Source organism: Berghia stephanieae, chromosome 2 (genome assembly GCF_034508935.2).
Source record: "Berghia stephanieae isolate SIO BIC M18660-M18661 chromosome 2, UCSD_Bste_1.3, whole genome shotgun sequence".
Lineage (NCBI taxonomy): Eukaryota > Metazoa > Mollusca > Gastropoda > Nudibranchia > Aeolidiidae > Berghia > Berghia stephanieae.
This window is the reverse complement of record NC_088361.1, coordinates 28,869,232-28,921,731: the sequence shown is the minus strand read 5'-3', so window position 1 is coordinate 28,921,731 and position 52,500 is coordinate 28,869,232. Positions and strand designations below refer to the sequence as shown.

Genomic DNA, 52,500 nt, shown 5'->3' with positions numbered 1-52,500 from the left:
ATAATAATAATAATAATAATAATAATAATAATAATAATAATAATAATAATAATAATGCGCACAACCACTCATAGAAAAACATACACATCCATTCATGTTTACGATTCACAAGAAAAATGTTTCTACATGATTAAAACCATTATTTGTCTTGTTAATTAAATTCGAGCGTGAATATAAATAAGTAGAAAACCATATCGAGTCATTATAACATTTCGACTCGCTTACAATGGGAAGTGTTGATGTTGTTTCGCAATTTAAAACATGTGGTCGACTTAGGTCTTAGTTTTAATGTTATTAACGTCAGTTTCTGTTTTGTGCATAGATATGACGCATGGATTGAGTCCTGTTGACACCGCACCGATGTTTACAGTTATAGATTATCGACTGATAGTAAGTTCTCATAACGTCTTCAAGTAGATATGAAAAATTAATGTATACATATAAAATTTCAAACGCGTGAATTGAAATTTAAGTATTTCGTCGGCAGATAAATAAAAAATACATCTAGATTAGAAAACTCATTTCCTTAGACTGTCAATCAGATTATAAATATTTTGAATGAGAAATATGTTTTTTGTAAACGAATCCATTATGAATGGGCATGATCTATATTACATTTCCATGTGCTCGAGGTCATTGGTCACATTGCAAAGTGTGCTCAAAATGACCTATATAGTGAAAAGTGTTCACAGCTTTTGAAATATCAAGAATCAAGATTGGTCATTTTGTTCAGAATGACACATGAGTATGTGTACAATTTTCATAAACGAAACAGCGTGTTTACATTTGTTAAAAAGCATCCAATCGTTGGACAGCAGCAAATCATGTGATTGATGACTTGGTTGGACGAAAACATGAATAAAGATTGCTCCCATTGGTGAAAAGTGTGAATGATACAGAACCAGACAAAGCAGAAAGAAAGACTAAAGGCACAGCATCAATAACAGGTTAAGGTTGCACATCGTTCTGTAAGATGGCACCAATACGGAAATGCGAATCACATACAAATGGATAGGTTTTCAGTGAACAATTTAAGTCTCAAACATTCGTCTGTTATGTTCTCGTCAATCAAAATAATTATTGTGTACCTATTCCCTTTTCCAAATAATATTTAGACGTCTATGTGTTATACTCGATTTGCGTCATCAATTTAGGGTGTTCTATGCCGGAACAGAGTGTTGCTTTCGGAAGGAAGCAGAAGTCTACAAAGTACATAAACACAAACAATCCTAATATTCGTATCATTGGCATCGCAAATCAGGGAGAAATCAATAAACAAATTCAATCAGAATTTTACCAAATTTGATAACATGAAAATGAGGTAAGTGACATTGCTTGGCTTTATAAATAATAACATTGATTTGTTTATTGAAAGGGGGGTTGGTTTCTGATATCGAGAGAAAGATTAATTGTTGAGATGTGTACTTTTACTTACTTACCGATACTGACGGGTATTTGTTTGACAATCTGATAATCCAAATTGTGGAAATCCGAAACGTCCACATTATCTGTTTTCGTTTATTAATTATTTGTTTTTAAATTGAGCTTTTATATAGTGCAATATCCACTAAACGTGTTCAAAGCGCTTTACAAAGGGTCCAAGATCAACAGCAACATGTAACACGTAGAATGAGACATGACGCCTGTAAGGCGATATTACATTTTTTTCGACGGCCAGGTACTCATTTTACACCTGAGTACGTTGAGAGAATGTGAGTAAAGAGCCTTTTCCAAAGACTCGACAGTGCGCCGAGCGAGGCTCGAACCCATGGCCTTCAGGTCCAAAAGGGAGTGTCATACCACTAGACCACATAGCCGCATAAATTCAAGCGTCCATATTCAATTTCTTATTGTTATTTATTAATGTGTTGTTTTGATGTGCCAGATGTCATTCTAGGTTTTCCATAACAAACCTCAAAGCAATAGTTGGTTTTACACGTCAAAATGTCTGAAACGAACTGTTTATATTGCTAGCAAGTGGTCTCATTGCTGTAATAAAAACTACTCTCAAATGAACACAAAATGTTTTCCGATACAACAATGTTAAATCAACTGCATAATTGAAGTATCAACAGGCAAATGCAGAAGTCAGGAGAAATATGCGCAAAGCAAAGGAAATCTGGGTAATGGGGGACAATGCAGAGCCATTGATCATGGAATGCAGCACGAGAATGGAAGGAAAGCCTTCATATAGTTGGTTTTACACGTCAAAATGTCTGAAACGAACTGTTTATATTGCTAGCAAGTGGTCTCATTGCTGTAATAAAAACTACTCTACTACTACAGAAAAATAGGAAAAAGAGCAAGACAAATAACAAAAATTAACAATCAGGCGGTTGAAACTGTTGAAACGTTTAAATACCTTGGTGTAATTATAGATAACAGTCTAAGATTTGAATCGCACACCAACAATGTCATCAAAAAATGTAACCAGCGCTTGTATATACTCAGAAAATTAAGGTCTTTCAATGTGAACAGAAAGACCATGATACAAATCTACAAGTCATTAATATTGAGTATCGTTTCGTTTGGCATCACAACGTGGAATGGAAGCTGTGGAACAAAAGAAAAATCCAAACTACATAGAACCCTCAGAGAGGCTTCAAAAATAATTAACACAGACCTTAGAAGCCTTGACACAACTTATATTAATGCAGTTGAGAAGAAATCTTTTAACATTATCAACAAAAAGAGGCATCCGCTGAACGAGAAATTCCAACTTCTGCGCTCCGGAAGACGGTATCTAGAAGCAAAATGTCGGACAAATCGACATAAGACAACCTTCATTCCAACCGCCATAAAATTAATTAACAAATCTTCTGTGGAAAAATGAGACAACCAATGAAAATAACGAGAAGCAGTGTCGTGAATCATCATCATCGACATTGCCGCCGTCGTTATCATCATCATCATCATCATCATCATCATCATCATCATCATCATCATCATCATCATCATCATCATCATCATCATCATCATCACAATCATTGCCATCTTCTTCTTAATATAAGACACTATATTTATAATATGGTTATCTGCTGTCCCAGCAAATATATCGTATCGTTCTATCTGTCTGTGTGTGTGTCTGTGTGTATGTATATATGTATGTATGTATGTATGTATGTATGTATGTATGTATGTATGTATGTATGTATGTATGTATGAATGTAGGCATGCATATACGATGATATGCTGGTTTGTATTTATGTCTGCATGTATGTATGTATGTATGTATATGTGTTTGTATGTACGCTCATTTCTTTTGTATACATGTGTAGAAACAATGTGCAAGCGTGTATGTTCGTGTATGGCTGTGTCTGTATTTGTAAATGTGTTGATGTTCATACCATGAACCAAACTGAGCATTGTTTACCTCACATGAATTGCCTTTAATTTGGACAATAAAGATTATTATTATTATTATTATTATTATATCTTGAAAAAAAAACAAGTGGACCAACAGCTGTTGTAATTGAAGACAGCAAGATTGCTCTACTTACCCAGAAAGAAGATGTCATGAACAGATGGACCGAAAAGTGCAAAGGGTTGTATAACATCGATTTGAGCCCAGACCCATCAGTCTTGACAGAGAACAGAAACATAAAACCCAGACACACCAAGAATAATGAAACACGAGGTTGAGGCAGCAATTCAGGGTTTAAACTTCAACAAAACCCCTGGAATGGGTAACATTCCAGAAGAACTTTTAAAAAGTGGTGGAGAGGAGACAATGGAGGCAATAACAATTCTATGCCAAAAGATAATGAACGAGACAAGATGGCCAAAAGACTGGGCACAATCCCTGATTATCCCTCTTCCATAAAAAGGAGATCTGAAAAACTATAGGACCATACGTCTCATTAGGCGCCCAAGGAAAATATTTCTGCGGATTATACTAAATAAAATTTTTAAAAACGAAGATATCTTCCTGGCAGAAGAGCAAGTTGGTTTTCGAGCGGGAAGGAGCACAGTACAAGTCATCAATAACAGAATTCTGACAGAAAAAGTCCTTCAACACAAACAAAAAACTATTTCACAATTTTATATACTTCCGGAAAGCATTTGACAGGGCATGGCATGGTTGTTTGTGGGATACACTACGCTTTTATTGTTTCGAAGAGGGTCTAATCCAAATAATCGAAGCACTCTATAGTACTGCGCCAAGTGCAGTTCTCAACAATAATGAGCTTGGTAAGCTCTTCCGGACAAACGTGGGCGTCAGACAAGGCTGCATACTCTCCCCAATGCTCTTCAACGTGTCCCTTGAGAAAATTATAAGCGAAGCTCTCGAAAATCATCAACCTCTGTATCAATTGGCGGACAGAAACAATATCAAGGAATGGACAGGAATGAAGATGAAGGAACTCTTGGAGAATGCCAACAATAGAGAAGAATGGCGAAAGTGGCGAGAACTGCATCCCGTGTATCCCGAAATATTTGTTTAAAACACAGATCCATTTAGAAAATTAGACTTCTATATTTTATTTCTATATTTTATTTTTACTTCCTTAAATTAAAGTTTTCTCCTTTTCATCTTATTCTTCCACCTCCTCCTCTTCATATTTTTCTTCATATTACCCCCCCCCCCCCCCCCCTCCTCCTTCTCTTCTTCTTCTTCTTGTTCTTCTTCTTTTTATCCTCCTCTTCCTCCTTATTCATAGAACCGACCGACTCATTCAGACCGAGTATATTTCTGTATACGCATATTCGAAGATAACAATTCCCCACTATTTTCTTCAAGTGCATATTAAAGGTCAAAGTTAATATCATTGTGGTCAAAATAAGAGAAAAATAGATAATCATACATATTCATTTCGCTCGTTTATACCTGTTAATTATGTACAATGTGCTCCATTTTCCATATTGACCATATGATACCACATTCCAGTTCCATACAACACGGGCTTTTATATAAGCTTTCTTTCATTATCCTTTATTGTAACGCCAGGTACCTAACCACACCTGAGTCAAGCAAGGCAATGTATCAAATACCCCCCCCCCTTCTCCCTCCTTAACCCTGGACATATCTTTGAGATCAAAATCTTATTATAATTGTCACCTATCCACAAAACTGAACACCCTAAACATTACCATCGATTTATGCTTCAGACCAGCCGAGGTCTTTTCTTTAGTTACTAGTAATTATCGAAATCGACGGAAAGAATCTAGTGTATAGAGTTAACCCAAGTTTCATATATTTTTGACTACATATATTCAATGTTCATCAATCCGTTTATCTCGATCGATATGATTCCAGTTTGAGATGGTTGGTCACGTGTTAAATTCTTAATAGGACAATAAGGGCGATTCGATTCCAACGCAACACTGATAGTATTGATTTTCATTAATTAAAAACGAACTAAGATTATACCGATCGCATAGCCCTATTGTTTTTTCTCGTCACTAACCCGATTCGATTTTCAATACTTTTGAGGACGCGTTTATTTTCTTTCACAAAGTAGGTAACGAAAGGCGAATTATAGATTATACAATGCGGTTGGTAAAACAAAAGATTGAAAATTAAAGGTTAATCAGGTGGTGTACCCAGTCCAAACAATTTTTCAAGCCGGAGACAAAAGAAATTAATGAAATGCTTTCCATACTTATATGTATGTGTTTATTCATTTACACGGAATACTTTTTTAGAGCTCAATGGGGGCGATCTATAGATAGTATGTAGATGACGTCACTCAGGCCTTTGTTATTGTTTTTGCCATCCGCGTTTGTGAGTTGTTCTCACTAAACTGTATTAACCAGACTATAAAAGTTCATGGTTACACAGAGTTTGTGTGTTGGTCCGTTATACTTCCGGATGGCAATGTTGTGAACCCTTGGCCAAGCGCATTCTATCTATAGTAGGAACGAAATTGACGCCCAGCTCTTTTTTTTTTTTAGACAGCCATTTTTTATGAGTAGTTCTCACTAAATTGTATTAATCGGACTATAAACGTTTAGGGGTATACATAGTTTTGTGTGTCGGTACGTTATGGCGGATGTTTTGAGTTTTTAAAAATAAACGCAAAGCACCAATATTATTTCTCTTTGTGCTCGAATCGTCGTTTACATTGTAAAATGTGCGCAAAGAGACCTACATAGTCAAAGTGTTGACAGTTTTGGAAGGAGTTTAAGGCTGTGAACTGAGTGCATTCAATTCCCTCTCCTGTTAGTGAATAATTAGTGTGTCATAAAAGCTATACATTTCTGTAATTCACTCACAACAAACACAGGAATCATACCAGCAAACAAAACTACTTGTAACCTAAAACGTTTATATTACTATTCGAACATTTCATTTAGTGAGAACCGATCATCCAAAGGTGTTCTAAAACAATAACAAAGAAACTCTGTTTATTGTTTCACTTTGTTGGGAAGAAATTTGTCACGCCGCCCGGCAACGGCGGCCATCTTGGTTCTAAACAAAGAAAATCATTACTTTTTATTCTTCAAGCTGGCTAGAACTTTTCATATGTCTTGTGATCAGAATGTGTAAAAGTCAAAACATGATCAAATTTATGTTTTTTTCCCTCTGGATACGCTTTTATGCTCGCCGGAGCAATATTTCATACGGGGGTCCGCCATTGTTCCGATAGTTTAGAGCCAGTGTTACTAAGTTACCATGCGTCATTAGGAAGGAGTGACGTTACGACTATTGAATCCTATTCCGAGGTAAAACGTCCGCATTCGATTCCTGTATGGTTCAGCAACTAAAACGAGTGAGTTGCACTCACTTTGTTATGTTAAAACAAGAGACCGACCGAGAGGAAAGGTCAAATAGCCGGCAAGACGGGCCGGAGTGGAAATAGGATTCAATGGTCTGATGTCACGTAAGTCCGCCCAGCAACTATAAGCTTGGTTCTAAAAAAAGAAAATCAATACTTTTTATTCTTCATGCTGGCTAGAACTTTTTCACGTGTCATGTGATCAGAATGTATAAAAGTCAAAACGTGATCAGATTTATAATGATTTTCTCCTCTGGATACACTTTTATGTTCGTCGGAGAACTATTTCTTAAGGCGTCCGCCATTGTTCCGAAAGTTTAGAACCAGTTACTAAGTTACTATGCGTCTTTACGAGGGAAGTGACATCACGACTGTTGAAGCCTATTGAATACACTCAATTTACAACCTTATCGTGAAATCAATTATCCCATCCACGTGTACTACTCTGGAAGACGTTTTGTGACTTTACATTTCTTTTCTGTGTTAATTTTCGTTAATTAAAATTGACGAACCACAAATTGCTTCAAATGGCCATTTTCTTAATTACCTACTTTTATAAATATTTTTATAAGGTTATTGCTTTATACTTTTCTTTATAGATAGAACGAAGTTGTCACGCAGGTCTTTGTTTTGTTTTGTTTTTTGTTTTGTTTTGTTTTGTTTTTTTTTTTGTTTTTGTTGTTTGTTTGTTTTTGTTTTATTTTGCTTTCCATGTCTATGAGTAATTCTCACTAAACTTTATTAACCAGACTATAAACCTCCAAATAGTGGTTGGTCAGTTATGCTTCCGGATGGCAACGTTGTGGATTTCTTAGCCAAGCGCACAGCATCTATAAACGTTTTAAAAAGTTACATAAAGTTGTTTTGTGTTTGTGTGTGTGTGTGTGTGTTTGTGTGTGTGTGTGTGTTTCGGTACGTTATTCCCGGATGGCGAAATGTTGTGAGCTTTTTAACTCACCGCCATGCATCAATTTGTGCGGCTTTGTGGTATTGGGGTATGGCACTTGCCTTTAGATGAGAGGTTCCAGGGTTTGAGTCTTACCATTTATTCACATAAAATGAATACCTGGCCGTTAACAGCGTTGTTTCTGGAGACAAAAAATGTACTATCGCCTAGGTGTCCTACATGTTTAATTCTTGCTGTTAGCCAGGGACCCCTTGTGCCGCGCTTTGAGTACGTTAAAAAAACCTGAGCTTTTATATAGTGCAATATCCAGTAAACGTGCTCAAAGCGCTTTACAAGGGATCCCTGGCCAACAGCAACACTTAATATGCAGGACGTGACATGACGCCTGTTAGGCGATATTTCATTTTTTTTTCAGACAGGGACAATGCTGTTAACGGCCAGGTACTCGCTTTACACCTGAGTACGGTGAGAGAGATTGAGAGTAAAGATCCCATTCCATTGACTCAACTCTACGTCTAGCGAGTCTCGAACACAGGATCTTCCTATCCGAAACGGAGTGTCATACCACAAGACCACATAGCGGCATTAAGTGGTTATTACCCTATATTAATGCTCCTTTAGTATCTAAATGGTCAACTTTTTTTAGATCTTGCTCACCCCTGCAGAATACCGATTGAGGCGGACATGGGTCATACTTATTTTTCCCCCTTCATCTCCAGGGGGACAGGGTATGCTTCATCGTACACCACTGAGTTTAATGGAGCGAATCAAGCCTGAGACCACCAACATGTTTGAGACAATCGATCCCTGCAGCTGTTGCGACCGCCGCTAGATGTTGACTTTGTTTGAGGCTTGATAGGTTGAGCCCCGGATAAATGGCCAAAGCGGGTGTGGTCGTAGAGCAGCTCTTTGAAGATTTTCCTCAAAATAGAAATGTCTATGATAGGTATAGCATGGAATCCCCTACTCTGTCGTCAGTCAGCGAAAAACATGGCAAACAGACAAAGGTACACCATTTTATTCTTGTTTTTTTCTTCCCCTCAATATATTACTAGCCTAGTGATTAGATAGCTGGGTCTGTTAGTACTTTGCGATAGACTAACGTCATATACAAATGGTAGCAAGCAGTTGCTATTGTCCGTTTCACGCTATAGAAACCGGGATAAATTTTGACTCTATGGGCCTAATGAATGGGACAGCGTGGCTCAGCGATACGGTCTTTGCTTTGTACCCGAAAGTACCGAGTTGGAATACCCGCCGCGCTGTGTGGCCTTGAGCAAGTCACCTCGCCCTAGCTCAATTTGCGGCGCTGCACTGCGGCTGACGCCTGGGTTATTCCAGTCATCCCCTGGAATAAATCTCAGAGACAAATTTCCCGTATGGGATGAATAAAGGGAATTTTATTTATTTTTATTTATTTATTAAAAGCTCTGAAGGACTATACGTTTCATTTGATGCACACTAGAGTTGCCATATGTAAAGTGTTTCCTTCATTTTGTTTTTAAATTCCTTTTATTTCAATTTTACTATCCCATGTTGGTGAAAGAACAATTTGCTCACCCTGTTTGAAACAGTATTTTTACTGCAACATCACGTTATATACAATGTTATCGTTACTATGTCTTAAGGGCATATACAAAGAACATCTGATTTATTTTTAATGTTCTAAATTGATATGCTTGATATACGTTGTTATAGTATCTAATTCAGCATGTTTTCCATGTGTGACCCACAGTGCCAATCAGGTAAAATGTAGGAATGAACTAGATAAAGAAATTGAGTCTTTAAAAAAAACAGAGCATTTATAAAGAGAAATCCTTAATTTTCTCAAAAGGCTAAACACGGAGTCACCAGCCCACAGCACTTAACATGTAAGCCGAGACATAATAAAAGTGATCAAAATAAGGACATCAAAGTTTGTTTTCGTATCTTTCTTTGTTCTTTCTTTTTTTAAGTTAAAGAATAATACTCGTTTTCCTCAATGATGACATCATGTATTTTAACTCAACCCTTACAAGTTGAGCTAAAATCTAAATAGTATATGTGTCAGTGCATGACATAATCAGTCGGAAGGTCAACATTTTGGATTTGCATTTTTTGCATTTTCTGAAAGCAAGTTATGGTCAGATGTTTGGGAAAGGTATCCAACAACGTTTCTCAAATTTCATACTTTTTTCAACTTGACTAGCTGTAAAAAAATATTTAGCAGTCAAATTAAGCTTTGATATTTCCCCAAGATGTACAAAAAGTGTCGATTTAATCATTTATAACAAGAACTCATTTTTGATAAGAATTGACCTTCTAACTAAACTTGGCAATATCTCAGTTCAAACCCGATCACCATCCGACTGATTATGTCATTCACTGTAACATATTATAGTAGTGTCAAGTTTAATCCCGACATATTACCGTTTTGACTTTATTGGTCACATTTAATTTCTCTATCTCTCCACAGGGCAATAGATCTCGTCGTAAGAGCACTGTCGACTCCATTAACAGTCCTGTTACCTCTCACGCCTCCCATGCTGCCAATACCACCACGCCCCAGAGGCATAGCAGAACGTCCGTGGTGCCGTCCATAACGATCTCATCCATGTCCTCCAAGAGCAAGTCCAAGGATCCCAGCGCTGCCTCGTTGGGAGGAAGTCCTATCAAGTTCCCGATTACTTACGATGTGGCCCTTGCGTTATTTAAGTAAGAAAGAGATTTTTTTTGATAGAAGGAAAATGTGACCTACCACTTCAACCTGGTAACATATCGGAATGAAACCGATAACTTAAAAACTTAAGTTAAATATAATAAGAATTTGATTTTTTATAAAATTTTTTTAAAGAATGACATTCTGTCTCCTTTATAAGCCAAATGGGGGTCCCGATATGCTGAGTTGGAATAACATTCACTTCGCAGGCAAATGGATCGTAATGGATCCCGAGTGAAGTCGAGATATTTTTTCTGGTCCACCCACTGTTAGATCTGGCGGAAAGTATGTTACAATAAACCAGCGTCCTATTCAAAGGGTAACAAGGAATTGCTATTGTCCGTTTCAATTATCGATCATTAAAAAGACCCCTAATGTTACCAACAACTCTCAATCTTTAACTTTAAGGCCGTGACAAAATGTTTCCGTCAAAAAGAAAGGGGAAAAAAGTGATAACGCCCTACCGGCAACATAACTTGTCCTACTTGTTGATTAAGTGTTACTATTGGCTTGGGATGCCCTTTAAAACGTTGTGCGCACAGTAAATGGATAATGCGCTATATAAAATATCCTTTATGTATTAAAAACAAATTGTGACCAATCTTCTCAAAACGGTATTATGTCTTGATGAATTTGAAAACGTTTAAGTGTTCACAGTTCATAATCCATTGATAGTTTTGAATCATTGTTAAAGCACCGCCCTTTTACCACTACATTTTCATGATATTGATACGATATTACATACACTGTTGCTATTGATATCATTGTGGTATATGTTTTATATTATATGAAAATTGTAACGTGCATTGAGAATCACATAGTGATGAATATGCGCGATATAAAGGCCATGTATTATTATTATCATTATTATTATCATTAATAGTAGTAATGTTAATCTCACCCACTCTATCAATATATAGGTAGACATACCTACAAGTGAAATTTCAATTTTCTGTGCCTTTTGTATACCGACATGATACTTCATTATAACAACCCTTCTCTTTTTTCTTTCCTATAAAAATACGGTTCAGATAAATAATGATATCTGGCCGATTGATAAAAGTAATGATGTTATATTTTATTCAATGTTACCATTTTGTATTATTACATTCTCTAAGAAATGAGAGAAATGTGTTATAATACGATTTTTAACCGAAATCGGTAAAATATTGACCTTGAGGAAAAGCCTCGTGGACTCGAGTCAATAGATAGTATGCACTTGGCTAAGAAGCTCACAACATGGCCATCCGGAAGTATAACGAACCAACATACAAAACTATGTGTAACCTTGAACTTTTATAGTCTGGTTAATACAGTCTAGTGAGAATACTCATAAACGCGTATGGCAAAAAGCAATAACAAAGAATTGGGATACGTCAACTTCATACTGTCTATAGATAGTATGCGCTTAGCTAAGAAGCTCAAAACATTGCCATCCGGAAGTATAACGGACCAACACACAAAAGTCTGTGTAACCTTAAACTTTTATAGTCTGGTTAAAAAACAATAACAAAGACATGGGTGCCGTCAACTTCATACTATATATATATATATATATATATATATATATATATATATATATATATATATATATATATATATATATAAAATATATATATAATATATATATATATATGTAATATATATAAATATATATATATATATATATATATATATATATATATATATATATATATATATATATATATCTATATATTTATATATTCCCGATATCGGTCCCAAAAAAATCGTATATTCCTTACCTCATCCTGCCAGCAACAAACTCAGCCCGATGGAACGGATTGAGATCCAGAATTTCGAGAGGATCTACTTCATGGGGATAGATTCCAACAAGATCCAAGTTGCGAAGAATGGATCACTGGATCTGTACGATGACGAGGAGGGATTTTACAAGGCCATCCCACATGACCACATTGCCTACCGATATGAAACTGTGGACAAACCCACCCTTGGGAAAGGCACGTTTGCGCAGGTTTGATTATTTGTTACACCAAGTGTTTTGTAAATTTCAATAACTTTATTATCCGAAACAGAGCCATCATTAATACAATTCCCATCTTCGTATGGGTTATTAGCGTGGTCCTCATTTACAAAAACCATACTATAATTGATTCTATGTTTTTTGTAATTATTATTATTATTATTATTATTATTATTATTATTATTATTATTATTATTATTATTATTATTATTATTATTATTATTATTATTATTATTATTATTATTATTATTATTATTATTATTATTGTTATTATTATTATTATCACCATCATCATCATCATCATCATCATCATCATCATCATCATCATCATCATCATCATCATCATCATCATTATTAAGCCTAAGAGGAAACAAGGGTGTATAAACTGTCATGAAATAATTACCTGTTCCAGACAATACCTTACGATGTTTTAACTTTAGGATATTTATTTTAACAGTCTCAGATTACTCTGGCCACTATGTTCTTCCCCGTTTTACTTCTTATTGTCTTGTATTTACTTTCTTCGTATACGGGCCTGGCATTCCTAGTGTAATGTGCCTTGTAGTTTTTGAATGATAATTTCTAGTTGAACTACACAACAGTGATACTTTTGAATTGTCGGAATCCAGTCGACAATACGCTTTATAAAAACCATGCAGAAATGATAGATAATCATACTTTCGTTAAGTCTACATTCTGATTTTGCCTCGGCAAGAATTAAGAAACTGGTGAGGTCCATAGAACTAGGAGGTCCCGATAGCTCAGTTGATAGAACACCGTTCACGTGCAAGGGGACCGAGATCGGTCCCGGGTGCAATCGATATTTGTTCTGACCCCCCTGTCTACGCAGCGTCCCATCTAAAAGGTAGCAAGCAATTGACAATCTCCGTTTCACGTTATAGAAACCGGGATAAATTCCACTCCTTGAGCTTCGAAGGACTACCATGGATGTGGCCTTCCTTGACTCTTATATTTTCTTTTGAGGTTGACGCTTTTGTGACGAAACTGTGCTCTCTGTCGTTTGACTTCAATAAGATTCTTCTTTTAATTATTATATTTTTATTTTATGCTTTTATCCTTTTTTGAAACATTGAATGTGAAAGTATATTATGGAGATAACCATTCAGCAAAGGTATAGCCCGTTTTAGCAACCTTTTCAAATACACAACGGGAATTGACTAGTGTTAAGCTGCACTGTGGCATAACGTGAAAAGAACTATACTTTGCTGCGATTTTGCCCAACGTCTTTTTTACCACATCCTTCAGGTAATAGCTATGTATATATAAAACTGTATGCATTTCTTTTCATATTAAAGGTGGTTTGTGACTTTTACATTTGGATTAAAGAGATATTAATTATATTACAAAAAAGAAATATAATAGTTTGAATTGTTTTCATTTTATCAGGTTTTAGGTTCCGTTTCCGGGCTAAGCGGTTTTCATTGAAAGTGAAAATTTAACAGTAAATATTTTCATTTTTTTAAAAAGCATCAAATCTAGTAAAAGGCAAATACTAATGTATGGTGTTTTGGATAGTTCATATAAAAATATAAATTATTATCTATTAAATTTTTTATTTTCATTGCGGCTGCAGGTTGTCAAGGCGTATGACCACAAGGAAAAGCGTAAAGTCGCCATAAAGATTGTGAGAAATGAGCGCATATATCTGAAGCAGTCACGAGAGGAGCTGAGAATTCTGCAGGTCTTGAGAAAACAGGACGCAGCGGGAACACACAACATGGTCCAGTTTTATGAGTTTTTCATGTACGTGTCATACTCCATCCTGAAATCTAGAAAAATTCAAAAGAAATTCCTTGGGGTTTTTTTTTGTTTATGTAACAGTTGCCACTATCGCTCGATCCATTCCCATAAATGGTAACGCGTAATGATATCAAATTTACAAAAGCAATTTGTGATGTAAGATTGTCAAGCGATTAGACGACAGGCACATTTGAATATTTTATAAAAGTGTCCCTATCAGAAATAACGAAATAAAAACATTTTTAGATGTAGAATAAAAGATTTCTTACACACTTGCGTTTTTTATTAACCCAAACACTGTTCCCAGTGCGCAATTGCAAGTTCGTACCGCGACTAGGAATACGTCAGAAATTTCAACCCCACAAAACAAGAGTGCGAAAATCTTAATTTATTATTTTACTGTCCTATAATGGCATGATCTTAAGTACATATTGTACGCCAAGGCAGCATTTAATAGATTTTTTAAAAGATAACTTATGACTCTTGCTCTTGGTTTAGTCTGACTTCATCTATTTCTTATCCTGATAGGTTTCGAAATCATATGTGCATCACATTCGAGCTACTGGGGATGAACCTGTACCAGGTGTTAAAGAGGAACCAATACAAGGGTTTGGGTTCTGGTAAAATCATGCTGATAGCCCGTGGGACTCTCAAATGCCTGGAACTGTTGTACCGAAGCAGGATCATCCATTGCGATATCAAGCCCGAAAATATCATGTTGAAAAGGAATGGAGACTTCACATCCGTTAAGGTAAGAGTCAAATCCTATAGGGAAAATGCCAATATATTACATGGGTAAACACGAGCAATTATACAGCGTGTTTCGACGGTTTAACAATGCTAAGTACTCAATGTTTCATATGCTTGCACAGCAGGCCACATTTAAAAAAAACAAACAAACAAACAAACAAACAAAGAAAAGAACAAAACGAGCATCCATATAGAGCAATATTCACTAAACGTGTTCAAAGCGCTTTACAAGGCGTCCCTAACCAGCAGCAACACTAGACATATAGGAAGAGACATGACGCCTATGAAGTGATGTTACATTTTTCTTCTAAGACAGAGACAACTCTGTTAACCGCCAGGTACTCATTTTACACCTGAGTATGTTAAGGAACTCTCTCTCTCTGTGACAAAACACCCCCGATCATCCACATACAGAACACTTCAAATAAAATGTATTCATTAATATTTGAGAGTAAAACTATAAGCCTCATTTTTAGGGGCGGAGTTTCTCCCCGATTTTTGTAGCGTAAAACGGACAGTAAAAGAATCTTGTAACCCTTTAGATAGAACATGGATAATGCTCACTTGATTAAGTGCACATCTATAATATACCGCATTTTAATGGTTTCACCACGATCAAAGCACTGTAGTAAAGCACGCTTATAACAGTATGTGTTTTTAAAAAGCGAATGGATAGAAATAGCGAAGCCTATCCGTGTTCCCTTTTTCCACATATCATTATTTCGATGAAAGAAAAAGCTTTTGATTAAAAATAAATATTTTTTATTCCCGGGATATTCTTTCGACGCGTCCTGTACTGAATACGGATTCATGTAAATGCCCACATGTGTCATTCATGGCAAACCTACCCCAAAGATGGCCAATAAGTGGACGACTTATTGCATTTCCTTCCACGCTCGTGGTCCGGATTCGTGCTTTGCAGCATGCTGTCGGCTCCTCGTTTTATCTTGAAGCAAGAAAATTAGCTGCCATTGTTCACTGTCGCCTGTTATTCCATCTCCTTTCGAGATAGCAGCTAAAGAAAATTTCCCATACTATAAAAATAGGCAAAGTTATTAATTGATTAATTTGCTTACAATGTGGCAGTTTTTCTCCATTGGAAAGCGGTTGGGACTTTCTGAAGCCTGGGGTCATGGAAATATTAACAAAAAGTTGAAAATGGAAGGGTTACGGATGTGAACAGTACAGACGTTTCTGGCACAAACCCTTCGTCAGCACAACAATAAACAAATAAAGTAAAATGTATTAGAAATTGTGGCGTCTGTATTCTGTGGTGGTTGGAGTATGAATGAAGAGTTCGCCACGTTGAGCGAACTCTGTGAGCTTTGTCTTCACGGCTCAAGGAGAGATTTCCAAATGGTTGGTACTTTTATTGCCCTTGAGAAAGGCAATGTATAAAATTGACCAATTCAACTGTTGGTGTTTAGGATTAATTGGTTACCTTGACAACAGTTGTGAAGATATTTTATATGGGTTTTTGGGTCAATTTTTTTGTTTTGTTTTGTTTGTTTTTTTTGTTTTTTTTTTTGGGGGGGTGGGGGTTGGCTTTAGCGACACTTTTCGGTCATTTCAGAGCCAGTTAAAAGGAATATGATAGGGAGAAAGTTGTAGATTTAGAGTTAATGTTTTAAAGGTCATTTCAGTGCCAGTAAAAATGAAGAAAATAAGATAGTACTAGATTTATAATTAAAAGCATACAAAATAAAAAAGACAAAGGGCAATGTTACAAATAGGGAATAGATTTAGATTACAAGAGCATACTATCATTGTGCATAGTTTGAGATCACCTAAAAGTCTCATCCAGTCACAAGCACAGGGCCACACTCAAATGCTTACATTATACATTCAAAACAATAAATGTAACAATACATAACAGAGAGGTGATTTGAAAGGAAAAAATATCATCTTCTAAAACCTTAAGTATAAATTTGACTATTTCCCTCTCAGCCAAGGACTCCGACAAGGGAAAGGACTAAACTAAGTAATCGCAATCCAAGACAATGACAAAAGGCAAGTTGGAAAACAGATAGAGGGGTATAGAAGACACAGTAAGTGACTTCCCTGCCCACTATGGGAGATCAGGAACCCCACCCAGAGATCTGGAGTTACAAATTTATACCAATGAAAAAGTAAGACAAAGTAGACTAGTTCAACTAGGGAATCCACGAGCAATCCATCAATGAGGCCTATTTTGACATCTTAAAGTCCCATCAAGGTACAAGCAAAGGGTCAAGCTATGAAGTAGACACTTAAATGCCTACAACTACAATGTATTCAAAACTAAAATTATAATAGTATATTTCAGAGAAATGCTTTAGATTTAGAATGACAAAATATTATCATCTCTCATAAAAGGAACTGTACCATTTGACTGCTTCACTTTAAGCTAAGAATCCGTGTCAGGAATAAGGGGAAAAACGAGCAGAACAAAGAGAGAAAACAACTTGAAAATGATAAAAAGAAGGATATAAGGGACATTAAAAGTTATCTCCCCGCCCATCATGGAAGGTCAGAATACCCCAGCCAATAGTGAAAGTATTACGAGTCAATCAAGGTGCATAACTGGCGAATCGTACTCTAAAAAATAGTAAATCGGTTCCATTTAGCCTTCTGGAGGAATAAAGTTTTTTAAACCGCATAAGCAGTCTAATACTGTTTAAATGCGCTATTACTATTATTTTTTTAATGTGTCATACACCACAGCAGGCAATATAACGCACTCTTTGGGGGTGTGAAAACTTGATTGAAAGATGTTTAGCGTGGAGGCGACAATCATGAAAACCCTCTATTTAATTGGAATGTCGGTTGTTTCCCTTAGTGACAAGAAACTAAAGTATTTAATACCTTAACTTCTTACACTCTAAGAGCACTGGTGATTTATTACTCTTGCAATAAATGGCTACAGAGTCGTGCGCTGCGTTTTGTGTTTGTTTTATTTGTATTTTGTTCTATTTATGTTTTGTTTTGTTTGTGTTTTGTTTCTCATTTTTATTGCATTGCGTTAGTAATGGTGTTGGTAGCGAAAGGGTGAAATGGTTGCATAAAACGTTGTTATTAAAACTCTGATTTTATCTGATCGTTAAAGGAATGGAAAGATCATACAATGATAGGGCTATGTGATCTTGCAGTACGATACTCGCTTTCGGATCGGAAAGTTCTGTGTTCGAGCCTCGCTTGGCGCATAGTCGATTCCTTGGAAAAGGCTCTTAACTCCCATTCTCTCACCGCACTCAGGTGTATAATGACTACAAGGCCGTTAACAGTATTGTCTCTGTCGGAAAAAAATATTATGTAATATCGCCTAACAGGCGTCATGTCTCGTTCTATATGTTTCATGTTGCTGTTGCTCAGGGACTCTTTGTAAAGCGCTTTAAGCTCGTTTAGTGGATATTGCACTATATTTTTATAAAAGCTCAATACAAAGAATAATAAGGGGAGGGGTGGAGGGGAGGACATGTTTCTTGCTTTTCTTTTTATTTTTTATGCAGTACTGCCAATATCAAAGGAGACGAACACAATTTACAGCGGAGTAATATTTTATTTATCTTGTCCATAGCGTCTCTCTCTCTCTCTCTCTCTCTCTCTCTCTCTCTCTCTCTCTCTCTCTCTCCCTCTCTCTCTCTCTCTCTCTCTATATATATATATATATATATATATATATATAAATATATATATATATATATATATATATATATATATATACTTATAAAAACTAAAGCTATGAAATGATAATGCTCAACTTTTTTATTAAATGTGCTATTTATAAAATATTTCAAGTATAATTTTGTTCAACTTCTACAATAATATTGTTTCGAGCATTCGCTCTCTTCGGGAAGTGAAAGTGGAAGAACAGTTCCTGAAGAGAGCGAATGCTCGAAACAATATTGTTGGACAATATTTTGCATTGGTTTGAGAATAATTCCATTACAACATTAAACCCAAAACAATTTGGATTATCAGACTTGTAAAAAGTCCATAATATATTCAAGAAAATTAACATAACATTTTTTAAAAAGGACAAATCATTACAGCCTCAAAATCCTTCCTCAACCTACAACAACGGGAATTAAACCATAGAACGTCACTTTTAACTTCTGTCTCTGTGCACGTCCAGTTAGGACTAACGTCATTGTTTCCCCCTGCCCCTGACCTGCCATTTCGAAACTTTAAAATTCGTAATTTTTAGGAGATGAAAATTGTAGTCGCTATAGTTTTAACTTAAATTTGATTTAAAACAACCATTTATCATGACAATTATTAATGTCACTTTAAAAATCCTAAGACTGGGATCAACTTTCATTTTCTAACGACTTAGAGATGTTCATGAACTTCTGAAGTTGTTTGTAATAGCTGGCAGATCTGGTTTATCCTAATCAGAAGTTTCAGATGTATATTTCACATAGTAGGCGTTGCTACGCAGCAGTTGTCGCACCAAATGTTCACGCTCAGTGAGCTTGTTTTGAAATGTCACAAACCCGTAATCCCATCAAAGATGACCACTTTACACAACGTTGTTCCACCGAGATGGACACGCAAGACCAGGACTGGGATATGAAGGATGACATTTTGTTTACAGACGAATCGCTTATTTTGAAGTTAATTCCAGAGATAAACGAACTCTGTGCTATCGTGTCGAGGTGAACATTGCAAGGACGGAACCTTCATGGAAGTAACAAATCGAGCATATGGATATTAATATAGTGATAATTGAAGGTAGAAAAACTATGCTAATACGAATCAAACAATGACTCAACTCAGAGCTATACATCAGTGATATTCTTGAACCAATGGTCGTCCCGTTTATTCCGAATCAAACAAAACATAATTTGGACTGATATGCCAGCAGAAATAGTCAATCAGCTGACATCATCAATGAGGCAAAGAGTTGTGGCATTGATTAATTCTAATGGCGGACATACAAAATACTGAGCTGCGTCATGAGTACTGATTTCAATTGTGTGCTCGATTTTTCAAAATCGATTTTTAATGATTGGATTTATATATCTGCAACTTTTCAACAGTTTACACACATTCGATAAATCATACGTCCAAAGAAAAATAGTTTTGACTAGTTTCCAAATATGAGTATGTCATTGTATTTGTTCCAACCAGTATTGAACTATTAGAGGAATAAAGCTATCCAGTTTTTTGTAAAAAACTATATAAAATGTATTTTGGTGCATTCGTATTGTGCTTTTTAAAAAGCTTATGTAATCAATTCTGTAAGAAATTCTGAGTAAAATATATGTATGTTCTTTAGATGCTTTCTTCTTTTAGTTTAACGTTTTCACATACTGCATCAACATCTCGAATTATGTTTTTGACACCACAAATGTTTAGTATATTATCTGCCTGCTCTTCTCCTGTAATGAAAGCGCCATGGACACAGGTCATGTATTGTAGAGTAAATGCCTCGCCTGCAAACATCAAACGGGGATTCTGAAAGCATTAAAAATAAGGCATGTATAATGCACAATTCTTTAACTATTTTAATATGGACTAATAGTTACCAATAAATGCGTCCAACGTCCTTTACAAGAGGTTGGAAGTCAAAATCAACGCTTAACATGTTGGACGAGACACTGACGTCTTTAAGGCATCGTACCTGCTCATTTTAGTTTAGAGTAAGTTTTTAAAAATGTGATTAACGAGCTTTTACCAATGAGTTCATGGTTACACAGAGTTTTTTTGTGTTGGTCGGTTATTCTTCCAGATGGCAATGTTGTGAGCTTCTTAGAAAAGCGCATACTATCTATAGATATTATGCGCTTGGCTAAGCAGCCGGAAGCACAATGAACCAACTCACAAAACTATATGTAACCTTGAACTTTTATAGTCTGGATAATACAGTTAAGTGAGAATTACTCATAAACGTGGATGGCAAAAAGCAATAACAAAGACCTGAGTGACGTCAACTTCATACTATCTATAAGGAAACAAAAATATGGACCTCTGCCATATCTAATTTTAAATCAATAGGGAATGGGATTAGCGGAAGAGTAGCGTTTCTTGATTGGACGTCACCGATGGAGAAGTTATTTGTTAACAAACCAACTACAAGCCAAGCTCTCCAAATACAAAATTTATTATTCATATTTCTGTACAAAAATGCATAACGTTGATTGCATTTTTGTACAGAAATATGAATAATAAATTTTGTATTTGGCGCGCTTGGCTTGTAGTTGGTTTGTTTACAAATGACTTCTCCACCGGTGACGTCCAATCAAGGGACGCTACTCTTCCGCTAATCTCATTCCCTATACTGAAAGCAGATTAGAACAACAACAAGAGTTACTTATCTATTTGTAGTAGACTTTAGACTCAAATAAAATAAAACCAAATTGCAACCGATCCGGTACAACTAACAATACAGACTACCTTTTACTTCCACTGAAATGAAAGATCTCCACGTGTCTCTGTCACAGACCAGTTGACGAAGAGACGAAGAGGGGATTGCCTTCTCACTTTCTTTTGCTGTCGGGTGTCTTAGGGAGGAGCAATCTTGAGAATTGCATTATCCTTCATTCGGAAAGCATGCCATGTATTCCTCTATTCTGCCTAATAATCAGGGCTTCAAGTTCTTTTCTCTCCCACCGCTGGATGGCGTGCCTGTTGGAGATTTGCAATGCCAAACGATTTGCCGTATTTTTCTCAAGACTATTTGTGTAGCCGCTGCTTGACATAAATTGATTTGGTCCTGTCACAACGCTTTGACCCTCATAGGATGGTTTAAATAATGCAAATATTGTACACGTTTAACTTGGTTTTAATATAATATTGAAAGTTGATGATTTGTAAACGTTTTGCGTGGAGCTCTTTGTTGAATCATTTTCATAAAATTTACCAGAAGAAAGCGATAAGATCGGACTTGGACTGGCTGAATTTATTTTCAGCAATCAATTCATCATCCCAAACACCGAATTCAAAAAACACTCCATGGTATTATATACGAATTTATCGCCAGACATAAAGACAAGAAGTCAAATTGATAATATGTTAATTAATACAAAAAATATATAGTTATGACATATTCAACTCTAAAGCAAGACGAAAAACAGACCATTACATCCAACAAAAGTTAATAGTTGCAAAGATTAGACTCTGATTAACGACAAACAATTCCGAATCGCAGCCGATCCGGTTGGACTACAACAGCATAGATACCAAGTATCGACATAACCACCGATACGGTACAATTACAACATCATATCTACCAAGAACAAAAGACAAAGCCACAGATCCGATACAACTACAAAATCATATCTACCATATACAGAATCGACAAAGCCACAGATCCGATACAACTACAACATCCTATCTACCATATACAGAATCGACAAAGCCACAGATCCGATAAAACTTACAACATCCTATCTACCAAATACAGAATCGACAAAGACACAGCTCCGATACAACTACAACATCCTATCTACCAAATACAGAATCGACAAAGACACAGCTCCGATACAACTACAACATCCTATCTACCAAATACAGAATCGATAAAGACACAGCTCCGATACAACTACAACATCCTATCTACCAAATACAGAATCGACAAAGACACAGCTCCGATACAACTACAACATCCTATCTACCAAATACAGAATCGACAAAGACACAGCTCCGATACAACTACAACATCCTATCTACCAAATACAGAATTGACAAAGACACAGCTCCGATACAACTACAACATCCTATCTACCAAATACATAATCGACCACGCCACTGGTACAACAGCAACAGCATATGTACCAAATAATGAATTGATAATATAGCCAATAGTTTTGAAACAGACGGTAGAACAAAAAGACGGAAGGACAACATCACAGAATGACTAGAACCTCCAAAACATCATGACAATTTTGGAAAAGGGAAATGGGATGTCAAATAATGATAACTAGTAATTTGGCATGCCGACCTTTTGAGACGGGAAGACGGGTAGGTTGATAGTTTTTATGTTGGACGAGTCAAAGCCTCTCGAGATATAGGAGTAAGCACCTCTGGCATAAGGGTCTTCTTTCCAGTTGATCCTAGGGGAATGAAGGATGAGACAATAAGAGTTATACATTATCATTGTATGCGTTTTCCAACATTTTTATGACTAAGCTCTAAGAGTGTAACAATAACTATTATAAAAAGTATAAAATAAATCAATTATCAATTCCCCTATTTATCCCCAAGGGAAATTGGTCTTTAGGGTATATTCCAAGGGAAGACTGGAATAATCCAGATGTCAGCCACCTAATATTGGTATCATCTTGTGGCTTTCTAAAAAACAATTTATTATCCATCGCCTAAAATACGTATTATCTTGTGGTTTTCTAGTCGCTGAATATTGAATCTCTAATGAAGATTAGGAAGCTTAGCTTGAGTAGCTTTTTCAAAATTGAGAACAATTTATAAAATCCCTAAAAAGTGTACTCAGTCAAATTTATATGTGTGATTATTTAAATTGTAAACCTACTTTTTTCATCCCGACTTTAAACTATTTTGATTTGGCCACAGACCTTTTACTTGGAATATCGCTCGATCGAGAAATCTCGGGTTGAGACATATTGACAAGTTGAGAGTCGCCGATATTCTTCTTCTCCCTATTTTTTAAACTTGTCTTCTCCTCCTCCTCCTCCTCCTCCTCCTCCTCCTCCTCCTCCTCCTCCTCCTCCTCCTCCTCCTCCTCCTCCTCCTCCTCCTCCTCCTCCTCTTTCCTTCTTCTTCTCTTTCCTTCTTCTTCTCTTTCCTTCTTCTTCGCTTTCCTTCTTCTTCTCTTTCCCCATCCCAAACCCTTACCTTAAAATGTCGTCTGGCATGGTGACATCCAAGTCATACAAAACCACCTGCATCAGTTACAAAATAATTGCTTTAACTTCTTGATCATCCAGATCCCGTATTGCATCGAGCTGTAAAATGAACAAATTATTACATGGATTAATGTACATGGGCTAGCTAACAAGTAATGCACATGATCAACAGTATGGCTGGTTACTCTTAAAATCTCGAGAGAGCACATTACTTCTACTCTACATGCGCTTCATTGGCTCCCTGTTCACTACAGTAATTTTTTTTTTAATTTTTTAAAAAACTGAGCTTTACATAGCGCAATATCCACAAAGCGCTTTACAAGGGGTCCCTGGTCAACAGCAACATTTAACATGTAAGACGGGACATGACGCCTGTTACTGTTAGGCGATATTACAATTTTTTGGACAAAGACAACGCTGTTAAAGGCCAGGTACTCATGTTACACCTGGGTACGGTGAGAGAATGTGAGTAAAGAGCCTTTTCCAAGGACTAAACTATGCGCCGAGCGCGAGGCTCGAACCCAGGACCTTTCGATCCGAAAGCGAGTGTCATACCACTAGACCACATAGCCGCACAATAGAGTACAAAATTCTTGTATACATCTATAAATGTATTACTAATGTAGGCCCTTCTTACTTACAAGACATTTTTGAAGTCTATACATCTAGACGTGTCTTAAGATCATCAGATCCCTATTTGATGAAAGAAATAAACGGCATTAATAATTGCCACCAAAAACCTTTTAACTGTAAAAAAATAACTTGAGCTTTTATACAGTGCAATATCCACTAAGCGTGATCAAAGCGATTTACAAATGGTCCCTGACCAACAGCATCACATAACATGCAGAACGAGACACGACGCCTGTTAGGTACAGCTCCACCTGTGCGGAACTCGGTTTTAGAACAAAATCTGCTCATATAGTTCTAACATTTAAGATGCATATTAATTATTTTACAAGGAAATTTTTTGTTGTTGTTTTTGTTTGTTTATTTGTTGTTTAACATATGTGTGGGCCTAGGTGTGTGTGTGTGTGTGTGTGTGTGTATGTGTGTCTGTGTGTATATTTGTGTGTTGGGGGAGGGGGTGCGTTTGATTTAATTGTAACGTGCTGAAGAGCACTTTCAAGTGGATGCTTGGAAATATATTGCTATTATTATTATCATTATTATTATTATTATTATTATTATTATTATTATTATTATTATTATTATTATTATTATTATTATTATTATTATTATTATTATTATTACTAGTAAAAAGCCCGCAATTTCGCGGGGAAAGAACTATTTTCATTCGATACTGTACTCATCATCATTTAATGAGGGCAGATTGGTAAACAACGTTGTCTGTGTAATTTGGTATATCTTCGGTTGATTTTTCTGTTTGGCCCAATAATATATTTAATAATATATTCCCTCAACTAACCCCAAGAAAAAATTAAATCTAGTACCTTTAATTAACCCCAATAGGAAAAACAAACACCCTGGCACTTTAATAATACTTATGACTAACCCTAATAGGAAAAAAAAATCCGATCGCGAGCTAACCCTAATAGAAAAAATCATGACAAATTGAAAAATAAACGCCTGACAAAAGATCAAAGGTGAAAATACAAATTTAAAGAATACTGGGGATGTAGGAGCTTTCGGAATGTCTCCCCTTTACTTAACTTATGGAAAAACAAACTTCCTAGCACCTTTAATAAGACTTATGACTAACCTCTCGAGCTAACCCTAATAGAAAGAAAAAAAAAACAACTCTCGGACTGCTTTGCACTAACTTTCAATATTTAACAAATCAAAATGGAAGCTGAAAATCAAAACAATGGTCAAATTAAGAAATTTTAAACTTTCACAAATCTATCAAGGTTTGTTCTAGAGTTTTTTTAAATACTTCTAGATATAATGACAAATTGAATAAATAAATGCCTGACAAAATATCAACGGTGAAAATACAAATTTAAAGAATACTGGGGATGTAAGAGCTTTCGGAATATCTCCCCTTTGCTTAACTTATGGAAAAACAAACATCCTAGCACCTTTACTAAGACTTATGACTAACGTTAATAGAAAAAGAAATATCCTCGATCTCGAGCTAACCCTAATAGTAAAAAAAGAATCAAAATGGCGACTGAAATACCTTCATGTGATCAAGTGAATAATATCACTATGAATGCCACGATTTGCTGAAAAATGCCAACACCCACACAACACAACGGAAGTAATAATAATACTTGATGTCATAAATAGATGACGCAAATTGACAACTTTTTACAGTGTCAAAATTAGTTGATTTTGGGAGTCAAGTGTCGTCGTTGGTACATATTTTATGATATCTGTTTGACTCAATGAACTTTCAAACTGACTTTAAATTATAAAAGGAAATCAAGTTATCTGTTTATCTATCTCTAAAAAATACATTTCTAATTTTCAAATCTTTTAGTAGAGTTGTGCGCCGTATCAATTTTTTTATTGACTCAAATAAGCACAATATTCTCCACAATGCTATATTTTTTTAAGAAAGGATTATTATTATTATTATTATTATTATTATTATTATTATTATTATTATTATTATTATTATTATTATTATTATTATTCCTATTATTATTATTAAAATAGAAATCAATGAATTTACTATAATTTGCTACTAACTTATAAGCACAAATTTAAGAAAAGGAGCACAAAAAATGAACAGAAAAGCAAACAATACAAGTCATTCAAACATTTTATTGTTTAAAAAAGAAATTCCGAAGGGCGAAAAGTTTCTGAAAGGACAAAATCACACAATAAGTAGGATAATATAATATGTGCATGGCAGAAAGCCATTAGAATGCAAATTGTTTGTTTGTTTTGTTTTTTTTTTTTGGTTTTTATTTTTTGTTTTGGTTTGGGTTTTTTTTGGTGGGGTCTTTTTTGTTTGTTTGTTTGTTTGTTTGTTGTTGTTGTTGTTTTGTTGGGTTTTTTTTTGGCAAGTGGCATACCTGGTGGTCTAACAACCACATTAAATCGTTCCAATTATCGTGTAACCCCTGCTGTTGTGTAAATAATGATAGCACGTCTGACCGGTAATCAGGATGTCTGAGGTCCGCTCCCTTTTCGAAGCAGACTGACTTTTAAAGATTATTTTTTCTTATATTTTTCTCTCTGCTTTGTCTGGCACTTTTTCACACACACCTTTTGAGATCCAAACTTTAGTCTCTTTTCTCAAAACTCCGGTGACATAAGTTCTCCTAGCACAAGGCTCTTCAATTTATTTTTAGGATGTTTATTTAAAATAGTCGGAGACAATCCCAAAGTCAACCGCATTTAGCGGCACAAAGGGACAATTAGGGGAGAAGTGTCTCACTCAAAATACTTATTTAAATCGAGATACTGACCGCGGAATTCGAACTGACATAATACCGGATTCCGCATGTGGGTCACAAATGGTGTTTTGTCAGTCCATGGAGAACTGGATCAAATGCTATGTTTGTTTTGGTTATTGTTATTTTGTTTATGTGCTTGTCTGTTAGTTTTGTTTTATTTTTTGCTTTTTTTTTTTTTGATCTAGTAAGTAAAAATGTTTAGTTTTCTTCCTTCTATCTCAGGTTGGTGATTTCGGATCGAGCTGTTACGAGCAGCAGCAGATTTATCACTACGTTCAGTCTCGATTTTACAGAGCACCGGAGGTGATGCTGGGTCTGAGATACGGGCCGGCAATTGACATGTGGAGTCTGGGTTGCGTGTTAGGTGAACTCTCCAGCGGTTATCCCATCTTTATGGTATGTGTGCATGTAGGTTGTTGGGTTAGTAGGTAGGTAAGTGTAATGTGGTATTTAAGGTGGAGATTAGATTTTAAAATTTTAGAAAAATTTATGTAATCATTCTCCACAACACGCGAGCGTTTCACATAGGTTGTCAGCTCCTGCACTCACAGAATCGCCCTATTAATCAGAATTAAATTATAGAGGTCTGCAAATCCTATGAATTCCCGTAATATATTACATGAATTTATTAACAGCAATGATAATTGGCTCGTTTAGCTGTTTAAGGATATAACTTTCACAATACAAGAAGTAATGAATAAAGAAATTCAAGTCCCACTTATAATTGACTATAAAAGTAAATCAGATTTATTCTGTTTGAAATAGTATGGTACATATTTACATGATTTTAATGTTTATTATTCATCATTGGGCAATAACAAAGGATTTTATTTCGTAGTGGCGAAGTAAGGCAGTTTTCAACTCGACGAAGTTGTTTGTTTGATCCTGGTAGCAGGTTTTGAAAAAGCAGGTATGCCTCTCCAGCCAGGTGCATCGAGAGTTTTAGGGCATATTTCTCCTCATCCAATTGTTAAGCTTGTGCTAGTTCATAGAATCGATCGATAAATAGGTCGATGGTTTCGACTTGTGGCTGGAAGTTTTGCATGGGAAAAGCCAACGTGGCATTCTGGTGTCTCTCTCCATATTTGGCGTAGAACGGCGTTCACTTCCATTATCCGAGGTGTTTGTACCCGTTGTTGCCCTTTATTCTATGGCTATCTCCAGTTCTTTAGGTTTCATATCCTTCTCATTTAGCATTTCCTTTTCTCTCAGTTGATGTCTTTCTCTCTCATTTTCTATCTCTTTTTCTTTCATTTGGTGCCTTTTCTACCTCTTTCTCACTTAATATCATCTCTCTCTCTCTCTCTCTCTCTCTTTCTCTCTCTCTCTCTCTCTCTCTCTCTCTCTCTCTCTCTCTCTCTCTCTCTTAATTCATTATTTCTCTTTTTCGCTGTATATCGGCTTCGATGTCACGCTGGGCATGTCCTTGCACGTGTTGTGCTAATGCTTCGCCTTCTACGCGTAGTTGCAGTTCCTTACCTATCTGCAGGTACTACTTTTGAATTTCTATTCCAGTCGCCATGTTATTAGTAATGAAAGTTTTGATTTTTTTATATTGTTATTTACAAATAAGTGCGAGGCTAACCAGTTTAAATTGCTAATAATGGAGGCCGGGGTGGTGGAACACTGACTACAAAGAAGCGCACAGACAAGAATAGAGTAGAGATAGATAGACTGAAAGGAAAAAGATAATGTTACCAAAGCTAGGTATGTTGAGAGTAACTTAAGTCTCTCCTTACCTGCTATTTTCAGGATCTCCAACAAAACTTCACACCCAACTAACACACAAAAATAATAGATTTTTTATCACTTTGACCGAATAGCGGTAAAGTTCTTGCGAAACATAATTTCTTTAGTAAAACATGCTCTACAGCACAATCATTTTCTTTAAATGCTATGATGTACAAAGAAATTTGAATTAGAAAAGTGTTGGTTGTCTCGTAACGAATGTGACGATTTTCCTGTAGTTGGTAAGGAGAGGGTTAAATAATATTACAAAGAGTAGGATGAATTGTGGTGAGAGAAAGGCAATGATATCATGTAATGAAAGTAAGAAATGCCAAAGTCAAGATAAGCAAAGTTAGAAGAGTGAAGTAAAATACTGAATAAGTAAAGAATAATGCAATGTTTATAACTAATTATTTAAGTGTTATTTAAGTCTCATATATATATATAAATATATATATAAAAAAAAAAATAAAAATAAAAAAAAAACAAATATATATATACATATATATATATATATATATATATATATATATATATATATATATATATATATATATATATATATATATATAATATGATTAGTAAATAACATAAATATATGTGCAATAATTCAAAGTGCAATAAATAAATTATAATGTGGTTTGAGTTGCCCCCAATTAATGTGAATAATTATTTACTTCATTAAACTAATGGGTGGAATATTCAGTCCCCAGAAAGGATTCATTTCAGCTTGATATTTTTTAATGCGAAAGGTCCCGTTTAAATTATATACAATCCAAAGATAATTAATTTATAAGTAATATAATCCCGGGCGAAGCCCCAAATATATGGTATCTGATCTTTAAGTTGGAGATTAAACTTTAGAAAATTTATGTAATTATTCTCCACACCACATGGGCGTTTTACATAGGATGACAGCTCCTGCACTCACAGAATCGCCCAATTGATTAAAATTAAATTAGAGAGTTCTGCAAATCCCATGATTTCCCATTACAGATTACATGAAATTATTAACAGCAATGATTATTGGCTCGTTTAGCTGTTTAAGGATATAACTTTCACAATACAAGAAGTAATGAATAAACAAATTCCAGTCCCACTTATAATTGACTATAAAACTAAATCAGATTTATTCTGTTTGAAATAGTGTGGTATACATTAACATGATTTTAATGTTTATTACTCATCATTGGTTACTAACAAAAGATAAGACAAAACCACAATATTTTTTTGTGATTCATATCTTGGTAACAGCTGAGGTCCTTAGCCAAAATGGCAGTATCTCTGCTTCATGTTGTAGGGGTGCCATTTGATGAAAAGGTGTAAGGTTGGCCAGCTCTTCCTTTAACCAAATAAGGAAGGGATGGAATCTGGTTTGATATAAATATAAACAGGCCGTCACATTTCTCCGTGTTAATCTTATTGGGCCTGCCTTCCGGACTGGAGTGCCCTGAGACAGGGATATATTATATATAATAATCAATATAATATAAAATAATAAACATATATATATATATACATATATTATATATATACATATATATATTATATATATATATATATATATATATATATATATATATATATATATATATATATATATATATATATATAATGCTAACGCCCAGATAGCATGATAGGTACTCTAGCCTCAAGAAGCACCGTTCTGCGCTAGATAAATAAACTAGAGAAATCATGGCTTTAAAAATTATGTTCAAATTACAGGTAGCAAAGTCATAATGATATCATGCACACCAACCTCATATGAATAGAGACCTAAAGTATGCATAAAAAAGCAGTTGATGCAGACTAAAGACTAGAATGAAATTTAAGAAAGATAACTCAATGTAATCCACTCACCACTTATTAATGAATATCACAACACATGATAAAAACACGTCTGTTCTTGACGATATTTTTTGTTGGAGAGGCTGTCTTGCTGTAAGTGGCAGGTTTTATAAGGCTATGAGTCTTTGTTTTGAAGATAGGGTGGTGGGCGCGTCTGCCAGATGTTCGCACTTAATTTTCGTTGTCCGATATTGGCGGAGTTTGAGCGAGTTCTCATAATATAGGTGCGAAGTTTGCGTCTTCGTCACTAGAGGCTTTAATTGTGTGTCCGATGGAAAATGCAATATCGTTATTTCCCCTTGTGACAGTAGGTAGGTAGGTAGATAGGTTGGTAGGAAGGCAGGCAGTGTGATAGGTAGATAGGGAGTCTGGGTTGTGTGCGAGGTGAACTCTCCAGCGGTTATCCCATCAGCGTAGCTCAGCGAGACGGTCTTGCTTCGTACCCGAAAGGTATCGATTTCGAATACCCGCTGCGCTGTGTGGCCTTGAGCACGTCACCTCACCGGATATCAGTTTGTGGCGCTGCACTGCGACTGATGCCTATGTTATTCTAGTCTTTCCTTTGAATAGACCCTTAACCTCAAAATTAAAACCACTAAAACTGTCTGCACCCGATCCCATCTGAACAACCACCATGCAAATCAACGTCTATCAATCCACGTAGCAGACACAACCCTCCCCTATGACCCACACCCCAAATTACATCTGCGTAACCTTTGATAGGTTAATACAAAAAACACATTGAAAACACAGCTAGCAAACTTCGAAAAAGAAAAGGAATAATAAAGAAACATGCCGAAACATCATGGGTAGCTATCCCCCCACCCCCTACCCCCTCCCCCACTCCCCTATCCCCCCCCCCCCCCTGGACACATTGAGGATAATATCAGGGTCACTAAAATTACTCCAACGTAGTGGCTCCCAGTGATGAGCGGAATTGCCCCTCCACCCCTAAGAAGAGAGGAAGCTACCCAGAAGCAACACAACCACTTGGACACCTGTGACACCGACACGCCTCTCAAAGCCCTGCGCGAAAAAGATCCCACAACGCATCGATTGAGATCTAGAAAGCGTTTCTAAGCTTCCAAAGTCGAAAATTTTAACCTAAACGGAGCATTGCACAGAGAATGGAACGGACGAAAACCACGAAGGGTGATCTAATCGACGACCCAACAAAACAACCCTTGCCATGCTTTAGAACACTGACAAGGAAACAGTGGACAACCTGCAACCAAAAATGAGCAAGACATGGCAGAACAGCCAGTAACCTCTATGGATGGGTATATATTACCTCCCCTTCCTACCTCAACTGCGATGCCGTCACCAGGATATGGATCACATGATACTGGATTGCCCCGATACCTCTATCCCAGGGAGATATCTCACGGCACACCAGGCAGAGGAGAGTTTTATAGACTGGATGAAATGTAAATGGTGCTGCTCGAAGCTCGAAGAAATAAATAACAATGTGAAATTGAATGTAAGCTTCAATTTAATATACGAAAATAGATAAAATGGGCGTTTCGGATTTTCCTTTTATCAACATGCAGTTATGAACTCAATTCTTTTCTCTATTGACAACCAATGACATTCCTAAAGAACTTGGGTGATGCTTTCTTTAAGGGGAGTTTTGGTGATGAGCCTGGCAGCTTTATTTTGAATTTTGAAGTCTTTCCGCAAAGGCTTTTGGTGTGTCAATAAATAGAAAAGAATAACGACGAGTGATAAGGGAGTTAATCAGTAATTTTGTTCTTTCAGTACCTAAAAGGTTCCTACCTAATTCTGCTTATGTTTTTAGATGAAAGTGAAGGGTTTGGTCAGTTTTTTTGGTATGATCGTTGAAAGTTAGGAATTCGTCTAAATAAAAACAGAAGTTTGGAACGATGTTTGAATTTTAGATTCCGGCTTCATTTACAAATATAGAATTCACACAACACTCGGTCCCTTTCGGTATCAGTTCTGTTTTGTCAGCATTCAGCTTTAGATCGTTTTCGGTCATCCATGTCTTTAATATCTTGGGTCCAGGTCTCAATTTTGTGCGTTCTTGTTCCAAGCGATATAATAATGATTTAATAATAATAATAATAATAATAATAATAATAATAATAATAATAATAATAATAATAATAATAATAATAATAATAATAATAATATAACAAATTCCATTAAAAAGTGAGTTTTAAATGAGAAAGTTTATGCAGCCAAAAACACCATTTGTTTACCACATTAAGGTCTAAAAGACAGGATATTTAAACAGCTTAGTCATTTAGAACGAAACAATGACCGAGGACTAAATTTGTAACCTGGTTTCTGGCCGATCCCGTCGGAAAAATTTTAAGGAATTACTGAGATTTCGAACCAAATACTCCGACCGCCTGTCCATCTGCCACACCAATTACCCTGCTTTAAAAGGCAATATTCAAACGATTATTTTAGTATTAAAAGTAGAATTGTTTGTTCAAAATGTGCGGTCGATAAGCCATTAAAGACCGTAAAATTATATTATACTGCTGTTACAATAATTACCGAAGTAGAATCAAATCATTTTTGTACATCACACCTGTTCTATAGTCACAAAAATTATTTCGTACACCAACCTTGCAACAATGACCCCAATAGAAATTGGGAATATTTCTCAGTGGTCTAAAAAGACTTACAGTATCGAACTAACACATCCCTTCCAAATTAGTCAGTGGAAAGCAACATCTTCCATGGCTACACCTCAACATTAAAAGGCTTATTGGAAAGAAACAGAGGATATACAATGTAGTCAAAATAACTAGGGATAACCATGAATAGAACTACTTCCGGTTATTTAATAAAAGGGTTCACAATGAGCTATTTCACTATCCAGTCTTGAAATCAAATTTACAGCGTCAGATTCATCCCAAAAATACCCGATTATGACGATTGGTCAGTTATAAGAAACTATCACGTTGAATAAAAGAATGTTTAATTATGTAACTAAAATATTAAGTTAATTCTCCATCCCCAGGGCAGAGATGAGAACGACCAGCTGTCTGCCATTGAGGAAGTGATGGGGGAGATACCACGAGTCATGATGGCCAAGACCAAGCTCAAGGTCAAGGCAACATCAGGCAGAGGTAGTCCGGCCTCCAAGGACTTTTCGTCCATAGTTATCGGAGACGAGCAATTCAGGAACTTCGTTAGACAGGTTCATTTCAAATATTCATCTGTATTTTTTTTTAATTCTGAATTTAACAGGTTTTTTTATTCCGGTCCCCTGGTCAGTGATTAATAAAAGATTAGATTAATTACAAGGATTGGTGGCCTAGGAAACTGTTGATGTTTCTAACCATCTATCGCTTTTTGTCATTGTTCGCCATTAATTTTTTTAATATTTTCAACATTCATTCCCTTTATATGACCTAGTAGAGCCGGTATATACATTCTGCTTCTAACTGAAACTTGTACCTTTCTCCTGTCTCAGTGAGATGCGAGCAAGCCGAATTTCAAATGACGGAATGAAGAAAGACGACACAATGATAGAGCCTTTACTTTCAGTTCTGGCGTCGGCATCAGTGAGCATGCGCGTTGGATGAACCGAAACATTTCAACGCCAAATTTGGTCTTTTTTTCAGGATTGAACAATTTTACTTGTTTAATTAATTGATAAATTTATTAAACAATTCTCACGTAAACCGACAAAAAAAGGTGAAACCAAGGCACTTCCCTGCGACTAGTATGGGACAAGAAATGCGAATGTATTTGTCTTAGAGCAAGTTATTTCAAAAAATGGCATTTTCCCATAATTTTGGTACCGTCATTACAGGTGCCAACGCCCGTGGCCAGGTCAGCACTGACCAATAGCACCAATACCTATTAGTCAGTACTGACCCCCAGGCGCTGGTGCCTGTTCGTCAGTACTGACCAGCAGGTGCCAGCGCCTGGGGGTCAGTACTGACGAATAGCCACTCCGTTCCCAAATTGGGCGGTATAAAGAATAGTCGGTTTAGTATGCAGATATACATAATACACTACAATGATATGTGTTTGTCTTCAATTGACTGGCGATATACGTACCAAAGTTTCAATGTCTTTTTACTTTGTATTGATTCATAGTTCATATCATGTTATTGATCTCTTTGTACTATTCTTTTATCCGATTGCCCCAGATGTTGGAATGGGACCATCACATCCGGCCTTCACCTGCAGAGATGCAAGAACACCCGTGGATCAAAAGCCGAGTGGCATCAGCACAGCCCAAAGTCGGCTCCAGCAAAAGTCACCCTGGGGCAGTGGGCCAAACCAGGCTGCATAGCGGCAAAGCTAGTTTACGGCACTTGTGATAGTTATTTGGATAGAATCAAAAAGATTAATATTCTTCTTTTCATACTAACGATAAAATTAAAAGACGATGGAAATGTAACCAATTTACAAAGCAGTATGCTGGTAGTATGCGTCTACTAAGTTTAAAGGGCTTGTGATCAGTGAGAACTTACTGGGATGTTCAGAAAAGTCGTGTCTCGTCTTCTCATTGGAAATTAAATACAGTGAATTGACAGGACAATGATCAAGCCAGCCAAGTACGTAGCAACAAATATGGAACAAAACTGCATTTCTATTGATGGAGACTACCAATAATCGGGTCCCCAAGTTGTGCCCAACAGTGATCACTATAAATAAGGACAATACACATTAAAACTTTTAAAGGCCTTGATTTTTTCTACCAATGAACAAAAATTACAATCGCAGACACTTCATACAAAACAACAAACCTCGATACTAAGATTCTAGTCATGTATGTATGGGTCCTTGTCATTACATAATTACTCAAGTCACTGGTCGGTGGATTGAAGCAGTTACCAGTCAATAACAAAGGATCTGAAGATTTTGGTAGGCAGGATCGGTGATAGTTTTACTTGACTCTATAACATCAGTTCTCTTTGTCCAGTAATTTAGACATAGAGTTCAAAAATTTATTTGATTTTGATGTCCTTGTCCTTATACTTACTTGTGCATGGAGATGGCAATTTCCCGCTTTTAAGATGTTTCAAAGAAACCCATTATTGGTTTGTTTTTTGTTTTTTGTTTGTTTAAAAAAAAATATATTATTGCTATCATGTTGTTCTGGTAAACAGAGAGGTATAATAATAACCAGAGAATATATGATGATACAATGCCAAAAACAAACCGTATCTAATTGTTATCCTCTCCCAGTGTCTGCTCCCCAATTGACAACTTCCGTATTTTCGAAAGATCTGTTCGGGGAATACAGGGAGACATTTGGCTTATATTATAATATATTATGTTCATATATAGCTCAAAAATATTAATGCGCATTAATCATTTACAAATTTATACAATATATATATATGCATCTTTAGATCTCCAACACATGTTCCCCGTTGTCCACTAGTTCTGATTAATATCATTTGAAAATGAGAAGAATTCAAAGTAGACAACGTTTTAAAGAGGTTTCGTCATTTAAGTTTGAGAACAGCCATTTAGATATTGTTGATTCGTTTAATCAAGTTATTACCAATAAAATTAAGTTTCCTCATAAATGTCGACTCCGGATTTTTTGCGGGTTTTTTAAAAAATATTTGTCAAATCATCTGAATTGATTAAAGAGATAATTAGACTAATAATGAGTCATCATGAGTTCTTTTGAACTTTGACCTGAAATTAAACTGTCCCCTTTGACACCGAGAGTACGGTGATCGACGGCAATGCGGCTTAAAATTCAATTTTGTAAACAACATCATTTTGTAAAACCTTAACTATAAATTTGACTATTTCCCTCTCAGCCAAGGACTCCGAGAACGGAAAGGACAAAACTAAGTAATCGCAATCCAAGACAATGACAAAAGGCAAGTTGGAAAACAGATAGAGGGATATAGAAGACACAGTAAGTGACTTCCCTGCCCACTATGGGAGATCAGGTTCCCCACCCGGAGATCTGGGGTTACAAATTTATACTAATGAAAAAGTAAGACAAAGTAGACTCGTGCGGCTATGTGGTCTAGTCGTATGAGTATGACACTCGCTTTCGGATCGGAAGGTCCTGGGTTCAACTAGGGAATATAAGATCCATGAGCAATCCATCAATGAGGCCTATTTTGACATCTAAAAGTCCCTAAAAAGGTACAAGCAAAGGGTCAAGCTATGAAGAATACACTTAAATGCCTACAACTATAATGTATTCAAAACTAAAACTATAATAGTACATTTCAGAGAAATGCTTTAGAATGACAAAATATAATCTCTTATAAAAGGAACTGTATCATTTGACTGCTTCACTTTAAGCTAAGAATCCCTGTCAGGACTAGGGGAAAAAACGAGCAGAACAAAGAGAGAAAACAATTTGGAAATGATAAAAAGAAGGATATAAGAAACATTAAAAGGTATCTCTCCGCCCATCATGGGAGGTAAGAATACCCCAGCCAATAGTGAAAGTATTACTAGTCAATCAAGGTGCATAACGGGCGAATCGTACTCTAAGAAATAGTAAATCTGTTCCGTTTAGCCTTCTGGGGGAATAAAGTATTTTAAACCGCATAAGCAGTCTAATACTGTTTAAATGCGCTATTACTATTATTTTTTTAATGTGTCATACACCATAGCAGGCAATAAAACGCACTCTTTGGGGGTGTGAAAACTTGATCGAAAGATGTTTAGCGTGGAGGCGACAATCATGAAAACCCTCTATTTAATTGGAATGTCGGTTGTTTCCTTTAGTGACAAGAAACTAAAGTATTTAATACCTTAACTTCTTACATCTAAGAGCACTGGTAATTAATTACTCTTGCCATAAATGGCTACAGAGTCGTGCGCTGCGTTTTGTGTTTGTTTTATTTGTATTTTGTTTTATTTTATTTTCTCTCTTGTTTATATGGCGTTGGTAGCAAAAGGGTGCAATGGTTGTATGAAATATTGTTATTAAAACTCTGAATTTATCTGATCGTTAAAGGAATGGAAAGATCATACAATGATAGGGCTATGTGATCTTGCGGTACGATACTCGCTTTCGGATCGGAAAGTTCTGGGTTCGAGCCTCGCTCGGCGCATAGTCGAGTCCTTGAAAAAGACTCTTAACTCATACATTTTCTCATCGGACTCAGGTGTAAAATGAGCACGTGGCCGTTAACAGCGTTGTCTCTGTCCAAAAAATACTATGTAACATCGCCTAACAGGCGTCATGTCTCATTCAATATGTTTCATGTTGCTGTTGATCAGGGACTCTTTGTAAAGCGCTTTAAGCTGGATTAGTGGATATTGCACTATATTTTTTTTAAAATCTCAATACAAAGAACAATAAGGGGAGGGGGGGAGAACAGGTTCATTTGCTTTTCTTGTTATTGTTTTATTCAGTACTGTCAATATCAAAGGGGACAAAAACAATTTAAATCGGAGTAATACTTTATTGATCTTGTCCAGTTAGCGACTTTCTCTCTCTCTCTCTCTCTCTCTCTCTCTCTCTCTCTCTATATATATATATATATATATATATATATATATATATATATATATATATATATATATATATACATATATATAATTATAAAAACAAAAGCTATGAAATAATAATGCTCAACTATTTTAATAAAATGAGCTATTTATAAAATATTTAAAGTATAATTTTGTTCAACTTCTACAATATTATTTCGAGCATTCGCTCTCTTCAGGAAGTGAAAGTGGAAGAATACTTCCTGAAGAGAGCGAATGCTCGAAACAATATTGTAGAATTTGAACATTATCATACTTCAAGAATATATTATATATATATATATATATATATATATATATATATATATATATATTTATAGTCTACATGGATGGTTCAGGCCTGTATGGCCATTATCCGGACATGTAGTCGAAGTTGTTGAAGTTGTTGTTGACAGTTGAAATGATTGCGTAGCTTCAAAATTTATTAATTTGCGTTTCTGTCTATGTAAGAGGGAGATATGGGGAGAGGGGAAGAGAAAGATATAGTTAGATAGACAGATAGAGAGATAGATAGATAGAGAGAGAGAGAGAGCGAGAGAGAGACAGAGAGAGAGACAGAGAGAGAGAGAGAGAGAGAGAGAGAGAGAGAGACTGACGGATTCATGCGAACACATCTATTATTTTGAACATAAATTTTGCAAAAAATGTAAAAATGGAAATGCTTGATAAAAATTAATCTTAATGTAAATACAAATAAAATACCATAAAGTGGTCATGGACAAACAGCGCTGATCTTTCTGTGATTGGGTGAGACCTAGATGCACAAACTTGCAGGTCTGATAACCGAACACAATAATGGGATTGATCTAACATTGTTGTTAATTGATGGACAATATTTTTCATTGGTCTGAGAGTATTTCCATTACAACAATCTGTCATCTGCATTTTTTGCAAAATTGGGACCTAAAATTTGCCAAAAGTTGCCAAAAAAAAAACCCCCGAAAATTTGCCAAGAAATTTGCCAAAAAGACCAAAACTTGCCAAAAAATTTGCCGAGGAGAACAACGCGTTTCAGTAAAAATTAACACGCGATACAGAAAAAAAAATATATATATCAGACACTTTATTACATTTAAGGAGGCTACATTTATTAATTTACACAATAGCGTTGTTACAAAGATTTTAAAGGATAATTATCCGTAGAGAGTAACTTCCCTTGGTTTGGGCCCAGGCAAAGCTGCAACATTTCTCAAGTTTCGCACTTTTTTTTTTCGTTATTTTGTTTTCGCTTCATTTTTTTCCCAAAATTTGCCACGCGATTTGCCGATTTTCCCAAAATTTGCCACGATTTGCCAATTTTGGGAAATTTGCCAAAATTTGCGGATCACCCTAACTGCGGCCGCAAAAAATGCAGATGACAGAACAATGAGCCCATAACAATTCGGGTTATCAGACTTGTAAAAAGTCCACGTTGAGTGAAATATATTGAACTAGAATTAGCCTTTTTTTTAAAGTACAAATCATTAAGGCCTCAAAATCCTTCCTCAACCTACAACAGCAAGCATTAAACCATAAAAAGTCACTTTTCAATTCTGTCTCTGTGCACGTCCAGTTAGGACGAACTATGACGTCATTGTTTTCCCCTGACCTGCTGCCGACTCGAAACTTTAATAATTCGCAATTTTTAGGAGAAGAAAATTGTAGTCCCTATAGTTTTAACTTCAGTTTTTTTTTTTTTTTTTTTTTTTTGTTTTTTTTTAATAACAACCATTTACCCTGCCTGACAATAATTAATATCGCTTTAAAAATCCTTAGACCCACTTTCATTTTCAATAAGTTTTTACGACTTAAAGATATTCATGAACTTCTGAAATTGTTTGTAATAGCTGGCAGATCTGGTTTATCCTAATCAGACGTGCACGACCGGTCCGGTTTGATTAGGATAATCCATAACTGCCAGCTATTACATACAATTTCAGAAGTTCATGAACATTTCTAAGTCGTTAAAACTTATTGAAAACGAAAGTAGATGACAGTCTAAGGATTTTTAAAGCGATATGAAATCCTCTCATTTATCCGGATATCACGTCAAATATTACCGTTGTAATTGTTATTCTTTTTGGCTGAGGAAGCGTTTTGAGTCCGGAATGTTCCATGTTTAGTTGTTTTTTTTAATGTATAAAGTTATTATATTCATTTCTTTTAAAAATCATTTTACAGTTGACAGTTTCTTGCTGATTAGTATTCACTTTATTAAATATCTACCTAACCGTTTTCTTTTCATTCAAAAATTTAATTGTGATGTGAATCGGAATTTATGGCGACAAAAACAATTCAATATTAATACAGTTTTCTTAACTGACCACAATACAAATCAAATAATAACAAGATCAGAACAAACAAAAAAAGTAATAAAAGAATAACAACAAAGCATCGAATAAACAAAACAAACCAAAAAAATATCTTATTTTTAAAATGTCGTTGATATTTCAACGCAACACAAACGGTCCATAACTTTTAAAACGTGATCAATGGAACACCAAAGCAATGAAAGTTTTAAATGACTTTTTTCTAGCAGCTTTGCATTCACTTTGACAAATACTGTGATGTGAATCGGACTGTATCTCTATGAAATTATTACTTAATTTAATACATTCTCTGCCTTAACTGACTAGATTTTCTACTATTAATTCTACTTTCAAAAAAAAAAGACAAGAACAAAAAAATAGAAGTAAAAATTGAAAAGAAAAATAAATAATTAAATAAATAAATCGAGAAAAGGTTATTTCCTACATGAAAATGCCATCGATATTTTGGCAAAGCAGCATGCCAGAATCATAACTTCAAAAATGTGATCAGTGACACAACCTAGCAATACGAGTAAAAAACGTCATAACGTCATTTTGGCAAATTGTTTAATCAGTTAGGCCGGGTTGTTGTTGGTTTTTGTTTGTTTTTTGGGTTTTTTTTGTTTGTTTTCTTTTTGTTCTTTTTTTTTCGTTTCCTTTATGATTAAAATAACATTCTATATATAACAGTAATAATAATAATAATAATAATAATAATAATAATAATAATAATAATAATAATAATAATAATAATAATAATAATAATAATAATAATAATAATAATAATAATAATAATAATAATAATAATAATAATAGTAATAATAATAATAGCATTTTTAAAAAGCAATTTTAAATAGCACTGGATAGTCTTGCACAAGGAGTAAAGGCTGGATAAGAATAAAATAGATATCTTATGAAACAAGAGTTTCAATGCATGTGTATACAGGTCATGTATTTACAATATTATGATCACATCTATGGCACACTGACAAAACGCTGTTTTCAATATGGTCAGAAAGTTTTTACTTGTGTCGGTTATTAGGTCCCCGGTTCTCTTGGCGGCACAAAGTAAAGTTTTTTTAAAAGACTCTTAGCTCTGATTATCTCACCGCCCTTTGGATGTAAAATGAGAATCTGATTGTTAACAGCATTGTTTCTGTCGGAAAAAATGTAATATCGCTTACAGTTATCATGTAACGACTTACATGTTAAGTGTTGCTGTCGCATTGAGACTTGAGACCCATTGTAAAGCAATTTGAGAACGTTTAGTGGATATTGCGCTGCATAATAAAAAAATATCAAGCTCAACTTCAATCACCGACGAGTTAAAATGAAAACCTCAATCTGTCAAAAATTCATGAAGACTTCTTTAAAGCTGTAATGGTACCTATTGAGGTCTCGGGTTTAAGTATTAAATAGGGAGCATTTATATAGAGCAATATCTAAAGGGTCCCTAGCCAACAGCAAAACTTTACTTGTAGGACGAGACATGACGCATGTGAGGCGATTTTACTAAATTTTTTTCCGACAGAGACAGTGCTGTTAACGGCCAGCTACCATTTTACACCTGATTACTATGAGAGGATGTGAGTAAAGCGTTTTTTTTTCCGAATACTCAACTTTGCGCCACTCAGAACATTCGAAACCGGGACCTACCAGTACGAAGGCGAGTGCCTTACCACTAGACCACAAAGCCCGCGGAAGTTGAATGCCATCTTAAAGCATCGATTTGAGGTAAGGGTAAAAAAACAAACCAGATTCTAGCCACATTGAAAAAGGCGGTGTGTCAGTGTACTTGAGGTCCGCGGTTTGGTCATTATTAGACATAAACATATCTTTGGTAAAATTAAATCGATAAAATTCACTTTAGTGGTGTAAATCACAATATAATATTATGTACGAAGCATATATGTCAATGTACAAATCTAGTCATTTTCAAAAGAAACTAGACAGTTTGTATTTGCTATCATCTCACGTAAAAGAAAACATATTGGCACGTGGTACGTATCTTTTTAAAAAGGACATTTTTTTCTTTCTTTTGATATATCGCATGCCTTTATTGGCACAAGTGAGGAGTAGATGCGGACCGCCAAACAGGTCGGTACAAAAATGACATGTGATTGCGCACCAAAAATATTTCAGATTAAGATGTATATTTCACATCGTAGGCGTTGCTACTACGCAGCAGTTGTCGCACGTAATGTTCACGCTCAGTGAGCTTGTTTTGAAATGTCACAAACCTGTAATCCGACCAAAGATTACCACTTTCCACAACGTTGTTCTTCTGAAATGAACACCAGGACTGGGATATGAAGGACGACATTTTGTTTACAGACGAATCGCTTATTTTGAATTAATTCCAGAGATAAACGAACTTCGTGCTATCGATGTCGAGGTGAACATTTCAATGACGAAACCATCATTGAAGTAACAAATCGAGCATATGAATCTGTAATGGTGTAGGTAGCGGTAGGTAGTGATAATTGGGGGTAGAAAAACTAAGCTAATACGAATCAAACAAAGACTCAACTCAGAGCTATACATCAGTGATATTCTTGAACCAATGGTCGTCCCGTTTATTCCGAATCAAACAAAACATAATTTGGACTGATATGCCAGCAGAAACAATCAATCAGCTGACATCATCAATGAGGCAAAGAGTTGTGGCATTGATTAATTCTAATGGCGGACATACAAAATACTGAGCTACGTCATGAGTACTGATTTCAATTTTGTGCTCGATTTTGCAAAATCGATTGTTAATGATTGGATTCATATATCTGCAACTTTTCAACAGTTTACACACATTCGATAAATCATACGTCCAAAGAAAAATAGTTTTGACTAGTTTCCTAATATGAGTATGTCATTGTATTTGTTCCAACCAGTATTGAACTATTAGAGGAATAAAGCTATCCAGTTTTTTTTTTGTAAACGAATATATATATATATATATATATATATATATATATATATATATATATATATATATTAAGTAAAGAAAATTGCTAAAGTTTCATTTGAGATTATGGTTAATGTAATGGAAGGTTAATATGTTAAGCAAATCCCCATTCTGGTGATACATATATATATATATATATATATATATATATATATATATATATATATATATATATATATAATTTCAAAACGATGTCACATTACATCTCAATTATCTTTGCTTCATTTTGTGTTTGAATACAATGAGTATATATCCCCCCGACTGTTCACGGTATCGAATTGATAGTGCACATAGTTATATAAGAGACAGTGAGTCTGTTTAGCATTTTTCTGTTTAGAATTCGGGTAACTACCTTCAATTAGGATACATATAATTGACAGAAAACCAGTGCCACTTAAATTCTTCCCTTACAATTATGTCTCCAACGTTAGCACCACCATCACTCCATTAACGGGGGATCTATTCTTTTCGAATTGTAAAGTAATGTTTACACTTATGGCAAAATATGATAATCTATTTAAGGTAACATTTTAAAGGGAACAAAAGCCAATTTATATCGGTTAAGGTAACTTTTTTAAGAGAACAAAAGCCAATTTATATCGGTTAAGGTCACTTTTTAAAGAGAACAAAAGCCAATGTATATCGATAGACCGTGTCATTTTGGGTTTTCCATTTCCATTTGTGTGATACGCTCTGTGGTTAAAGTATTATAAGTATCAAGCGGCAGTGAACCACAACAAAACTGAATATAATCGTTTCAATACAAATCGTATTATTAAAAAATGTATGTTGCATTTGTATTTCGTGCTTTCTAAAAAGCTTATGCGATTAATTTAGTTAGAGATTCTGAGTAAAATATATGAATGTTCTTTAGATGCTTTCTTCTTTTAGTTTACCGTTTTCACATACTACATCAACAACTCGAACTGTGTTTTTGACACCACAAGTGTTTAGTATTTTATCTGCCTGCTCTTCTCCTGTCATGAACGCTCCATGGGCATTGGTCATGTAACTTATAGTAAATGCCTCGCCTGCAAACATCAAACGGGGATTCTGAAAGCATAAAAAATAAGGCATGTATAATGCACAATTTCTTTACCTATTTTGATATGGACTAATAGTTACTAATAAATGCGTCCAAAGCCATTTACAAGAGGTTGAAAGTCAAAATCAACGCTTAACATGTAGGACAAGACAATGACGTCTTCAAGGCATCGTACCTGCTCATTTTAGTTTTGAGTAAGTTTTTTAAAATGTGATTAACGAGTTTCTCCAAAGGAGTCAATTTTCCGCAGGGACCTAATGGTCAAGAGCAGAGCGTCAGACACAAGACCACAAGGCCGCACATTTGAGAACATGAATGTAGTAACTTCTTAAGGTGAAATAAACCGACCTCGGTCACTCTTTCTCAGCATCTGGTACACCACGAGGTTTTAAATAAATAACCAATAAATAAATCCTGCATTGATATAGAGCTTATCTATTGTAAACATTATGATTTAAGCGCTTTACAATTTTCAAAAAAAATCTTATGCCGTTGGAGAAGCGTTCATGTTGGACGCTAGTAGTGTTCGGATATAAAGACTACGCTGTTTTTATCCAGAGGAATCTCGGAAATTAACGTCCGTGTGAGATTGTTGTATTTTCTCGCCTGTGTTTTTTAATGTATTTTCGGAAAGGAAAAGGAAGCGCCTAGTGTATTTTAACACACACAAAAGATAATGTGTGTTTTACACGCTCTATTCTAGGAAGGGAGTATCATAATTTTTTGCAATGGATTAGAGACTATTTTACAAAGTATTGGATGTAAACAAAGAGGAAACAGATCTCATTTGAAAATATTTATTGGGAGAAAGAAATGAGAATGATCAAAATTAAATGACCAATCAATCATCACCACCACAAACATTGGGTATCGACGGATAATAAGACAGAGGACCCAAACTGATAGAGAGTATGCGCTTGGCTAAGAAGCTCACAACATTGCCATCCGGAAGTATAAAGGACCAAGTCACAAAACTATGTAAAACCTTGAACTTTTATAGTCTGGATTATACAGTTAAGTGAGAATTATTCATAAACGTGGATGGCAAAAAGCAATAATGAAGACCTGAGTGATGTCAACTTCATTCTATCTATAAGCACACTAAAATATGGACCTCTGCCATATTTAATTTTAAATCAATACTGAAAGCAGATTGAAACAGCCATCAAAAGTTACTTATTTGTAGTAGACTTTAGACTCCGATTCGGATCGAATAAAACCAAATCGCAACCGACCCGGTACAACTAACAATACTAACTATCTTTTACTTCCACTGGCGTCTGGTGTATAGGGCACAAATGAAAGATCTCCACGTGTCTCTGTCACAGACCAGTTGACGAAGAGACGAAGAGAGAGGAATGCCTTCTCGCTTTCTTTTACTGTCGGGTGTCTTAGGGAAGAGCAATCTTGAGAATTGCATTATCCTTCATTCGGAGAACATGCCATATATACTCAATTCTGCCTAATAATCAGGATTTCAAGATCTTCTCTCTCCCACTGCTGGATGACGTGCCTGTTGGAGATCTTGCTATCTTTGACCCTCATAGGATGGTTTAAATAACGCATATATTGTATACTTTTAATTTGGTTTTAATATAACATTTAAAGTTGATGATTTGTAAACGTTTTGCGTGGATCTCTTGGAGTTTCTAGCTTTGTTGAGTCATTTTCATAATATTTATCAGAAGAAAGCAATAAGATCGGACTTGGAGTGGTTGAATTTATTTTAAACAATCAATTCATCATCACAAACACCATATTCAAAAAGCACTCCATAGTATTATATACGTATTTATCCCCAGACATAAAGACAAGAAATCAAATTTATAATATGCTAATTAATTTTTTAAAAATATAGAGTTCAGACATATCAACTCTAAAGCAATACGGAAAGCAGACCATAACATCCAACAAAGTTAATAGTTGCAAAGATTAGACACAGATTAAGGACATACAAAACCAAATCGCAGCCGATCCGGCTCGACTACAACAGCATAGATACCAAGTAACGACATAACCACCAATCCGGTACAATTACAACATCATATCTACCAAGAACAAAAGACATAGCCACAGATCCGATACAACTACAAAATCATATTCTACCAAATACAGAATCGACAAAGCCACAGATCCGATACAACTACAAAATCACATTATACCAAATACAGAATCGACAAAGCCTCAGATCCGGTACAACTACAACATCCTATCTACCAAATACAAAATCGACAAAGCCTCAGATCCGGTACAACTACAACATCCTATCTACCAAATACAAAATCGACAAAGCCACAGATCCGGTGAAACTACAACATCCTATCTACCAGATACAGAATCGACAAAGCCACAGATCCGGTAAAACAACAAAATCCTATCTACTATATACAGAATCGACAAAGCCACAGATCCGATACAACTTACAACATCCTATCTACCAAATACAGAATCGACAAAGCCACCGATCTGGTACGACAGCAACAGCACATGTACCAAATAATGAATTGATATAGTTTTGAAAAAGAAGGCAGAACAAAAAGATGGAAGGACAACATCACAGAATGACTAGAAGAATTGTAACGGAAAGCGCAGAATTTCGAAATCATGCGTGAGGCTACGGCCGGACCCGGATAGGCTTCGCCAATTTGATGATGTTGAGATGAGGACGAGGGAAAAGTGTGTAACATGCCTTTCCCTAAAAGCATACCGTTCAGATGACTTTAAAAACAGTTTTGAATTATTTATACAGCGCAATAACCTATGAATTTACTGAAAGCGATTTACAAGGGGTCCCAAGTCAACAGCAACACTTAAAATGTAGGACAAGTCACAAAACGCCTGTAGGGCCGAATTACATTTTTTTTTCAACAACGCCCTTTCCGGCCAGGTGCCCATTTTACACCTGAGTATATTGAGAGAATGCCAATTAAGAACATTTTTTCAAAGACTCAACTCTGCGTCGTCGACGGAGGAACTCGAGCTGACCACCAGCTTGAACTCTCGAATCAAATTCAAGTCGTGTTGTGAGTCCAAGACGGCACCTCCAAAACATCATGACAATTAGGGAAAAGGGAAATGGGGTGTCAAATAATGATAACTAGTAATTAGGCATGCCAACCTTTTGAGACGGGAAGACGGGTAGGTTGATAGTTTTTATGTTGGACGAGTCGAAGCCTCTCGAGATATAGGAGTAAGCACCTCTGGCATAAGGGTCTTCTTTCCAGTTGGTCCTAGGGGAATGAAGGATGAGACAATAAGAGTTATACATTATCATTGTATGCGTTTTCCAACATTTTTATGACTAAGCTCTAAGAGTGTAACAATAGTAGTAGTAGTAGTAGTAGTAGTATTAGTAAGCTTCGCAGTCCGAATGACGCTTGCTGAGAATTGTGTGATTCAGTCATGGTCGATAAGTATAAGTGCTCTCTCCATCCATGTTGTTAATTGTTTCCATTGGTCATGGTCCTGGGCCAGAGTTTTGAGGCTGTCAAGATCTTGTTGTGACTTTAGTATGGAGGGCACTGCAGTATTTCTCAGTTCTTCAGGGATTAATTCGGTCTCATTTGAATCCAGAAATTTCTGATATGTAGAGAGATCCTGGTTCAGGATAGTTACTATTGATGTTGGTGGTCTCCCTACATATTTGTTGCCATGAAGGAAATATTGTGTCATTGCAGTTTGGGCTGGGATGTTATTTTCTCGACGTAAGATGTGACCAAATAGCCTCCATCGCTATTCTTTTATTATTGTACTCAGGCGTTGGACCCTGTTTTTATCATAGAGATCAGTATTTGTAATTATCTCTGGCCAATAGATTCCGATTACGCGACGTAATTGTTTGCGGTGGTATGAATCGAGACTTTCTAAGTTTTTTTATTGTGAGGCCCCAAGTTCAACAATTATACGTCAATATCGGAATAATAGTGCCTCGTAAATCTGTATTCGTTTATTCACGCTGATTATGTTCTTTCTATTCAATAAATTTTGGAGTTGGTTGAATGCATTGGTGGCCAGCTGCTTTCGTTTTCTGATGTCTTCAATTTCGTTGATCAAATTGCCTAGTTTACGTACACTTTACCCTTCATTTAAATTTCTTATGTAATATAAAATATACTTGCCAATAATATCAACTACCCTAGAAGCATGGAATTTGAAAGTGTAACAATAACTATTATAAAAAGTATAAAATAAATTAAGTAAAATTCCCTGTATTTATCCCCAAGGAGAAATTGGTCTTTAGGGTCTGTTCCAAGGGAAGACTTGAATAATCGAGGTGTCTACCACCTAATATTGGTATTATCTTGTGGCTTTCTAAAAAACAATATATTATCCATCGCATAAAATACGTATTATCTTGTGGTTTTCTAGTCGCTGAAGATTGAATCTCTAATAAAAAACAGGAAGCTTAACTAAAGTATCTTTTTAAAAATTGAGAACAACTTATAAAATCCCTAAAGAGTATATTCAGTCAAATTTATAAATGTGATTATTTAAATTCTAAACCTACTTTTTTCATCCCGACTTCAAAACTGTTTTGATTTGACCAAAGACATTTTAGTTGGAATTTCGCTCGATCAAGAAATCTCGGGTTGAGACTTATTGACAAGTTGAGAGCCACCGTTATTCTTCTTCTCCCTATTTTTAAAATTTCTTCTTCTTCTTCTTCTTCTTCTTCTTCTTCTTCTTCTTCTTCTTCTTCTTCTTCTTCTTCTTCTTCTTCTTCTTCTTCTTCTTCTCCTCCTCCTCCTCCTCCTCCTTCTCCTTCTCCTCCTCCTCCTCCTCCCCTCTTCCTCTTCCCCCTCCCCCTCGTCCTTTTTTCTTCTTTTTCTCTTTCCTTCTTCTTCTCTTTCCCCATCCCAAACCCTTACCTTATAACGTCGTCTGGCATGGTGACATCCAAGTCACACAAAAACACCTGCATCAGTTCGAAAATAATTGCTTTAACTTCTTGATCATCCAGATCCCGTATTGCATCGAGCTGTAAAATGAACAAATTATTACATGGATTAATGTACACGGGCCAGCTAACAAGTACTAATACACATGATCAGCAGTCTGGCTGCTTGCTCTTAAAAACTCGAGAGCACATTATTACTTCTACTCTACATGAGCTTCACTGGCTCCCTGTTCACTACAGTGCAGAGTACAAAATTCTTTTTATCCACCTATAAATGTATTACTAATGTAGGCCCTTCTTACTTACAAGACCTTTTTGAAGTCTATACATGCATATAGACGTTAGATCATCAGATCCCTTTTTTAATGAAAGAAATAAACGGCATTAATAATTGCCACCAAAAAGTTTTTACTGTAAAAAAAGAACTTGAGCTTTTATATAGCGCAATATCCACTAAACGTGCTCAACGCGCGCTACAAAGGATCCCTGACCAACAGCAATACATAACACGCAGAACGAGACACGACGCCTGTGTGGAACTCTGTTTTAGAACAAAATCTGTTCCTCCTGTTCTAACATTTAAGAAACATATTAATTATTTTACAGGGCATTATATGTTGTTGTTTGTTTTTATTTTTATTTTTTTATTTTTTTTTTTTGGGGGGGGGGGGGGGGGGGGGTTGTTTGCTTTATTTAAACATCATATGTGTGGGCCTGTGTGTGTTGTGTATGTGTGTGTGTGTGGGGGGGGGGGGGCGGTTGTGCGTTTGATGTAATTGGAACATGTTGAAGACCACTTTTAAGTGGATGCTTGGCGTATAGAATTATGTTGTTGTTGTTATTATTATTATTATTATTATTATTATTATTATTATTATTATTATTATTATTATTATTATTATTAAAATAGAAATCAATGAATTAATTACAATTTGCTACTAACTTATAAGCACAAATTTGAGAAAAGGAGCACAAAAAATGAACTGAAAACAAAACAAAACATTCAAACATGTTATTTTTTTAAAGAAATTCCGAAGGGCAAAACTTTCTTGAAAGGACAAAATCACACAATAAGTAGGATAATATAGACTAGTATGTGCATGGCAGAAAGTCGTTAGAATGCAAAGTGTTTGAGTGTTTTGTTTTGTTTTTTATTTGTTTGTTTGGCTTTTTTGGGGGTTAATTTTTTTGGGGGGGTTTTTTTTTTGTTTTTTTTTTTGTTGTTTTTATTTTGGTTTTTGTTTTTTTTTTTTTGGTGGGGGGGTGGCAGATGGCATACCTGGTGCTCTAACAACCACAGCACAAGAATGTCTTGATATTCCGAGATTGTCTGTAGTCCGGCAATGTATTTCCACCAAAGGTCGCCGAGCTAAAAGAAAATTAGTTGATCAAAATCAAAATGAAAATACTGTATAATGAAAAGCAGACATTGTATGATATTGATATGTGACATGCCGTCTCAATTCGGTATTATATCGTACTTCTTTCAGAGCCATTAGGTCCATGGAGCCGGATTTTATCCGGTTTCTAGAGCGTGAAACGGACAATAGCAATGCTTTCTATCCTTTGATAGATCCAGCTACCCAATCCCTGTCTTGTTTTATACCGGGGTGACTAAAATACTAAAAAATTGACTTGTATTTCTAAATTATGGAAGTATTATATGAATTAACACACCTAATTAAGAAGAAGGAATGTTTATTTTCGTAAACTACTCATGTTTCCAGTTTTGAAATTCTAATCCCCTTTTTGTTTTACATTTTAAATCAAATTTTTGGAATCTGGTTCACCCCGGAATAATACCGACTATAACAGTAGGTCACATGTTTATCATGTACTACATAGATACTCCTATTTGCTTCGTCATGCGTTGTGAAAACATAATATAATCTTTTCATAGTTTCATAGTTAGGATTTCTTATATACTGAAATCCACAACATTACAAATTTAGAGTTTGAAAGCCCAAGGTATGTTATAGCGATAATAGTTATAATGATGATGATAACAATTTTGATTATAATACTAATAATAATAATGATAATAATAATAATAATAATAATAATAATAATAATAATAATAATAATAATAATAATAATAATAATAATAATAATAATAATAATAATAATAATAATAATAATAACAATAATAATAATAATAATAATAATAATAATAATAATAATAATAATAATAATAAAAATAATAATAATAATAATAATAATAATAATTAATGGATAGTATTTAAAATACGCCAATCCTCGCAGACAAACAGCTCGAGGCTCTAACCCTGAAAAATTCATGACGACACAATACAACTAGGAAGTGAAAATATTTTTCTTTAGTTTCTCTTTAAATCTTACGTAGTTTGTCGCCTCATAATACCGTTTTGAAGTGATGGGCCACACATGATAAATAAAGGGCTGGAAATATGTACTCACACGCGTTCTTCGTTTCGATTTGTCGTTCTTGAGAGTAACATTGTTGGATTTTAGCCACAGAAAATCGAAATGGGTGTGGTCTTTTGTCCAAAATGGTGTGTTCCACTTGAGGAATATCTGTTTTTTTTTTTTTTTTTGGAATAGAATAAATGTGATTTGAATTTATAGAAAAGGAATGTGATATTATAGGTAGGTAAGAAAGAGAGGGGAGATAGGGAGAGGGAGCGAGAGAGAGAGAGAGAGAGAGAGAGAGAGAGAGAGAGAGAGAGAGGTGGGGGAGCGGAGAGAGAGGAGAGAGAGGAGGGGAGGGGAGAGAGAGAGAGAGAGAGAGAGGAGGGGAGAGGAGAGAGGGAGGAGGGGAGAGAGAGAGAGAGAGAGAGAGAGAGAGAGGAGGGGAGAGGAGGGGGGGGGGGCAGAGTTGTTTCCGATGTTGCTGGGTTTTAGCCATAAAAAATCGAAATGCGTTTTCACCAGTCCAGAATGGTGTGTTCCAGTGAGGAAAATCTGTGTATTGGTGGGAATTGTAAATCTGACGTTGAAACTATACAAATGGAATCTGTTTCACTGAAACTCAAAAGTATCGCAACAAAAATCTTTTGAAAGGGTTTTGATAAAATGTAAAGGGTATGCGATTAAAGATAAATCATCTGGTCTAACCGACGTGTACATAAATGATCAATAATGATTCGAAAAATAGGGTATGGAGAAGTGCCAGATGAAAACAGAGAATAAAAAGTCACGGGGTCAGTGCCAAACTTAGGATCCAATTGACACGACACCCTCGAAAGAAAGTAGGGAAAGTTTGAAAGCCATA

At 35.5% G+C, this 52,500-nt stretch overlaps 2 protein-coding genes across 3 annotated transcripts in view; one reads left to right on the top strand and one right to left on the bottom strand.

Annotated features, from left to right (window-relative positions):
* Positions 1 to 1,189: 1,189 nt before the first annotated feature.
* On the top strand, positions 1,190 to 36,200 carry LOC144964655 (dual specificity tyrosine-phosphorylation-regulated kinase 2-like). The gene is made up of 9 exons (XM_078899150.1): positions 1,190 to 1,321; positions 8,346 to 8,633; positions 10,082 to 10,320; positions 12,101 to 12,317; positions 13,921 to 14,090; positions 14,616 to 14,838; positions 27,235 to 27,408; positions 33,584 to 33,763; positions 34,725 to 36,200. The coding sequence occupies exons 2-9, from the start codon at positions 8,502 to 8,504 to the stop codon at positions 34,896 to 34,898; spliced, it is 1,509 nt and encodes a 502-aa protein (XP_078755276.1). The 5' UTR covers positions 1,190 to 1,321; positions 8,346 to 8,501; the 3' UTR covers positions 34,899 to 36,200.
* A 7,307-nt stretch (positions 36,201 to 43,507) lies between these two features.
* The window catches only part of LOC144964653 (spermine oxidase-like), a 34,408-nt gene continuing 25,415 nt past the window's right edge, over positions 43,508 to 52,500 (bottom strand). For both annotated transcript variants that reach the window (XM_078899147.1, XM_078899146.1), the window contains exons 7-11: positions 51,687 to 51,803; positions 50,530 to 50,619; positions 49,222 to 49,331; positions 47,472 to 47,583; positions 43,508 to 44,361 (exon numbers count right to left, since the gene is read on the bottom strand). In XM_078899147.1, the coding sequence (XP_078755273.1) occupies positions 44,179 to 44,361; positions 47,472 to 47,583; positions 49,222 to 49,331; positions 50,530 to 50,619; positions 51,687 to 51,803 (612 nt within the window). In that variant the 3' untranslated portion in view covers positions 43,508 to 44,178. The remainder of the gene's footprint in view (positions 44,362 to 47,471; positions 47,584 to 49,221; positions 49,332 to 50,529; positions 50,620 to 51,686; positions 51,804 to 52,500) is intronic.

Coding starts and splice junctions, on each gene's coding strand:
- LOC144964655 (XM_078899150.1), top strand. CDS start 8,502: ATGGCCAAAGCGGGTGTGGTCGTAGAGCAGCTCTTTGAAGATTTTCCT. Junction 8,634..10,081: donor AACATGGCAAACAGACAAAG/GTACACCATTTT, acceptor ATCTCTCCACAG/GGCAATAGATCTCGTCGTAA. Junction 27,409..33,583: donor GCGGTTATCCCATCTTTATG/GTATGTGTGCAT, acceptor CTCCATCCCCAG/GGCAGAGATGAGAACGACCA.